This window comes from Hypanus sabinus, chromosome 3, assembly GCF_030144855.1.
Source record: "Hypanus sabinus isolate sHypSab1 chromosome 3, sHypSab1.hap1, whole genome shotgun sequence".
Lineage (NCBI taxonomy): Eukaryota > Metazoa > Chordata > Chondrichthyes > Myliobatiformes > Dasyatidae > Hypanus > Hypanus sabinus.
In genome coordinates this window covers 41,601,913-41,674,001 of record NC_082708.1, presented here as the reverse complement: position 1 = coordinate 41,674,001, position 72,089 = coordinate 41,601,913, and the positions used below count along the sequence as shown (strand labels likewise).

Sequence of the window (72,089 nt, the reverse complement as noted above, 5' to 3'; positions counted from 1 at the left end):
CTTCAGTCTACACAGTGGCACGATGAGTCGAGGTGCTGCCTCACGACTCCAACAACCTCGGTTCAATCCTGACCTCTGGTGCTGTGTGCACACGCTCCGTGTGACTCCATAGGTTTCCTTCCATTGCCCAAAGTCGACTATTTGGCCCTAGCAAATTGCCCCTAGTGTGTAAATGAGAGGTAGAATCTGGGCAGAATTTATAGGAGTCTATATAGCAATAAGGCACAGAAAGAGCTCCCTTCTATAAAGATACAAGAGACTGCAGGTACTGGAACTTGGAACAAGCATTCTGCTGGAGGAGCTGCTTGACCATGTGTGTGTGAGTGAGTGAGAGTGAGAGAGAGAGAGAGTGTGTGTGTGTGTATGAGAGTGAGAGAGAGAGAGAGTGTGCATGTGCGTGTATGAGAGTGAGAAAGAGAGAGAGTGTGTGTGTGTGTGTGTATGAGAGTGAGAGAGAGAGTGTGTGTGTATGAGAGTGAGAGAGTGTGTGTGTGTATGAGAGTGAGAGAGAGAGTGTGTGTATGAGTGAGAGAGAGTGTGTGTGTGTATGTGTGAGTGAGTGAGTGAGTGAGTGAGTGAGTGAGAGAGAGAGAGAGAGAGAGAGAGAGGGAGAGTGAGAGTGAGAGAGAGAGTGTGTGTGTGTGTGTGTGTGTGTGTGTGTGTGTGTGTGTGTGTGTGTGTGTGTGTGCGCGCGCGCACGCGCACGCGCGCGTAGGGGGTTGAAGGAAGTGTCAACATTTTGGATCGAAACGCTGCATCAGGACAAAGAGTAGAGAAGGAGGATCTCACCTCAGTCCTGATGCTGGGCTTTCATTCAAAACATTGATAATTCCTTCAACCCCAACCCCATCTCACACTCAGACGTTGCATAGCCTGCAGAGTTCCTCCAGCAGCCTCTTTCTATGCTGTAAGAAATTATGATGCAGTGGAATGCATTGTTGTCATGGTCTGCTCTCTAAGGGCAACCCATCCTCTTGATCAGAAGACAACCTCAAGTTCTAACATAACAACTGGAAAAACTAACAAAAACAATTGTTCTCTGCATCTTTGCTCATTCATGATAACTATTTCATTCAAAAATAATTGAATAAATAACCACAAAACCAGATGGTTTACTTGCATTGATCAGGGAAGGAAGATCTAAAGCCACAGCTTTGCGGTTGACTTTGAACCATTCTCTCGAATGCCCAAGTGACCTTGTACGGGGGAAATTTCGGATGGTCAGTGAATGTTGGCCATGAACAAATATGGCTGCAGAGAAAAATGAAACAGGGGTCATCTAACCAACTGGCTCTTCACAAGCCAATATTACATACTCGTTAGGAAGCAAGGTCATTAAGGTCAATTGCTTCTTGGTGCATCATGGTACACATTAGTAAATTCAGTCAATGAAGTTTAGTTTTATATTCCTGTTTGCAATTTTAAAATGCAAATATTCTTCGGCTATTATATCATTGCTACAATTCATTCAAGGATTTCCAATACTGAATAGGTTTCCTGTACAATAATGGATATCCATTTTATAATTTACAGTTAGGGCTCCTCTGCTTTACTCTACAGTTGTTGACGGACACAGGCCTTTCTTATTGTGGTTTTCTAAATTTTCTGGCAAGCTCCAGTCTGCCACGTAACACGTATGAATTAATTTGTACTCCCATACCAGAATGGTAAGCATCCAACTGAAGTACCACATGTAGACATTTGTCTGAATTTATTTTGTAAATTTGTGGCAAACAGCTGAACATTTTGGCATGACTCAAATTTGTCAGATAGACCTATTAACGGCTGACGTTAAGACAGCTGTGAAAACATGAGCAAAATGATTAATGAGCTTAATCACTTCCAATGTAATGTAGACTGCAAAAGTAAATATCAGAATGCTGACACAGTGACATTACCCATGTTTGCGACATCGCGGGCTGACTGGAAGTAAGTGTGCTCTTTTTGATGATTTACATGCAACTCTTGAGGAATTGCCATTGGGGACTTATTACAAATCTCTCAGGAACTTAAAATATAAACAATCCTTTGAGGTCTTCCCATGTTATTCACTGAGAATGGAACCAGAAAACTAATAATATGTTTTATCAAATTTGTATACTGTTATGATTTTCAATAAATGCACAGAACAAAAAAAACACATTTACAGATACTCGTTCATACTACACAGCAATCAGGCAAAAAATCTGCAGCTGTTACGGGAAACATCACCCCCAACACCAGCAGCTCCCTGCTGACATATTCACAAGTGGGAGACTGACACATGAAATACTGCAGGCCCAGGCCTTCTTCCAACTGCTACCAGAGGATAATGCTGCAAACTGTAATCTCCTTATCAAGAATTCCTCTGCTTTACACAGAAGCAAGTAAGCATTCCTTGGTGGTCAGTTTTTCTTTTGATGTTATGGATGATTTAAAGAGGAAACAGGAGCAGTTGTAGACGGCCCAGGTTTTCAAGGCTGCTCCATCAATCAATATGCCCATGGCTGATCACATATTCCAATGGCATGTTCCCACATTTCTTCCCTGTACTGTTGATTCCCTCCAGGAATATGAAATACAGCACTCTCCTTCTTGAATATATTCAAGATTTGGTCTCCACTGCTTTCTGTGGTGGAGAATTCCACACAATCATGACCTTCTGGGTGAAGGGAATTCTCCTGCTCTTTGCTCTAAATGGCACATGCTGTGCCTTGTTTTGGGAATTCGGGAATTCCCAGCCACCAGCAACGTTCTCCCTAATGGAACTGTATAGGCTTCTATGAGATCTGTTCTCTTTCTTCTATAGTAGGTCACTATACATTACAATAACAGATAAATAAATATTGCAGAAGAGGAATAGCAAGGTAGTGTTCTGAATGCCCCACAAACACTACATCTCTCTTCCTCTTTTGCACTCTCTATTTATTCAAGTTTGAAGTACATACAACCTTGAGATTAATCTCCTTACAAGCAACCACAAGAACCCATTACAAAAGAAAACTGTCAAACACCCAATGTGCAAAAATAAAAGAACAAGAAGTGCAAACAATAAAAAGTAACCAATTATCATTCAGAACTAAAGTTCAGGGAAAAGAGTTCACTGCCACAAAGCCAGTCATCACCACAGCCGGTCCGGGGGCCCATTGGTTGCAGGCCACAGCCTCATTTCAGCCCAGAGTCAAGAAAACCTCACCAAGCAACAAGCTGAACACCAGCTAGTCCCTCGCCTCCGGCTCTGATAACCTGACCTTTTCAACACCGGCCTGGCACTTCAATCATTCAAGCATCGGCTCATTCCTTATTCTTGGGCCTGCGCCCTGTTACTTCAGATCTGAGGCCCCAAATCTGCTCCAGCAATGGTCAAACATTGGCTTGTTTCTCGCTCTCGGGCCCAGGCCCTGCCACCTCAATTCAGCTCATTCCCTATTCTCAGGCCTGGGCTCTGCTGCCTCAGATCTGAGGCCCCAAATCTGCTCCAGCAATGGTCAACCACTGGCCTGTTTCTCGCTCTCGGGCCCAGGCCCTGCCACCTCAATGCGGCTCATTCGCTCCATGCCACAACTGTTCTGCACCTTCGAGACTTCAGTTCACAACACAAAAAATGCCAGGTCACAAAGCTCAGCTCTGAAAGGGAAATTACAGGCTATTGATTACAGTGATCATGTTCCAGAGGAAGTGTGATTCATAAAATAGTTTTTAGTTTTGGTTGTTACCAGTAAAGCATCATTTTAAAACAGAGTTCTAAGTTATAGTAACTTATCGCAATTTTACGTCTTGTACTTGACTGCTGCCATAGAACAAGTTTCATGACGCCTCTCAGTGATAATAGACCTGATTCTGATGTCCCAGTGAACATATGCTTAATCAACACAATCTCTCAATCTTGACATCCCAAAAGCAGTCTTGTCAACCTTCATTTGACTCCTTCCAAAGTTACGAATATTCTTTTTCATATTTGAATATCAAAACTGTTCACGTTTCCTGACGTTGTCCTGTCGAGGCTCCTCACAGCTACTCAAGACTTCTTTGCTCCTGCACTCAAGTCCTCTTGCAGCCAAGGCCAACGTGCTATTTGCTTTACAAATAATTGCTGCAGCCTAAAAATTTCTTTCAGTAATACATGGAGGGTGACACCCAAGAACTCCCACAAACAAATACCTGTTCCATCCTCAGTACCTACCCTATCCAGCAAAACCTGGATCAATAATCGCAGGGCACAAATATAAAATGACTGGCAAAACACTAGATGCAAAGTGAGGAATTGTTTAGAATATGGGACTTAGTGTGAGGGGTACAGAATTGGAGCAACAGCTTTTGAGAGCAATTTGAATGAGTTATCTGAGAAAATTCTGGGAAATAAGAAATCAGCTAACTTGTAATCATTTCTTTCTCATGGCTTAAGCTGGCATTGAACGAGATAGTTTTTGGCCTCAAGCAACCATCTAAGCCTCAGCTATGATAAAGTCAATTGGCATAAAGAAAAGGAATCGTCATTACTAAACGCCTAGGCATCAAACCCCTTAAGAGCCATAAATGAACAGGAACTTGCATTGTGTTCCGAAAAGAGTGATGTCAGAGATAAGCTCTGTGAAGCATAATATTAAAGGCTGACTTCAAAGTTACCCAAGCTAGCAAGATACAGGTCACCATTAACTGTATCATAGGACAAATATCCTTTCGCTTTGCTTGGAAAATATGGTTACTACATAAACTGAACACTGGCCATCTTATTGGAAAGCAAAATACTTCAGGCACAGGAAATCTGAAGCAACATGAGAAAACACTGGAATCAGTCAGAAGGCCGCTGCCGAGAGAGAGAGAGAAGCTAGCTAGCTCAGTTATCCTCACAGAACTGTGTGATGCTCATCTCTAGGAAAGAGCTCATTTCCCTCACAGTCTGCTTTGCGAATTGTTGCTTCCCCAGTTGGAACTTACATATACAGCAACATAGGGAGGCCTTGACTAGAGCTCACAATTGATTTGATAAGAGGACCTTATTCACATTTACCTTGCAGTATCTAAAGTCAGTACCAGGATGCTAAAAGAAGCCAACTAAATGAACTTGAAAACAATAATTTATTTTTAATTGAGCTTTTAAATTACTTTCAACATGGGCAAATGAGGGAATCTTGTACATGGGCAACTGCCTTGAGATTTGTACTGGATGGTCCCAAGTCCAGAATCACCGGCCATTTAACAAAAGTGACCCTTATTAACATAGTACATTACAGCACAGCACAGGCTTTTTGGCCCACAATGTAGTGTCAACCTTATAATCTTGTCTGCCTCAGCAGGACATTCCATGCACCACTCTCCACGCATCCACACAAACACCCAACTCTGACATCCCCCTATACTTTCCTCTGATCATCTTAAAGTTATGCCCCCTTACCATTTCCACCCTGAGAAAAAAGATGCCTCTCAACATCATATACAGTACACCTCTATCATGTCACCTCTCATTCTTCTTCACTGCAAAGAGAAAAGCCCCAGCTTACTCAACCTACCTTCATAAGACATGCCCTCTAGTCCAGGCAACATCCTGGTAAATTTCTTTTTGCACCCTCTCTAAAGCTTCCACATCCTTCATATAATGAGGCAGATTGTGCATGCTATTCCAAGTGTGTCTAACCGGGGTTTTATGGACTGCAACATTACCTTAAACTCAGTCCCGTACTAATGAAGCCCAACACAACATACACATTCTTAACAACCCTATCAACTTGCACAGCACCTTTGAGGAATCCAAGGACATGGACCCCAAGATCCCTCTGCTAAGAATCCTGCCATTAACCCTGTGCTCTGCCGTTAAGTTTGACCTTCCAAAGTGAATCACTTCACACTCCTCCAGGTTGAACTCCATCTACCACTTCTCAGCCCAGCTCTGCATCCTGTCTATGTTCTGTTGTAACCTATAACAATTCTCCACACTATCCACAACTTCACCAACCTTTGTGTTATGTGCAAACTTACTAACCCACTCTTCCACTTCCACGTCCAAACCATTTATAAAAATCACAAACAGCAGGGGCCCAGAACAGATCTCTCCAGAATACTATTGGTCACTGTCCTCCAGGCAAAATACTCTCCATCTACTAACATCCTTTGCCCTCCTTGGGCAAGCCAGTTCTGTATCCATACAGTTATCTCCCTGCATCCCATGCCTCCTGACTTTCTAAATGAGCTTACCACAAAGAATTTTATCAAACACCTTACTGAAATGCACATAAACCATATTCACTGTTCTACCATCATCAACAGTCTTATCACAACCTCTAAGAATGCAATCAGGCTCCTGAACCATGACTTGCCCCTCACAAAACCATGCTGACTATTCCAAATCAGACTACGCTTCTCTAAGTACTCCTAAATACTGTCTCTAAGAATCCTCTCCAATAAGACTCACTGATCTATAATTCCCAGGGTTATCCCTATTCCCTTTCTTCAAGGAAGGAATAATACTTGTCACTCTCTGATCACCTGGTACTACTGTAGCCAGTGAGGATGCAAAGATCATTTCCAAGGGTGCAACAATCTCTCTACCGCTTTCTGTAGTAACCTAGTTATATTGCGTCTGGCCCCAGAACTTATCTATCCTAACGTTTCTTTTTCCCTGAAGTTGTAGCACGTCCTCTTTCTTAATGTTGACATGTTCCAGCATATCTGTTTGTTTTACGTTGGCCTTGCAATCGTCCAGGTCCCTCTCACTGGTGAATACTGAAGCAAGGTATTCATTAAGGACCTTCTCTACCTCCTCCAACTCCAGGAACATGTTTCCTCTTCAATCCCTGATCACTCCTCCCCTCACTTTGGCCATCCTCCTGTTCTTTACATACATGTAGAACGCTTTGGGTTTTCCTTAATCCTACTAGCCAAGGCCTTCTCATGCCCCTTTCTGGCTTTCCTAAGACCATTCCTCATCTTTCTACAGCCCTCTTTGATCCTTGCTTCCTAAACCTTAAATGTGCCTCCTTCTTCCTCTTGACTAGATGTTCTGTTTCTCTCATCAACTAAGGGTGAAGGAACCAATCATCTTTTCTCTGTCTCAATGGGGCAAACCTATCCAGAATCCCCAGCAAGTGCTCCCTAAACAACTTCCATATTTCTATTGCACATTTCCCTGAGTATATCTGTCCCCGGTGTATGGTCCCCAGTTGCTGCCTAATAAGAGCATTAAAACTCAAAGCTTTTAAGTATGAAGGATGTCACTGTAACTAACTACCAGAGACAACCAAGAGGAAACCTAGTTTGATAAAATCACTAAGCACCAATGGAATGTACTATTATTAAAGATAATCAAGTATTCTGATCAGGTTTAATGACTATTACCAGAAGAGGAAGCACTAGCTAATTAAAGCCCATTAAGTGGTGACAAAATCCATTCGAGTATTCCAGTTGCTATCCTGAGGAGATCATCGACTTTATGGATTTGGAATTTTACTTATTTTTATAGCTTATTTTCATTTTGTGCATTGAATTAACCATCTGGATTACGCGTGAATCTGACCGCCATTTTAATTTTTAAGGCAATTGACCACCTTCCTCAAGAGCACACAGCTACGGATCACTCAGCCGTCAGAAATATTGAGTTTTGTTGCCACTACTAGTACTCAAAGGGAATATGGGTTCATTGTTTGTGGGAAGGCGCATCAGGCTGCATCTTTTGCCATTTCCATAAGTGTGACTGTTTTTTCTAAAACAAGGTATAGTTGCAAGCTCTCAACCCAGCACAAATGGAAACTCTGTAAGGAGCCAGCCAGATTCGAACTCAGGACCATTCGCCTCAAAGTCTGGGGCTGATCCCACTACACCACTGGTCAGCTTTCATTGTTTTGCAGTAATACTCAATGTTTCTGTGTTGTCCTTCAATAACATCAGACTACTCACTTTTGTATTCTTTTGTCTCTCATTTTTGAGCTGATAAAGACAAAGACACTGAAAGCTAATGTCTCCGTAATGTCACACAAAAATAACGGCTACTTCTAAGTAGAGTCAGAGTAGGGAAAGTGGTAAGGATACACAACTTAGTGAAGATTGAAAACCTAACAGGAGATTTGGCCCAATTATGGCTAAGAGGGAAGCTGAGAGCCAAGGAAATACTCCTAACGATTAGGAAAATTTCAGAAAAGGAATTCCAAGACATTGTTAAGAAAAAGGAATATATTACTGATAGTAAGGTCTGCTCACTAGAAGCTGTTGAACATCAGGAAACTGGCAGCTTTGGATACTATTTCCATGTCACTATCTTGGCTTTTGCAAATGAACCTGTTCTTGACAAGCGGGAAATTGTAGAATTTTCACTTTTTATATAATGAAATATCTTTTGCAACCAAAGACATTGACCATAAACACCAGTGTTAAATCATGTGCTTCTCCACAGTGAACACTGAAGCAAAGAATTCATTAAGGACCTCTCCTATCTCCTCCAACTCCATGCGTTTCCTCTACAATCCCTGAATGGATCTATCCTCACTCTGGCAATCCTCTTTTTCTTCACATACTCATGTGGAACACCTTGGGGTTTTCTTAATCCTACTCACCAAGACCTTCTCATGCCACTTTCTAGCTCTCCTAAGTTCTTTCCTAAGGTTCTTCCTGGCTACCTTATAATTCTCAAGACCCCTGTCAGGATTTTGCTTCCTAAATCTTAAGTATGCTTCTTTCTTCCTCTTGACTAAATGTTCTACCTTTCTTATAATCTATGGCTCCTTCACCCTACCATCCTTTCCCTGGGTCTCAGCAGGACATACCTGTCCAGGACTCAATACAAGGTCTCCCTAACAACCTCCACATTTCTGTGGTGCATTTCCTTGAGATTTGTTCCCAAATTACACGCCCACATTCCTGCCTAAAACTACTGTAATTAGCCCTTCCCAATTAAAGATTTTCTGATATTCTGTTCCTAACCTTTTCCACGGCTATGTTAAAGAATGGGGAGTTATAATCACCATCTTTGAAATGGGTGTGGTTTGGGGGGGTGGGGGGGAGGAAGGATCTGCTTGGTGGTGGGATCCCACTGGAGATGGCAGAACTGGCAGAGAAGCCACTCCCCCATTACTTTTACATCCCTTCCTGTCCCTATTGAAACATCTAAACCCTGGAACAGTCAACGGCCATGCCTGCCCTTGCAACAGCTAAGTTACAATAAGTTCCTTTAAAACCAAAATTCATCACATTGGCACATCCATGTTTATAAAGTACATGCGGACACGATAGGGTCTTTTAAGAGACTTTTGGTTAGGTACATGGAGCTTAGTAAGATAGAGGGCTATAGGTAAGTCTAGTAATTTCTAAGGTAGGGACATGTTCGGCACAACTTTGTGGGCCAAAGGACCTGTATTGTGCTGTAGGTTTTCTGTGTTTCTGTATCATTTCAGCACCCCCCCCCCCACTCCTCAAACTTGCTTGCTTGGGAAACACAAGAGTATTCAATTGCAGTCACAGACCCACAGAAGTTTGAGATACTTAAATGAATATAGCAGTTTCATTTGGCCAAATTATTAGGAAGCATACTTATGATGAAGCATACTTCATATTAATGATTCACTAAAGTAATAATTGATTCTATTAAAATTCTAAAGAGTGCCTCAACTAATCACCATATCCTGGTGAGTGTGCAGTGAAATGTGCTAGTTCATAGGGATCTTCTCTTCCTAGGGCTTTTAAGTCAGGATCTCTAAAGGCTGCTTACAAGGCAAATGACACAAGGACAAGGACAAGCGTGCTTGGGAAATTGCTTGTTTCCCCAACTCATTTAGGTGATAAGCATTAAACTGAAGGCTGACATGGCCAGAGATTAGTTTTCAATGAGAAATCATATGCACCCTAGCAGAGGATCCAGGTAAAGGAAACTATTTAAAACCTCTAAGAAAAAGTGGGTATTATTTTTTAATCTTTCGATTGACATCCATGCACTAAGTGCTGAAGATCTGCAAGGACCTTGAGATTGGAGACTGGATAGGATGTGAGAGACCAGGAATGTTGCCACTGGTGCCTAGTAGCCCCTTTAATGTTAAGTGCCCTCCCGCCAATGGTCAATGTTGCCCTTTTTTCTTGGGGTGAAAGCCCATTGTTTTATGGGGCTGCACTCTCCCATCTTTTCATTCTTTAAATGTTCTTACCACAGTGTGCTTGTGTGAGAAGTTCCCATTTTGTGTTGTCCAATTGAATGGCACCAAGTTGGGAACTATGGTGGAAACGATCCTTACATTTCAAAGAAAATGAGTAATTTCAGTCAGTGGCAAAGAAGTAATGTTGAAACACTGAGCAGCTGAGTTCAATATTATACATACCTAAAAGATAGGATGTACAAATCAACATATTTAAAAATAAATTTGGTCCTTTCAAAGAAATATGGTCAAGGATTTTACCAAATCAGTCATTACTGAAGCACAACTTCAAATAAAGACATGCTGTATGTTACATAAGGAAGTAAATAGATGTATTTATATTGGAGGCTCAAATGAAATGGGAACAGAAATTGTTAACTTAATGATTATAAAATTGAATCACTTTCATGGAAAGTGCTAATTTTCAGCTTTATTGCAAAATTGACATTCTGGTAGAATTATCAAAACTTACAAATTTGTGAGACAAAAAGACTGCTTGTCATTATCTACCCTTGTCAGATTTATCATAACATGTGAGGAGCTCTGTGCTATCCACATGGAATATAGTTCTTAAAACATCTTCTCAGGATTAACTCACAGCAGCTTTACAAATAGTTAATCAAACTGAATCCCTATAGAAATCAGTGCCTTTGAGAGAACAATATTGTAACTTCAGAATATGGTTGCCATAAATGGATTATTTAGGCAAAGCTTCCGTCAGCTATGATGAGAAGATTTGTAACATTTAAAGAATAGGAACTACTAGCTTGTCTCTTAAGTGCAATATTCAAATCAAATAATTTGAAAATTGTTAAAGCTCCAAATCTTTGTACGTCATATTATGAATTCCTCCTGGGTCAGGTTAAATGACTCATTAGAAGACAAAGTTATTAGAAAAATTTGGTGGCTCAGACTCAGATCTATTTGATTCTAATGACCTAGCATGCCAAGGTAACATAATTAATTCTAACCGACTGATCCAGTTTGTTAAATAATGAAAAGGCCCTAAGATCCAAATATGCCAAGATAATTCAAACAAAGTAAATCATTTATCTTGCCTCTTGCCAAGAATTGTGAAATACCAATACCGAGGTCCTTTTGAAACAGCAACTGTCAACTTACATCACAAGCAATTTAACAAGCTTCTATTATTTTTAGCTAGCAAAAGAAAAATTGTTTTAAGAGGAAGCACTGTGACGATGGAAGAAGTCATATCTAATCTATGAACGGCCACGTCAGATTTATCCTGTCAGATCTGTGCCAGAGTCGGCATACATTTTGTTTGGTCATATGGATTATATCAAGCATAAGTATACAAAATTACAGCTTCAGAGTAAAAATACTTGTGAGTAGCCAAGTTGGTGCAAAGCTTTTCATTCTACCCAATAAAGCATAGTGAATGGCCATTTAATCAAATTTTTCCAAGTGCATTATTCTCAAATTTCTTTGTTATTTATTTTATCTAATGGTCACTAGTTGGCACGTGTCCTAGTGGGCAAGGCATCAGACAAGTAACCTGAAGGTCACTGGTTCGAGCCTCAGCCGAGGCAGCGTGTTTGTGTCCTTGAGCAAGGCACTTAACAACACATTGCTCTGCGACATCACCGGTGCCAAGCTGCTTGGGTCCTAGTGCCCTTCCCTTGGACAACGTCAGTGGTGTGGAGAGGGGAAGGCCTGCAGCTTGGGCAACTGCCAGTCTCCCATACAACCGTGCCCAGGCCTGCGCCCTGGAAACTCCAGGTGCAGATCCATGGTCTCTCGAGACCGACGGGTGCCACCACCACAATGGTCACTATATTGGAATATAAATTACAGGAAGGCCAGCATTGATATGCTGACTGGTTCTGTATTGTTAAGATTAACCCATGATGTATTGAAAGCATTGGCAACTTTCCACGCTAATTTGTAATGTTTACATTTATAATGATATCTACCAACTTGATATACTTTAATGATCATTCTGTTACCAAAGCATTCAAGTTTAAGCACTGCAACACCACCATTGGCAATAGTGTTGAAGTATAGTACAAATTTAGATAAATAGTTCCATAAAAAAACAAGGAGGCACAACAGAATCAGATACAAAAATTGACATTAGTATTACTTCAAAATGGGGACAAACTCACTGTGCATTCATGTCAAATTAGGCCTTGTTGCATTAGGTAACATGTGAGGACAATGATGGGCAGTAGATGCAATAGCTTGTTACATTTGTGTTTAATGCTCTGTCAGAAACACCATATTAAAACTGCCATTATATGTCAAAGCAATAAAAGGTTTAAGCATGGAGACAAAGATTTTGCAATTGTTGGAAATCTTGAGCAACGCACACAAAATGCTGGAGAAAATCAGCAAGGGTAGGAGAATAAATAGTCAATGTTCTGAACCAAGACCTTTGATCAGAACTGGAAAGGAAGGGGCAAAAGTCAGAATACGATGGGGGGAGGGAGGAAGCAGTCCATGCAGGCAGGTGGTGGGGAAACCAGATGAGGAGAATGAAGTAAGAATTGGGAAGGTGGTAGGTGGAAGTAGTAAAGAAGGAATGTGGTAGAAGAGGATGGTGGACCATGGATGGAAGTGATGGGCAGCTGAGGAGAAGGGGTGAGAAGAAGAAGAAACAACGAGGAATAGAAAAGGAGAGAAGGAAGAAGGGGGAGGAATTACTGGAAGTTAGAGAAATTAATGCTTATGCCATCAGGTTGGAGGCTACCCAGACAGAATTTGAGGGGTTGCTCTTCCAACCTGAGTGAGACTGCACTGGGAACACTGAATACAATAGATGGCACTGACCGACTTGCAGGTGAAGTGCGGCCTCAACTAGAAAGATAGTTTGGAGACATGTATGATGGTGAGGGAGGTGACGTAGGCTATGAGCATGTGCATGCCATATAATTTCACAACCAATACAATTTCAGATGCTTTACCCCATTGATTATTGAATCATAAGGATCTTTCAAGTGTACAGTCCTATTAGTCTCAACAAGTCATTCAAAATTTAATTCAGGCTGAGACCCTTCGTCAGAACCCTTCGTGAGTCCTGGCGAAGGGTCAAAGCTCAAAACGTTGACTGCTCATGTCAACGGATGCTGCCTGACCTGCTGAGTTCCTCCAGCTTGTTTGTACATGTTGATTTGACCACAGCATCTGCAGTGTACTTTGTGTTTACTATCGTTTTGAGCCTTACTTGTACAGGACCCAATGTATTTTCTGATGAAATAAAATGTAATTGGACATGACAATTTATTTGATGAATCTGTATAATTATCAAAGAGAATATAAAATTCAAGCTGTCCTTAGATTTGTAAATTATATTTTTTTTATTTAAGACAAAAACATAATTAAACAGTCTGTCTCAAGTAACCCCTTAAATACACCTAAAAATCAGTATCAAAAGTGCAACAATTTATAATTTAGAGTAATTTTTCAATATATACATACAATATTATGCTATCAAAGAACATACATTTTTCTGTAGAAATTTTTTTCCTTTTTTTTTTAAAACGCAATATACAAAATATTCAGCTGTGCCCCAAAGAACTTCATGACTTAAAGACACAAATCAGTTCCATTATTCACCAGTTACATTTCCCTATCACCCTGATTTCTGATGGCTAATATGCAAATATTGTAGTACTTTACCAAACTATGCACCATCTGACTGCAATACAATAGCCAAATTAGTTCAAAGTCACTAAAATCTACATCCAAAACATTTTGTTTCACAAAACCCGAGCAAACACAGGAACAAATGCGTAATGCTGCAATATTCTAAAGATATATCATTCTACCAATGATTTTGTTTTTCTTTTATTTAATTGAAGCATTCCTTTATTTTAAAAACAAGAGAGCGACTATTAAGTGTACAATCCTTCCAAAGTTAAAAGTAGGGAGGCAGAGAGGAGGAAGCAAAATGCATTCAACAGAATGTTCATGGCTTCTCTACTCCTGATTCCCAAAAATGTGTTTTAATGCAGGGATAAAAGGAAATTGAAGTACTATTAAGTCCAACAGACTTAAATAAAAAATAACATTTTTAAAGATAAAAGCTAATTGGGACTTGAGCTACTACTTTATCTACTTAGAAGCCAATCAGTCTGAACAGGCCCCGTTCCCAACAACTTAACATCTTGCCACAATAACATGATACCATACCTTTCTGAAGAAACCTAAACAAAAATGCTAAGGGCTAAATGGCATCAATCGTAAAGACCACAGCATTTCCTGAGGCAACAAGTCAAAAAGCATTATTCTAACAGCTACAAGATGTTCTCTGATGAATTAAAGTTTTCTTTTTAGCAGCAGATAGACATTCTTCATTGGATTTCAAAGTATCAATATGAAATACTATACAAGAGAAAGGTGGTAAAGTTCTCCACCTAGTTTATTCAAAACAGTGATTTTGGTCTTAAACCCTAGGTTAAAGTTTTTGCAGGCCACTTTAAAATTCATTTTGGGATGAGTATAGTATGCTCTCATATCAATCATAAATGCTCGGATCCTGTTAAACTAACGGGTAACAAATCTATCTTCAAATTATAGGCATGCTTCGGACATCTAATCAGATAGCATCAAACCTTGATTCAGAAACATGGGCTGGTGTGCATCATGAGGAGTAGCCAGGCAGCGATTTACAATCAAGTTTGATTAAACTTACTCAATTTGAAACTAATAAAGGGAAGGGGGATAGTTTTACAAAGAAAGCCTGCCAGTCATTTATAGGAATTGTATAAACAGTGTGCATCAATTCCCATAAACAGAAATGCAAAACAGTTCCAAACCTATATATGCTGTGTAAACAGGGTCTTCAAATATTACATTCATCTGTGACTGTGAGTTCAATAAGTGCATGGGCGCACAAACCATATATTCCAGGCAAAATAGTCAGTTACTTCAATCACCACATTGAAGAACATAAAGTAGGAGAAATTCTAAGATGACAAAGAATAACTTTACAAAATAGTGAGCAAAGATTTATAGGAACTGAAATAGTAAATAGAAACCAATGAATCTTAAAATGATTAATCACATTATTTATATATTATATACAACTGAAAATAAGTAGTGCTCACTCCAATATAACAGAACAGTAGGGGGATTTCATTCTACTAAGGCATTTAAAATATGATTTTATTTACTTTTTCTTTATATATTTGCATGGAGACAAAAACAATTGGAATTATTTTAATAACACTTTGCCACTTTACAATTTCTCTGGGATACGAAAAGCTATTAAAAAAGTATTTTAGTTTGTTGACGCTACAAAATTGTTTTTATGTTGTATTTACAAGGCCTTATAACTCTGCCATTGCTCTTGCCCTGTATTTAACATCTACACATATAGGATGCTTCTTGTGCATTAGACAACTCAGTAATCAGCACCAGATTTTTGTTAACAAAAAGTTCAGATGATTAGATGGTAAAAAATTTTTAAAACACTCAAATTTAATGCAACTTAACACCAAGACTTCTGGAATATTACATATTCAACTTGTGGAAATTGAAAAGAGACAACTGCAAGACTAGGTGTTGGTCAAGTATTTTGTTTTGTTAGAAAGAGATTCAGAAGCCTTACAAAAATCCACAATATTATGTTAGTCTTTGGTGACAATTTTTGCGCAAACTTGTTATGATGAACTATCATCATTTTTGGTCAATATTTTGAAAAAAAAAATTTCAATAGTTCCAAAATTTGAGGATGTAAAAAATTGCCTAACGTAAAATGCCAACTGGATGAAACCAGGGAAGATTAATCAGGTCAAATATCAGTTCACTTTGGTTTCATTCATATGCATTTAGCATGCATCACCTTCAGTTATGTCAGACTGAGCTCTGGAACCAACATTTTAGCACCAGCTCAGTGACCCACTTACACAAGCAACATTGCTGCTACTCATTTCAATGTAATTTTTTTTAAATGAGTAAAACTGCTTTCATCACAAAGGATATTTTTGATTAGCCATTAAAATCGGTATGACTCTAGTGTAACTGAAACTCCATAAGCAAGATGCAATGTTCTTCCATCTTATGCTTCTTCTGAATGATCTCAGTGCCTTGTTCTGCAAGGGTCAGCATTTGGAAGTGAGTGAGATGGAACTGTTCTCTTGCACTCATTTAATCCCTGGACTGGTAGAAAAGGATATAACCAGATTCAGAGGTCTTTGAGATATCAGAAGTCAATCCATAGAATTCCTCAATGGCTTGTGCATCTATTTTCTGTTGGATAGATAACAAATTATATTAATGGAGAAAGTGCAAAAGAGGAGCTATCTTTTATCCAAATAGCTTAGTCTACCAAAATAGTCATAAATGATTAATTCTAAACACAGTTGGTGCAAGAATGAATCACAGGAAGGTTGTTATCTAAGGCATAGATAATCTGCATTTCTTTTTATTAAAAGTCCCCAAATTAACAACCTACTGGGGAATTTTTAAAAAATCCATGGAAACAAAAATGGGCGACTAGCAATCAAAACGGGACATTGGAAAGTATACCAATTTACAAGTTTGCAAAACTGCTCAAGAAAAATTTCAACCCAACCAGTTTTCTACTAATGATATATTCTGAGAGCAGCATCAACAATGAATGTGTCCTTTACCAACTTCAAAGATTAACTTTATCAGTCAAGAATGCATCTCCTCAAATTTGACTGTCCAAGAAGTTTGTCTCCATCTTGTATCATGATGCATCCTACACATCATGATATCAATCCAATCTGATCCAGATTTTAAAAGCCAGTCCCTATGCTGAGTGATACCAAGATGCATTATTGCACCCCTCCACCCCACCAATGTATTTCCAAATCCTTGTCACAGCAATACTGCATCCCAGTTCCAGCAAGTTTTCCAATGAAGTTAGGCACTCTGCAGGACAAATGAGAAGCTATTCAACTTACTTTGCCTCCACCTCAGAACCAAATTTTAGACATCAAGTTGCAAAACACATGCATGAATGCATACCTAAGATGGAACTTCGTCATTATTAATTCATTCACTGAAGCATTCGAGCAAATGACTCTTGTATCTGCAAAACAAAGCATCTCTACCTATCTGCCAATACTGCACAAGACTGGCAAGGCCCTGGGAAAGCACGGACCACTTTCTATATCTCAGAGGTCATCTGCAGTGAAGACAGATCAATAAAACTCATTATTGCCTGCAACCTGTCTTTGAAAGAGTGTTTTGTACACCAAAACACTGATTGAAACATTTAAGATAATTAAAGGATTTGATAGGATTGAGGCAGGAAATATGTTCCAGATGTTGGGAGAGTCCAGTACCAGAGGGCATGGATTGAGAATAAGAGGTCAGTTATTTAAAACAGAGTTGAGGAAGAGCTTCTTCTCCCAGAGAGTTGTGCAGGTGTGGAATGCACTACCTCGGAAGATGGTGGAGGCCAATTCTCTGGATGCTTTCAAGAAGGAGCTAGATAGATATCTGATGGATAGGGGAATCAAGGGATATGGGGACAAGGCAGGGACTGGGTATTGATAGTGGATGATCAGCCATGATCTCAGAATGGCGGTGCAGACTCGAGGGGCCGAATGGTCTACTTCTGCACCTATTGTCTATTGTCTATTGTCAAAACACAAAACCTTACAATAAGCTCAGTCTATGTGGCAGAAAGGAAACCTGCATTTCTGTATACTTCCAAGTCGGTGACTACCTACAGAAAGCATCTTAAAGCTGACTAGACCAACACTGTCTTCATAAAGTCTTACAAATCTACTAGCAGGACAAGTGAACCAATGCCAGAATTCTTTGCTAGGCCAAAATCAGCAGAGGTCTCAATAACACTTTAAGCTACAATGGAAAGACCATATCATTCACAAGCCAGCACCATTCTCCCTATTCAGAAGATGCTCTCAAAGAACCTTTGGCAAAACTACTAGATCCCCACTGATCCAAACAAATCCATAGCACATAACCATTAATAACAGAATAGCAAACTTTCAAAACAAGACTAAAAATATGATGCAATACAAGAACTATTACTGTCAATAGGATCTCCATTTCAGTTTCAGAAATATAACATTTGCATATTAATTACTCCTTACAAATTCAAAGCATATAATGTATTGCAATTGTTACGAATGTGCCACAACTCTGAGGGGCCGAAGGGTACAAAGTAGCCCCCTCCTTTGTGAGAATCGCAAGATCGCTATTAATTCGGGTCTGGGACCCAGGAAATGAGAGAGAGACGTGCAGAACACACAGGTTTGGAATGAGTCCTGGCCTCCGAAAGGCGGAACAATTGATAACGGCTATTGTCTCTTGGAGACGGAATTGTGTATTGAGTACTGTACTATTCATTGAAGCCCTCAGGGAATGACCACAGTGGGCTGGTTGAGGGATTGCATCATCCCAACCTGACTGACATCTGAGACCCCGTGAGGAAGGATAAAAGACGGTCTGGGGAACAACCCCTTCAGACGCACCAGGAGAAACGCTAGAAATCCCGTGATAGCGTTTAATAGCGACAGCCAGTGGGGGGGCCCGCGTGCGTCCTTTTCCTTTGCCTAGGAATTGGCGGGTTACCACAGAAGAATGGCTTAGCTAACGAAGAGGCCACCACCAACAAAATTTCAAAGGATCGACATCATAAAAAGGAAAAGCTGGCAAGTTTCTAAAATCTGTCTCTCTCCAAGCAAAAAGCTGCAGCCGGAATGAACTGAGTGACTTTTATATTTCCATCGGACAATACATTATCCCCTAGACAACGATAGAGCTATTTCTTATTGATTATTATTATACCCGCACTTTTAGATTTAGTATTGATGACGTATATTATCTGTACGTTTGCATTGATATTATTTTTGTGTATTTTTATCAATAAATACTGTTAAAAATAGTACCATCAGACTTCAACGGACCTCCCTATCTTTGCTGGTAAGTGACCCAGTTACGGGGTTCGTAACACAATAAAAATCATCTATAGTAACACTACTAATTCCTATTTGGCCTTGTTATTCTGTGTTATTAAATTTTTTCCAGAATAAGAGCAAAATCTCCCACATGATAGCATGCAGCTCAAGTGTGCATTCTGCAGTGACGTTTCTCCAAAAGGTTAAAAGATGCTTAAAAATATACTTTTAAAAGATATCAAAACAAAGATGTTTAAATTTTAATACAATGAAGCATACCCTATATAAATGTCATACTAGATATCTCGTGTACTTTTCTTCAGAATAAACAAAATATTATTGCCTACGCATGTAAGGGATGTCTTCCAATTGCACTACATGAATTACTACCAGAAAAGGGAAATCATGACAAGATGTTTACTGCTTCATCTTTAACTTTCAGGTTTAGAACTATACTTTGAATGTTTGCCAGACCACTTTGAAACAAAACTTTTTCCAAAGCTGCAGGGCCACGTGGATTGGAGCTGTGCTGAGGGAACCAATCTGCACACCGTAACTGTGCCGACTCTGAAAGAGCTAAAAGCAGGACCCTTGGCATTTCTCAAATGAACTTGGGGCTGGAGGTTGCCCGCAGGGGGGTGGGGGGAGCAGGCAGCCAGAGCAGGAGAGGGGAGGGGGAGGAAGCCATATCAGCAGTGGAAAGTGGGAAGGGGGGAGGGACTAAACTAGCAGAGGGAAGGGAGGAGAGTAGTGTCCAGCAGAAGAGGGAAGTGAAATGAGGGGAGGGGCAGTGGCCAGGAGAGGAAAAGTCAGGAGTGGATGTTGGCTGGCCAGGAGGGGGAATGGAGTGTTGTTGGGTGTTGTGGGGAAACAGGCGGGGTTGGGAGGGGTGGAAGAAATGCTCATCTGTACACCACTGTTGTAATGAGTGATTATTGTGATTATTTGAGTTATTGTCACCTTTATCTTTATGGATCTGTTGATCAGCTGGTGGATGGTCTGTACTTGTACTTACAAATTCTGATAGTATGATAATACACCACTATTATATTTCAGAATTTCCTTTGCTATTCATAACCAAGCTCCTGACAGTTAAGTAGTTCATAAGAATTTGTATGCTCTAGTTTAGACGTTTGCCTCAACATGCTATGACAGGTATGTATTCTGTTGCTCTCTTAAGAATAACAATCATTGAATATAAATTACTTCAACATAAAACAGGGATAGCTTTTATGACCCCAAAGTTCTATTTCTTAAACTATTAATTAGTCTCTTTTTATTTTGCATGCATCATTTAAATAATTTTTGACAGGGCACATGCATTCTGTATGTTAAACTATTTTTTCTTTACCTCATTTTCCCCTCGCTCAGGTTTCTTTGAAAAAAAATAGAAATTGATACTTTATAATTTAACTAAAGTACTGTTTCTGGTCCTGAATGCAATAGTTAATTAGCATTAAGTTTCTACAAATCCTAATACAAAACAGTTTTAATCCAAATTTCAACTACATAGTAAAAGTAATGTTTGGAATAACTTTAATATTTGTGAAGCTCATTGTTCAGAACAGGATTAATAATAGTTTCAGAAAACAAACTTCAATCATATTCAGTAATAACTGCATTAAACATACCTCTACAATATCATCATCGAATAGCAACCAGAAATCATGGCTCTTCACTATTGCAATGTAGTGTCCCCTGTTAGGACCACTGATCAAAGGAAATAATTGACATTATTAGTAGGGGAAAAGGCACTTCAAAATTCTCATAACTTCACATAAATTATCTACTAACAATGATTAAAATTTGCAGCAAAACCACATCAAGTGATAATGAAATTGCCTTTAAATGTTCATCTGTCCAATTTATCTCCAACTCCATTCACATTTTGAAAATCTGCCAGGTTACCTTGTAAACTATGGTCAAAGCACAGTTCATCATTTTACTCAACCTTTTCAGGAAAATTTTGCTTAAATTGTCAATTAACTGAATTTAACAAATTACTATATACTGGAGATTGCAAAGGAAATTTACAAAAGGTATTATTAACCCTGCTTTTAGTTAATAATGAATAAATATGTAATATTTACATTGGTATCGATACCCACAAAAGGGAAAGTATTTAACAAATTACTATATACTGGAGATTGCAAAGGAAATTTACAATAGGTATTATTAACCCTGCTTTTAGTTAATAATGAATAAATATGTAATATTTACATTGGTATCGATACCCACAAAGGGGAAAGTATTTAGAGATATTCTTGATTCATCAACCAAAAACTATTGACTTATCCATCAGCTTCATACCTGCATTTAGCGGCATTTAGTAAAGGCATTCAAAGATAAAAAATTTTCTCTACAGATGCAAACAAAGTTTTAAGAATAATTTAATTCATTCAACACAAGAGCAACACCCATCTGAGAGCACAGTAGAGCCATGGGACATTAACAACATGGCTCTGTTAAAAGTGTGACCAAGAAACTAATTACACTTCTACCCAGATGTTTCTAGTTGGTTCAGCATAGCTGCAAGATTCTGGAAACTATTTTGAAATGCCTGAATCACAGTCAAAAGAAATGCAGTAGAGCTAATTGCCCAACATCAACCTAAAAGAGCTGTATTCCATTGGACAAGTAAGAGTGTCTGCTCTTCACATCAAGGCAGCAACAGTAAAAGTGAAATTAATAGGAACATTTTCCACAGGTCATAACCACTGCAAAGAAAGATGCACTTGTAAAATTTCTTCATTGCAGCATTCTCGGCACAACTATCTTCAGATGCTTCATCAGTTGTCCACACTCTAAGAGCAGGTTAGATGGTGGAATATTCATTGATGATTACAAACTGTTCAATTCCATTCATATTTCCTTAGTGTAATCTTAGTGCTTGCTTGTATGTAGAGAGATTTATCATGGTGGCATGGCTGGAAACTGTGATAGTTAAGATTTTCTACCACACTGCCTTCTTCAATGCCAGAGCCAAACTACCTACCCATGACATTCAATGGTATTACCATTGCTGACTCCATTATCAATATCACCACTGACCAGAAACTCAACTGGATCAATCACGAGTATTACTATACAATAATACAGACTTGGTATTCCGCAGCAAAAAACAACTCAAATTATAATTTCACCATCTACAAGGCGGGAGCATGATTGAATACTCTCCATTGCATGCATGAATGCAGCTGCGTCAGCATTCAAGGAGATAAACACCATCCCAGACTACCTGTGAATTCAGTATGGTATTTACAAAATTTAACACCCCATTACTGACAACTTTCCTCAAAATCAACCCTTCCATGCAGTAAATATCAACAGCAGGCATATATTATCTGTAATTCCCCAAGTCACACACATCCTGATTTTGAATACATATCATTCCATTCCTTCATCTTCACTAAATCAAAATCCTGGAACAATTACTACAGGGCTTCAGTAATAAGGCTCAGCACTACCTTTGGGGGCAATTAGGGAGGAGCATAAAATTTTGGTTTTACTAGTATTCTCCACAATCCCTGAGGAATAATAACAATTAATGGTGGTATGGAGAGATTGGATTAAAGGATAGAGAACATTAATGAAAACAGTGTTAAAATTTAAGATAAATTACTGAAGCTCTTTAAACCAAAATTCAAAAGCAAATTTAAACATTCAACAATGACAAAACCTTAAACATAATCACCCTCATGTATTCCTTTAGGTGCCAGTTTTTTCCTGTGCTTTGGCTTTCCTCCTGACAGACACAATGTATTCTCAGGTGACTGTGAATTGGTCAGTGACTTATAATGGAGAAGGGTACAGAGGCCTTGAAAAACCATCATGAGAGTACCAAGCACCTTTTGCCTTAGCTGACTAACAAACAGTCAAGGGCAATGGCAAGATCATGAATACTAATACCCTGGAAGAATGAAGTAAATACATTCTCTACAAAGACAATGCCTAAATAGCAATATACTGAAGAGCAGGAATGCCACAACACTTAAAGAATGGCCAACCTATGCTAATATTCCAATTGTGATTCAGAAACTACAGATCGATTTTATTGATTGATGAAATGAAGATATCTCTAAGGTAGGATTTTCTCCCCCCTCCCCTCCGTCCCCAATTACAGCTTACTCTATTAAGTTGATTCAGAGGACAGAAAAGAGTCAACCACAGTACTTTATCATGTTTTGACACTTGGGCTATATATTTTTTTCCGCATGACTATGCTTTTTGGCTCGCTAACGTGTATGTTTTGCACCTTGGCCCCAGAGGAACACTGTTTCATTCTGCTGTACTCTTGTATAGCTGAATGACAATTAAATTTGGATTTGATTTTATTTGAAACAACTTGCCTAGATTAGTTGGGAGTTAGTAGTAGGAGATTTGCCTTCCTGAATGCCATTCATGAACCCAATTGATTTTAAGCAGCTCCCCTCTATTATTTGTCATTTAATTCCCTGAATACAATGGTATTTGACCTTGAGTCTAGAGATCAAGATCATATCAATAGCCCTTACTTTTGACTATTAGCCCAATAACTGAGTAACTACACTACCAAGCATTCGTGCAGCAAAGCTAGCAGAGCTTCTGCCTCAACTCCAGAAACCTTGGTTCTGGTGCTGTGTAGAGTCCGCATGTTATTCCTGAGATCAGGTGCTCTGATTTCGTCCCACATTCCAAAGACACACATGGTTTGATAGGTTAATTAGGCACTGTTAACTGCCCTTAGTGTGTTGGAGTCAAATATAATCTGGAGGTGGTGGGGTGGAACTGGGAATGTGAGAAGACCAGATCCATGTAGGATTGGAATAAATAGGGTGTTGGGTTTTCAGTTGTCTTCAACAAAGCAAACAAGTTTTCTGGAAAGTTTGATGATGCCCAGTTTTTAAAGTGTGCAAAACTGTTATATCCACTTTCCAGTTGTCTAAATGAAGTCCTCATCCAAGTTCTCCACAGTAGAGTTCCTTGTATCTCATCCTCTCAGCTACGTTTTTCACAGCACTTCTTGCCAATGATTCACCGTGTGGCTTTCCTATCTCTAACCCAACTTCATGTGCACAAAGTAAGAATATTTGAGCTAGAACATATGAGCTACATATTAAATCACAGTATGCCTCCGTCTTCATTATTTAATAACCAGACTGTACTTCTGAAAGCAGAAATAGTGTTATGCTGAGAGTAAGCATGGTGATGTAAAGGGGTGAATGGAATGAGAGGCATCTACTATACCATTACTGTTCACAAATTCATTTTATTTAATGAGATACAGCATGGAATAGGCCTTTCCATGCTGTATCTTTAAGGCATGCTGCCCAGCAACCCTTCAGATTTTATGCGTTGGTAATCATTCACCAAAATTCTCTAGACACTGGGCAGGTCCCAGCGGATTGGAAGACAGCAAATGTCACGCCACTTTTAAAAAAAAGTATGTAGGCAAAAGACGGGCAACTATAGGCCAGTTAGCTTAACATCTGTAGTTGGGAAAATGCTTGAAGCCGTCATTAAGGAAGAAATAGTGAAACATTTAGAAAGGAGTGGTTCCATTAGACAGATGCAGCATGGATTCAGAAAGGGCAGGTCCTGTTTGACAAACTTACTGGAGTTCTTTGAGGACATAATGAGTGCAGTGGATAGAGGGGAACAGGTGGATTTCGTAAACTTGGATTTCCAGAAGGCGTTCAATAAGGTGCCACACAAGAGACTTATAAACAAGATAGGGAAGCATGGAGTCAGAGGAAGTGTGTTGACAGGGATATTGGATTGATTAACCAATAGAAGGCAGAGTTGGTATAAATGGGTGTTTCTCCAGTTGGCAGTCTGTGGTAAGTGGGGTGCTGCAGGGGTTGGTGCTGGGCCCACAGCTATTTACCATTTACATTGATGATTTGGAAGAGGGGTCTGAGTGTAGCGTAGCAAAATTTGCTGATGACACTGAGTGGAAAAGCAAACTGTACAGAGGATGTGGAGAGGGATAATAGGAGGCAGGGTTTAAGGGTCTGCACAGCATTATGGGCTGAAGGGCCTGTACTGTGTTGTACTACCTGTTCTATATAGATAGACTGAGTGAGCCAAGATCTGGCAGATGGAATACAACATTGGTAAATGCAAGTTCATCCACTTTGGAAAGAATAATATAAGAGCAGAATATTATTTAAATGGTGAAAGATTGCAGCTTGGTGTTGTGCAGAGACTTAGGAGTGCTTGTGCATGAATCGCAAAAAGTTGGCTTGCAGGTTATTAAGAAGGTGAACCGAATTGCTAAAGAGATTGAATTCAAGAGCAGGAAGGCCATGCTGCAACTGTACAGGGTACTGGTGAGGCCGCACCTGGAGTACTGTGTGCATTTCTAGTCTCCATACTTGAGAAAGGATATACTGACTTTGGAGGCAGTGCAGAGGAGGTTCACTAGGTTGATTTCAGAGATGAAGGGGTTAACCTTGAGGAGCGATCGAGTCGCCTGGGACTATACTCTCTGGAATTCAGAAGACTGAGAGGGGATCTTATAGAAACATTCAAAATTTTGAAAGGGATAGATAAGATACTAGGAAAGTTGTTTCCATTGGTAGGTGAGACTAGAGCTAGGGGGCATCGCCTCAAGATTCAGAGATGAAGATTTAGGATGAAGATGAGGAGAAACTGTTTTTCCCAGAAAGTGGTGAATCTGTGGAATTATCTGCCCAGAGAAGCAGTTGAGGCTTCTTCACTAAATACATTTAAGATACAGTTCAATAGATTTTTACATAGTAGGGGAATTAAGGGTTTATGGGAAAAGGCAAGTAGATGGAGCTGAGTTTACGGATAGATCAGCCATGATCTTATTGAATGGCAGGGTAGGCTTGATGGGCCAGATGGCCGACTCCCGTTCCTATCTATTATGTTCTTATGATTACTCTGGCCTAATCATGGGACAATTTACAATGACCAATAAACCTACTAACCAGTAGTTTAACTAACTACTATGTACTGATCAGTATGTCTTTGGACTGTGGGAGGAAACCAGAGCAGCAGGAGAGAACCCATGTGGTCAAGGGGCAAACATACAAACTCCTTAGAGGCAGCAGCAGGAATTCAACCCAGGTCACCGGTACTGTAAAGTGTTATGTTAACCACTACACTACTGTGCTGCCACCAGAAGCCAAGTAATGAAGGGAAAGCAGAATTAAAGGAATAGGTACAAGTGTATCATTGTCTTCAACAACCTGTCGCACTACTAGCATGGTTACATTCCAGTTATGACAGGTATACACAAAGTTTTTTTGAATGTGATAAAGCCTATTCCAAGCCGCAAAAGTGTACCTCACTAGTCAGCAAATATGAAAAACATTAGTTAGCAACAGATCTGGATGAAGTTGAATAGCTGAGTGTGTGTAAAGTCTCTAGTAGTGGCAACAATGCAACATGTAGAGGGCCTCACAAATGTCCAATCGGTATAATGGCCAAAAAAGATGGCTGTTAGATCAGTGGGAGCAGTAGATCCAGAAGCATTGAGTAAGATTTGTGAAGACTTCATATCCTTCCTTGGCCTCTGATGCAGTCATGACTGCTCCAATTTTGACCCAAATACTCTCATTTAATAGCAGGTCAAGCTGTTTTAGCCCCATTAATTAGATGTCACTGGCACAAGTTTTATCAACTTGTCCCATAAGTGATGAAATTTGAAAGCAGGCACTTTGTAGAAACTGGGAATATCAGTGGAGCAGCAGTAATGTGAAAGTGTTTGCTCCTGACCCATAGAGATTATCAGCAGGTGATTGGTGTCAAGGTGATTCACCGAAGAGTGCTCAGAGCTGTATTGCAATGAGTAGCACATTGGATTTGAGGAAGTATTTACTGAGAACTTTTCATATTTTGCATCCAGGTTCACTGCACACACCTTATATCTAGTCCCATAGATGTCTCCTTCCCTTTTTTTTCCTGACATTTGGCTGAAGGTTATTGGGTCCTCAATAGAGAAACTACTTTCTAACTTGTCAACCAAGGCCTCAAGTGCCATGCTGAAATTCAGGCTGGAACTCTCACCCGTTTTTCACCATTCTTTCAGCAATCTGTAAAGATTACTTTACAGATTTAAAGATTACTTTAAAGATTACTTTCCACCATCTACTCCATTCAAGTGCTGGTACAATTAATGGTACAATTTGTCATAGCAGGAAGTGGAGATCATAATCAGCAGGTAGGATAAATTCTATGCAGTCTGCCCCGGTCACATGAGTGCAGGTTAGAATCACGCACTATGATTCTACTCTGCTTTCCAGCATTTATCAAGTAGGAAACCTTTGCATCTGAGTATGCATCTTACCCATGAGATTCTGCTGTGATGAGCAGATTATAGCTCACCTAGATCACTGTGGTACTTTTATTTTATTTAGAGAGACCCTTCTGACCCAGTGAGCCTGTGCCTTCTAATTACACCCATATGAATACTTAACCCATCATCTTTGGAATGTGGGAGGAAACCAGAGCTCCCAAGGTCACATGGTCACGGGGAGAACTTATACACTCCATACAGCAGGGGTCACCAACCTTTTTTGCACCACGGACCGGTTTAATATTGACAATATTCTTGCGGATCAGCCGGGGGGGGGGGGGGGGGGGGGGCGCCCATGTGGGTGTTCATATCGACCGGAATATAGGTGATAAGTCAACTATGAGTCACTTATAAGTGCCAAATACACTGAATTTCATTTCTAAAAGGGTTTATCTAATGAATTTAATATTAAACACACAGCGCATATTTACCTCGCGTGAACATAGTGATAAGTCAATTATAACTCACTTATAATAGCACACACAAAACATATTTCCTCATATGAACATATAAAATCATTGCACACCAATGAGAGGACAAGGTAAGGGCCGGAGGTCCCCGTGCCGGGGTCGCAGCAGTCACAGTCCGGAGAGAGCAACTGACCGACCAAGGAGTGCAACAGGGCGCGTGCCCCCCTCCCCCGTAGGTAAGTAGGATTTATCAGCCAACAAAAGTTTGGTTCGAGGGATCGCAGTGAGGTAGCTGCTCTGCTACTTACAAAACCCTGAGCCCGAATTAGGTCGTTTGCAAATATTTTAGCACCGGGTTCCCCACGAACATTCAGTGTGCTAAACAGGTTGAGGCGGCACCCATCTGTCCACGCTCCAGGCCAGTATCAACGGCACTTCTCGCCGGCCGTGCGAGGCAGCCGGTTACCCGAGACCAAGCAGTGATCCCTGGCGCGAGGGTATCACTGCGCTTAGGTGACTGATGACCTTGCGTGTGTTCAAGTTCAACAGTGGGTGTGACAGGGAATGAGGAAAGGTGCAGCTGACTCGTATTTCATATCGACAAATCATATCCTTGCAGCCCAGTAGCACATGCTTTGCGGCCCAGTGGTTGGGGACCACTGCCTTACAGACAACAGCCAAGAATGAACCCAGGTCTCTGGTGCTGTAAAGCATTACACTAAAGTTACACTACCATGCCATAACTGGTGACAATCAATAGATAGTAGTCTTTTGTCCTTATTTATATATTAGATGCAAATTTAAACTGAGTGAAATGTGAATGTTCTTTGCATTTAACAAAGTATTCACTCCTCTATCTCAGCATTATAAAACAAAGTTGGTGCATGTACAATCACATAAAAGCAAAGACTCTCAGAGTTTGCTAATCATAGGAACTTTTGAATCTTGATTCAGAGGCGATTCTCTAATACTTATGGTACACTAATTAGCTTCCTGATCATCATTCCCTTGCATTCCCCCCCCCCAATTTCAATATATTTCTTCTCCCCACCCTTTCTATTACCACTGCCGTCTTCTATTCTCTCAATCCAGCTGCATTATGTCTTCTCTCTCCCATCTTCATCACAGAATATTACTTCATTCTTGCTTCACTTAGGCAGGGCATAAAAGAAAAGAGATGAAGTGGGAAATTGCTGCTGGAAATAAAATGCTGTCGGCAAAGTGGAAGATACAGCAGAATTTTGCAAAAAAAGAGTAAATTTTTTTCTTTGTATTCTTAATTATAAATGGCATGGTAACAATGGCCTGCATTTGTGCCTCTAATCTTCACAAAGCTTTTTCTAAGAGCCCTATTGTCAGGTTAAAGGAGACATTAACTTAAATACCTAGAATATGGTTTAAAGAGTGGCTGGAAGGTCAATAGAGAGTTAGGCTACATCCACACTAGACCAGATAATTTTGAAAACACCGGTTTCTCGTAAAAACAACAGGTGTCCACACTATGCCTTTTTGAAAATATCTCTATCCACACTGAAACGGAAATTTCAGCAAATCTCCTCCTTCTGCGCATGCACAGGACACATCTACCGAAAACAAGCAACATGTTTTGGTGTCGAATCTCGCTGTAAAAGTGCACATTTGTGCAGTTACAGACTAGAAAAACTTAAACGACAGACAGCTGTTGGCCCTCGTGCAGGAGAACTTAAAACTAAAAGAAAACAAATACTGGAGCGTACGGCGGCAACCGACAGGGAGTTCACGGACAGATTGACCCACTGACGACGAACATTAAAAAACTGACTAATTCTGTTGCATTAATAAAGCACCTTATTAAACGTATAAAACATGTCTGTATCAGTGTTATCTTGTATTTCCATACAATGTTACATTAGGCTGTTACACATCTATTGTCAGAGACGTACTTGCATAAATAAGTAAACCACCTTCATACGAGCAAGGACAGAAAACAGGGCAAAGTGAGTACAGTATACATTTATTCAGTAAGTTATCGGTCAAAGTATTTGGTGAGTACATTTCTAACTCTTCTGGCTTCAGTCTCGTTGCCGTCTGTTCTGAAATTGTTAGGTTGCGTTCAAGAAAACAATGAAATTGCACGCTGCCGTCTGATAGCGTTTTCAGATTTCTCCGGCTACCCTATCCACACTGATTTGCCCAAGCAGTGTTTTCAAAATTACCCACCCTGGAAAGAGTTTCTGAAAAGCTCCGGTTTCGGGGAGCGAAAGCACCATTTTAGAGTGGACGGAGGGTAAAAACAAAGAGAAAAAGTTTTGGTTACAGATTTATCTGGCGTAGTGTGGATGTAGCCTTAGAGAGATGAGCAATTTTAGCAGCTTGAAACACTGGCGCCAATGATTCAGAGATTAAAATCAAGCATGATCATGAGACCAAAAGTGGAGGAGCCTCAAATTTGTATAAAGCAATGTCTAAGCAATAGAACAGAACAGAAAGATCATGGTGACATTCTGCTTCACATTCCAATGTCCATGTGAAAACTAACTTATGACTTGGATGAAGTTGTAAAGGTCATTATGAGAAAAATGAGTAACTACTGATAGTTTCTAGGGAGAAACCACAGGTAATGAGAATGTTCCATCATTAGGGACCCCCACCACCCAGGCCACTGCTGCTATTAGGAAAGTGGTACGAGAACCTCAGGACTCTCAACACCAGGTTCAGGAACAGTTATCCCCTCTCAATCTCAGGCTCTTGAACCAAAGGGGGATAACGTCACTCAATTTCACTTGCCCCATCATTGAAATGTTCTCACAACCTATGGACTCACTTTCAAGTACTCCCATGTTCTTTAAAATTATTATGTATTTATTTTTGCATTCGCAGTTTGTTGTCTTCCGCATACTCCCATGTTGATTCATTGATTCTACTATGGTTATTATTCCATTATGGATTTATTGATTATCCCTTCAAGAAAATGAACCTCAGTGTTGTCTATGGTGACAAATATGTACTATAATAAATACACAGAATTTTGAAGGTTGTTGTAAAAGTTACACAGGAAGAGGAAAGGCTACTGAGGGATCTGAAAACAAATGTTTGTTTAAATGGAAGACAATGGGATTAATGCAAAACCAAGATTTAATTTATGTTAGGCTTCTGGCAGCAGAGCCTTAAATTATCTCAAATTTAACAAAAATCATATGCAGTCCATCATAATAGAAGAGAAGACATAATTAAGGGCTATATCAGCAATTTAGAACAGTGGCAAATTAGAACATTACAGAAATTAGAAAACCTTAGTAGTGGCCTACATACATGACTAATACTCATCTCAGGATTAAACAAACAAGATTGCGAATAGTCTGTTGCTTTTCCAGCAGCAATTAGAAGGGATGGAGTCAGCAGCTTGGGAGCAATGGTTTCAGTCTTTTCAAAATTCAGCTGGAAGAAATATTTATTCATCTTTGATAGAATACTAAAATGGCAATCTCTAAACAACGAAGGGATTGAGAAAGATTGTTGTTTGGTTTAGGCTGTAAGACACTGAAGCAGAATTAGGCCATTCAGCCCATCAAGTCTACTCCACCATTTCATCATGGCTGATCCTGGATCCCACTCAACCCCATAGACCAGCCTTCTCGCCATATCCTTTGATCTGGTGAAGAGGGATGCTTATGTGAGAATGCTGTTCTTTGACTATAGCTCAGCATTAAACACCATAATTCCCTCCAGACTCAACAAGAAGCTCAACCTCGGCCTTCATCCTGCTTTGTGTAGCTGGATCCTGGACTTCCCATCAATGGCCAGCAGGTGGTAAGAGTGGGCTCCCTCACCTCTGCCCCTCAACACAGTTGCCCTTCAGGGCTGTGTCCTAAGCCCCCTCCTTTATTCTCTATCTACTCATGACTGTGTCACCACCCACAGCTCCAATATGATTAAATTTGCAAATGACACTACACTGATTGGCCTAATCACAAATAATGAAGCAGCCTACAGAGAAGAAGTCATTAACCTGACACAGTGGTGTCAAGAAAACAACCTCTCCCTCAATGTTGCAAAAACAAAGGAGCTGGTTGTGAACTACAGGAGGAATGGAGACAGGCTATTCCCTATTGACATCAAAGGATCTGGGGATGAGAGGGTGAACAGCTTTAAGCTCCTCAGCATAAACATCACCAAGGATCTCACATGGTCTGTACATACTAGCTGTGTGGTGAAAAAGGCAAAACAGTGCCTCTTTGAAGGCTGGTTGAAGAAGTTTTTTCCACCAAGCCATCAGACTGCTTAATTCATGCAGATGCAACTGTATTTCTATGTTATACCATTTGTTGTACATTATATTTATTATAAATTACTATAATTGCACATTTAGACAGAAACGTAAAGATTTTTACTCCTCATGTATATGAAGGATGTAAGCAATAAAGGCAATTCGATTAATTCCCTGACCAATCAGGAAACTACCAACTCCTGCTTTAAATATACCCACGGATTTGACTCCACCAGATTCTGTGGCAGAGCATTCTACAGATTCACTACTCTGAATAAAAAAAGATTCTTCCTCACCTTTTTTCTAAAAGGTTGCCCTTCAATTCTCAGGCTGTGCCCTCTAGTTCTGGATGCCCCCTTTCCACATCCACCCCAACTAGCCCTTTCAACATTCACTAGGATTCAATCAGATTCCCAAACCTTCTTCCAAATTTCAGAGAGTACAGGCCCAAAGCTGCCAAATGCTCCTCATATGTTAACCCCCTCATTCTCGGAATCATCCTCGAGAACCTCCACTGGACTCTCTCCAATGACAATATATCCTTTGAGTCAGGATGGGGCCCAAAATTGTTGACAATACTCCAAGAGCAGCCTGACTAGTGTCTTATTAAGCCTCAGCATTATCTCCTTACTTTTATATTCCATTCCCCAACCTATAAATTAACCTTCTGGGAGTCTTGCATGAGGCCTCCCAAGTCCCTTAGCACCTTTGATGTTCGAACATTCTCCCTATTTAGATCATAGGCTGCACTACTGTTCCTTGTACCAAGATGCATCATCATACATACTCCATGTCATACACAAGTGACATACGTATTCCATCTGTCACTTTTTTGCCCATTCTTCCAATTTGTCTAAGCCTTGCTACAATTGTACTGCTTCCTTGGTACTACCTACCCCTCCACTCATCTTCGTATCATCCGCAAACTTTGCCACAAAGCCATCAATTCCATTACCTAAATCACTGATAAACAACGTGAGAAGTAGCGGCCCAAATACTGACCTCTGAGGAATACTATTAGTTACTGGCAGCCAACCAGAATAGTCCCACTTTATTCCCACTCGCTGTCTCCTGCCTGTCAACCATCCCTCTATCCACACCAGTATCTTTCCTGTAATCCCATTGGATTTTATCTTGTTAAGCAGCTTCATGTGTGGCACCTTATCAAATGCCTTTTGCTGGTACATATGAAAACTAGCAGTATTTTTGATGAAGTTGTGGTCTCTAAATAAATGAGGAAAAGGAGGACATGCTGGTCGTTCATTGGGGAACTCCAAACGTAATGACATAACCTTGAGAGGCGGAAGATATGAACAGAACCAGGTAAGTGAAGACAATTCAACTGAGAATGATAAATAGTGGAAAGACTGTGCCTAAAGCTGCAAATGAATGAGAAGTTTGGGATGGGAATGGAATGCTGAGCTATATTATCCTTATAATTTCAAGTATTTCATAAATGACTGATAACAAGTTTGATTCTGTGATACAGCGGGAATGTGACAGCACCAATTCAAAAAAAAAATCAAACAAAATTGTGCGAATATTTAAAGCTATATGAAATGTTGATTAGAGATGGAATTTTTTTGCACAAAATTGAACGAATTAAGATTTCTATTGAGAAAAGCGATTAAGGAATATCTTGAGGGATAATGCCTACATGTCAGCTTACAATTGGACTAAGAATACAAGCTTGAGGGGCAAGCATAGTGAGAAAGGGATCAAGGGGGAAATGTGCAGGAGTGGTATTGTAGAAAGATTAAGTTTAAGCTTGACTGGAAAGGAGATCATTACATGATATGCTGTGTTCTTACCTTCCACAGTGCACCACTACAGCAACTAGGTCATACATTCTATCTGGATTAGTAGCATCCCCTGACGTGTTGAATAATCGGAGTTCCAAAGGAAAGACTACTCTGTAAGATAACTTTGTGTATCGATGTAATTGATCCATATATTTAAATCTTTTCAGATGAAGAGCTAAAATCATAGGAAGCTTTTTTACTTTCATCCTGCAAAATGACAAAGAGAAGGAAAAGTGACAAATGCTACAATACACAAAGCTAACATTTTAACATAATCTAAATGTCTGTTCAAGTCATCAGTTTAGGCACAAAATGTTTTGTATGTTTATATTATACATCTAAATTGCTTAACTACTGACAATTATGGGATCTCTGCTTTCATCCTCTTCATTCAAGTAGCACATGCTGGTACCAAGGGTCAAGGGGCATGCTGCCAATCTAAAGCTAAGACCATTAGACACAGGAGTAGAATCAGGCCATTCAGCCCATTGAGTTATCTGCCATTCAATCATGGCTGATTTATTATCCCTCTCAACCATATTCTCCTGCTTTCTCCCCACAACTTTTGACACCCTTTTTAATCAAGAACCCATCAACCTTTGCAAAATACAGCCAATAACTTGGACTTGTACTACCTCTATGTTGGTGATGTTGTGAAAAGATCTGTATGGCATAACTTTCATTCCTATTGGAGGAGTTAAGGATACTTCCTTCTACATCTAACAGATAAACGTTTTTAAAGTTCAACTTGTTCCAATAAAAGGAACTCAATTTCCTTCTCTAAAATTATTTAGCACAGTATTTTAATAAATTTCCATTTCCTCTTTTACCAGGATACAAGTTTTAAGTATTCAGCAAGTAGCATTTAATTGTTAAATTGAAAGCATACTCAACATTAACTCAACTATGCACAAAAGTGAAATGATTATTATGTGTAGTTTATAGTAGTGATACACCCGTCCATCACAGAAAAAGCCCTGCTCACCGTTGACCACATCTACAAGTACTGCCACGAGAAAGCAGCATTCATCATCGATCCCCACCACCCAGGCCAAACACACTCCTTAGTGCTACCATTGAGGTACAGGAACAGTTATTACCCTTCAACCTTCAGGCTCCTGAACCAGTGTGGATAACTTCACTCATCTAACACTGAACTGCTTCCCCAGCCTGTGGGCTCACTTTCCAGGACTATATATCTCCTTCTCAACATAATTTGTTTATTTATTTGTGTTTTTGTATTTTCATTCTTTGTTTGTCAGTCTTGTTTTATGCAGTTTTTTAATATTCATTGTTGTGTTTCTACTGTGAATGCCTGCAAGTAATGCATATATGTGAATGCCTGCAAGTAATGCATATATGTATTTTAACAATAAATTTACTTTGAACTTTAAAGGCATTCCAGTTATATTGATGGAGGACCCAACTTAACAGAATCTGAACTTTAAGAAAATTATCCTTGATCTTCCACTCCAAAATTTCCAAACTCATTTGCATCCAATTATATTTCTTACAAGTGGAGAAACAGAGGCACAAAACTATAAATTCCTAAAATTTGCTCAACATCAGCAAATATTAAAGGTAAATCATCGACCTCACAAAGTATATTTGTAGAGTGATCAGATCAGAAAAAAAGTGTTTGTCATCATGCTGACTATTTCCTCAATCCAAAGATAACTGAAAGAATGTCCCTCTCTGGAAGTGGCTAAGCTCTCATATTAATGTCAATGATTCAGAGTACAATTTTAAATCAAACACAGACTAAATTTGAAAAAAAAAACACTATTTTAAGATGGTAACCAGAGTTATGTATTTTAGGAAAAACTTGCTAATATAACATTGAATGCTGATGAACTATTTTATCCAGTACATTGGTGCTGCTTCTGCAGGCATAGAGAATTTGAAAATTTCAGTGCTTTCACTGCCAATTTCTGCTCGGCTCTTCTTTTTCACATTATCTCTGTTTTCTTCCCCTTCTGGATCTCTCTGCCTCTATCTGAAGCCATAGCCCAGCCCACAGACCCCTCAGCTATCCTAATTATACTTCTTTCCATCTTCAAAGTTCAGAGTAAATGTATTATCAAAGTACATATATGTTACCATATACTAACAGGAGATTTATTTTCTTGGAGGCATTTACAAAGATATAAAATAGAAGTTTTCAAAAAAAAACTATACAAGAAGTGACAAACGCCAATGTGCAAAAGATAACAAACTGCAAATAAAAATAACACTGAGAACCTGAGTTGTAAAGAGTCTGAGAAAGTGAGCTTGTAGATCGGAGAATCAATTCAGAGTAGAGCTGAACAAAATTATCCACACCAGGTCAGGAGTCCAATGGTTCAAGGGTTCCTGAACCTAGTGGTATTGGACCCAAGGCTTCTGTACTTCAGATACAACCGTAGGAGCGAATACAGAGCATGGCCTGAATGGTGGGATTTTCCATGATGGATGCTACTTTCTTGTGACAGCTCCCCATGCAAATGTACTCAATGGTGGAAGCGCTTCGCCTGACAGACAATCTGAGGAATAATGATACTGACTAGGGTCATCTGTCTTGTAAAGACACTACCTAGAAAGCCGCAATGGGCAAACCGCTTCTGTAGAAAAATATACCTAGAACAATCATAGTCATGAATAAAGAAAAGAATCAGATTAAAGATGGAAGACAATGATCACCCACATCATGATGATGAACCATAAAAACTAGTTTTGAGACAGAGATGACTTCAGATGAGTCTTGAATAAAGATAGATATGAAAAGTAAATCCTTCAAAAAATATTTTGGGATATGTCAATATATACATCAAAAGAAAATAGTTAAACGAAATTAAATGAAAAACAAGCCAGTTTCCTAGAAGGTGGTTTCCAAAAAACTATTTGCTGTAAATTGTATAGCTACCAATGAATATTTAATACATCAGCTTTTTTTGTATTACAGTTTGCAATGTATTCAGTTCCACATCACCAACACAGTGACAACAAAGCAATTTTAAAAATCTGCAGAAACCAAAATAAGACCAAGAACTCCCTTGCTTGCAAGGTGCAAGAATCTCAAAAAAAAACAACTGGGAATCAGTAAAATGAGTACTTTTGTTTTACATGATATGTTTCCTTTGAGGACCTGAGAGAAAAGACTTTTTTTAAAGCAGGAAAACCTAATTGGACATTTTTGTCTGAAGATCTGTCAAATACAATCACATAGTTTGGATAAGAAAAACATCATCGTTGCCAGAACCAGAAAGAGGGAAGACATCTTGTGCAAGCACTTATGAACATGAATTCCTTATCTGAAAATAAATAAGGACAGCAATTTACAAAACTGATTAAACTGGGCTAAATAAAAATTCTGTAATTGTATGCATTCAATTTTAGAGTAACTATTTCAAAAGTTCAGTTAAAGTTGACCTTTATTTACACATCGGACAAGGCAGAGAATGTGGTTGGGACAGATAATAAATCAGCCATAACGTGCAGAAGACATAATAGCCCAAATGTCTACTTCTGCTCCCGTGTCTTATGGACTTACCAGATTTCCAAAACTTTAGAAAAATAACTGATTTAAATTAAATCTGAAGGAATATACAGAATCTTTGGAAAACTTCCAGATTCGAAACTGTGTACAGTTTATGACTACTTCTTCCTCTGAGAATTAAAATTAACTCACTGCATAATATGTTAATAAATAATAACATTTACAGCACATTAATGGTTCATTGAAATCTTACCTTTTCTGAGCTTCTTGTTTACTGCAGCACACCTCACAGTAGTATTTATATTCACTACACAGTGTCTCTGTATTACTAAACCCCCTGCACAAAAAACACAAATCTCTGTAATAATCTGAAATATTTAGGAATACTAATTTTTAAAAAAAGATGAAGATTAACTATAATTTTTAGAAGCAGTTTATAAAGCTCTGGTCTATTTAACATGCAATATTTGTAACAATTATGTGCTGCATTCTTTAAAAAATCTACAAAGCTATTTAAACATTTTACTTAGCATACCTCAAGCAATGCGTAATTGAAGTGTTCTGCTCCACATCAACAGATAGGTCTAAAAAGTCTTCATCTTTGCTACTTACCTGTGAAGTAGGGACAATTTAATTACTAATAGCAGGAAGCAACAATGCAATAGTCTGAAATTATTGAAATACAATACATAATAGAAATTTATTTCCCAGTGTTCAGTAGTTGGTTAAATGAATGGAAATTGAGTTCTATGTTTAAAGCAAAACAAATTAAACCATTATTCAAACATGTATCAAAAAGGTATTTCAAGAAAAAGAAAATGTGAAAAGTGCAGGAACATGGTATTACATTAGATACTCTGATATGGAGCTAGCACTGGCACAAATGAACAAGTGATATCCAATGGAATTCGTGCCACTATAGCCAATGAATGGGGTGCAAACATAAGCTTTTGACAATTATCTGACAAGTTAGTCATTCACTCCACCTCTTCCTCATTCTTTAAACTAAATCAACATTCAAAAAACAAAAACTTGGAAATAATAAAGTCTGACCAATTTTAAAACTTAAGTTCACTTACAGTTTCACAGTTAAGACACCTGGTTTCATTAGTTAATGTTCCTTGAAACATCTCATGCACCCAAGTTGGTTCCAGTACATCATTACCATTGTCATCATTAATACAACCATTATGAAGCTGTCCATTTTGTTTCTCTTGCTTTTTCTCTTCCTGCAGGATATCGGCAATAGTGTTTAACAGATAGTTCAGGAACTCATGAGCATCTTGCTGCATGTAATTATCAAAAAGTTCTGAAACAATAAAAAAGTTGAGTGATGAAAACTTTGGACTGTACGAATAGGGAGATTAACATGACACAATAAAACTTAATTTAAACTACTCAATTTATACTACCATCTATGATCTTTAACAGTCAAGTCACAAAAATTAAAAACAAAAGATGCTGAAAATATTCAGTGGACCAGGCTGCATCTGCAGGAAAGGAAACTGAGTTAACATTTCAGACAAAAGACCTTTTGTCAGAGCTGGTCTTCAACCCAGAATGTTAACTTGTTTCTCTTCACATAAATGTGGCCTGGCATGCTGAGTTTTTTCCAGAGTTTTCTGTTTTTATCTTAGCACACCTAATAGAAACAAATTAACAGAAACAAATATTTTATATCTTGAAATTGCCAAGTAATAACTGCCTCTAATATAAATAATCTAATCACCTATCATTGACATCTAAAACTCTACCATAGCCAAATTTCAGAATCAACACTCTTGGTGCAAAATTCATCAGTAACCCTACTGGATTGGTCATATTTATTCTGTTGTTGAAAGACAGGTCAGAGTCATTACCGTACATGATGTTACTCAGCTCCTATAACACTAAAGCTTTTTCCACCATCGGGCACCACCATAGGCACAAATCAAAAGTATAACAATATACAATCATCTACCTAAATGCAGCTCAATCAAGACTCACAGCACTCACCCAGGACAAAAAAAGCCTACATCCACCATTTTAAGCATTTGTTCCTTCCAACAATAGAATATCATGGCATTAGGAGAACCAGATCCAGTAACATTCAAAGATTACTTTGATTTGTGAACATGACCTTGCCTGGGTGGAAATCTCAAAGAAGCTAACCGGTACAGATGCTCAAGGATGGGAGATCAGCTAATAGTTAAGAACAGTCAAGTCTAAATATTACAAAGATGTGGATAAATATTTCAGCTGTGCTCAAAAAGAAATAGAGATGAAAACTAACGTCTTGGAAGCAGAAGCAAGCCATCTTTGAGAAGAAAAGAGTATGCAAAGCATCTCAGACCAAGTCTGAATAGGAAAATAAGGTCAAAACTGTCAGGAAAGGTGGTTATGTATTAGGAGATATAACTCCTATCAATACCTGCAAACAGATTTATTTTTCCACATATTACAAAGTATAATAAATTTTCCATGGTCCCCCCGAGCTAAATACCAAAACATCACTTACAAACAATCAATACTATTTATTAGTTTTTTACTCAGAGACTGGGATATTCAGGTAATCTGTACTCCTCTGATTTATTAATTACTGTGCATCCGAATATTAAAATCAAGAAATTACTGCAACACCAAAGATAGACAAATTGTTTTCCTCAATGACCTGCACAACAATCAATCATCCCCACTTATATTGTCAGCAGCTTTAATGTTTAATTTTAAATTATTGCTCATTTATATTGAGTGTATACCTGGTAATGATAATCAATTTGAAAAGATACAATTCCTTTTTTTTTAAAAAAATTACCATTTTCTTTTCGTAGTCTTGTTATGAATTTCTTGGGAGGTATTACACCAACTTTCTTCTTTTGTGTGGCTATGTTATGGAAGAGATCTGCCAAGCACGTGAGTAGATTTTCCTTTCTCCTTGGCTGATTCTTGTAGGCTAGAACTTTCTCTCGAAATGGTCGACAAAAATAAAGTGCCTGGAGGACTGAATTACAGTAGCAGGTGTTCCCAAACTGAAACGAGAGGACAAAACTAGTTGAAATTTATCACAAAGTAGTGCCAAAAGCAGTTACTTAAAATACATTTTCACAAAGTTGCACAAGAATATGTTCATATTTCAAGCCTCCAGAAATTATGAAAATTGTAATAAATTGTTAAGTGAAACATCATTTTTAACTTTTGTTTCCAATCCAGGAAGAGTAAAAGGGATTCAAAATTCTAAGTAAATTTATTATCAAAGTACAATGTACAGCCCTGAGATTAATTTTCTTCTAGACATATTCAATAAACCTACAGAATAACCATAACGGAATCAATGAAAGACTGCTCAACTCGGGTGTACAACCAGCGTGCAGAAGTCCATAAACTATGTAAATACAAAAAGAAATAATAATAATAATAAATATTGAGAAAAAAAGTTGAAGAGTCCTTGAAAGCAAATCTGTTGGTGTGGGAACATTTCAGTGATGGGGTAAGTGAAGTTGAGTGAAGTTATCAATTTGGTTCAAGAGCCTGATGGTTGAGGAGTAGTAACTGTTCCTGAAGCTGGTGGTGTGAGTCCTGAGGCTCCTGTACCTTCTTCCTAATGGCAGCAGCAAGAAGAGAGCATGACCTGAGTGGTTGGAGTCCCTAATGACAGATGCTGCTTACCTGTGACAACATTTCATGTAGATGTGCTCAATGCTTGGGAGGGTTCTATCCACAGAGGACTGGTCCATAGTCACTACTCTTTGTTGAATTTTCTGTTCAAGGACATTGGTGTTTCCACACTAGGCTAGTCAACGTAGACATTTTGTTAAAGTTTTAGATGTTGTGCCAAATCACCGCAAACTCCTAAGATGTACAGGGGCTGCCGTGTTTCCTTCAATAATAGCACTTACCTGCTGGGCCCAAGTTGCTGTTATGTATTATGTACACATGTACAATTAACATTGTGCACAAGATTTTTCTTAAGTTGTTTAAAAATATTTGGTCACTTTTCTAAATTCTTCATGGAAGCCACGTACAAATTACAAATGTTAAGATAAATGCATAAACTTAATAGAGCTACAATCAAGAAATGTATATCAGCCTACTAACACACTTCATGCTCAGAGCTTCTTGCTTCCAATGTGTCTTGTCCTCTGCAATTAACAGGCTAAACTTGGATCTGCCCAATAGGATTGGAATAGATCCAAGTTTATCAGAGTATGTCAGTGGAATAGGGACCAGATGCTGAAAAATTTGAAGTGGGAAGAGGCTGACCTTTGGATAAATATTCCACTTACTCCTATTAATTCAGTAAGAATGTTTTAATAAATATATTTTTTAAATCACAGTTATGTGATGCAGTATTGGGTAGACCTGGGCATGTTGAATTCAAACTAATGCATTGTTTGTGTACATGCATGACTTTCTAGGTGGTGATTTTCGCATTAGACATGCCTAAGTAAAGGCAGAAGACCTTTAGCAATGCATCATGGGAGTAGGAACATAATCATGAATCACACAGGAAATTGTCTCCCTCAGACCGGCACAAATTAGTCAGGCAAAATTTCTTTCAAGTAGTGCAGTTCTTCTCTTAAGCTATAATAATGCCAAATTGCTCGATGACATTCTTAACTATTTAGCACTCCTGCCTGAGATTCTAGTCTGACACTAATTTAAAGTATTATGCTGTTATCAACAACCACTTGATTTGCTACTGCCCGTGTGCTGAGGTAATCTGATAGTCCTCGAAATTCTAATATTTATACAATATAAAGCAATGTTTCTTCAAGTCAGCATGATAAACAGCAATGCGTATTTGCAGCAGGTTCAGGAAATACTGTAAACGATGAGCTGGCATGTTGCCAAGGTGTGTTTATAAATGGGACATACTGTAGACTGGGTGCAGAGTGAGAAGCTTCTTCTAGTGTTATTGAAATTACACTCAAACAAGTTGAAAGTATTCTTTCACAGCTTTACCTTGTACGCAATGGAAATAATTAGGGGACTCAGCAGTGACTCAGGTGCCAAAAACAATACTTACTTTCCCAGCTTTTCTTTTAGCCAGTGTTTATGTGGCTATTCCAGTTAGGTCAATACTAAAGCTCAAGTTCATAGGAATTTCAGTCATGAAATTGTCATTAAACTAAAGATAAGGTTGAATCCTCTGTTGGAGATGGTCACTGCCTTTCACTCCTGTGGCATGACGATTACTTACAGTGCATCAACCCATGAGCAAGTTGTGCCTAGGTTTCTTTACTGCCAAAATTGCTCAATTCATCAGCAAATTTCCCCATTTTAAGCTAAACACAGAAAATGCTGGAGGAACTTAGCAAGTTGGGCAGCACCTATGGAAGGGAATAAATAATCGATGTCTCGGTCTCAGGCTAGAGGAGAAATATCTCATATTAAGTCCAATCTCAGGTTCAAGGAGCAACACCTCATTTTCCATCTGGGTAGCCTCCAACCTGATGGCATGAAGATTGATTTCCTTGAGTATTTTCTCCTCCATTTTCTCTTTTTCCATTCCCCATTCTGACCTTCTAACCCCTTCTTTTCTCATCTGTTCATCCACCTTTCCTTTCATCCATAACCCATTGTCCTCTTCTCTGAGAGGCCTCTTTATTCAGCCTTTTACCATTTTCACCGATCCCTTTCAGCTTCTTACTTCAAATTCCCCTCCCAGCTTCTGGTTTCATCCAGCCCCCACCCACCCAGTCTCACCTATCACCTGCCACCTTGTAGTCCTTCCCCTCCTCCACCTTCTCATTCTGATGCCAGTTCCCCTTCCTTTCCAATCTTGACGAAGAATCTAAACCCAAAATGTCAACAACTGATTCTTCTCCATAGATGCTGCCTGACTTGTTGAGTTATGTATTGCTCAAAATTTTCAACATCTGCAGAATCTCTTTGATTTTAGGCAGTTGAAAATGTTTGAGGTTTGTCCATTTTCCTGATATCCTGGAGTTGAGATGACTGGCTTCCAACCACAATCACCTCTTTGTGAGATGAACATCTCTACTAAATCTAGAATTTTTCTCTCTGTTCGGACCGATATTAGTTTTACCTGGGCTCCAGCATGCCAAATATGTTCAAATGCTACCTTTATGTCATGGACAGTCACTCTCACAGCAAGAATGTAGTTCTTTTATCCATGTTTGTTCCATGGCTAAGGAGGTTTGGTGACAATTACAAATCCAAATAGATGTATGGGTTTGTGCTACTGGATGACATTGCCAGTGACACCATTCAGAGCAGACTGATAGGCAAGAAATTAACTGGAGTGAATTTATCCTCTTCCTTTTCCAATGGTCAAGACATCACTGAACAGTTTTGCATATTAGTATCAGTCCTTTACAGCCCAGAATGGCCAACTCTGTGGCACAAGTTGTCACAAGTCTGGAATGTGTCCCATAGACTCAGTGTTTTCTTTGCGCAGTCAGAGTGAATTAAATGGCTGAAAACTAATACTGATCACCGAGATGGATTATCCATCGATTACCACTTACTGAAGATTGTTTCTTCAGACAAATCCTTTGCACTGAAATAGTAGGGTCTGCCATCAATGAGAATGGGAATAATTTTGAAACCATGTCAAATTAGTCCTGCTGAGTTTGCATGGACTGCATCAAAACAATAGCACAATTTAGCAGAAACTTCAACCAAAATTTAACAAGACTTCTTGATGGTTCAATAGGTAAATACATTAATTTGACCTAGTCGTAACTATTCTAACAGGCAAAAGTCACCTTTGACATCTAGTTTGCACTTGTCTTAATTATACTGATGGTAGAAAATTATTAGTCAGCAATCTTGCTGGAATTTAAGTTGAGTGATTAATGATGAGAGTACAGTGTCGACTATCAAGAAAGTTCATGACAGGTTCCATTAATATACCAGCTTAATTGTTAACTTTCCACTCTGCTCATGGAAAAGCAGGCACATGGGGAAGCTCTTGGAGGATTGAACAAGCACACTGAGGTATTGACAGCTTTCAAAGGGGATGATGGTGTTGAGACTTAATGAACAAAGTGGAAAGTCTCATTTGTACTCTACTTTTGACCTCCTAGAAACCCATTTCAGAGGTCTGCTCTCTTTTCCCAAGTACTTTATTTTTATTCTCATTCTACGTGAGGTGCATGCTCCTTCTGAACAGTTTACTTTTTGCAAAATACAGGATGTACCATTGAAGGTTCAGGAGTGCCAATCTACAGCATTCTTTTCCTCACTGGAGGTACAACTAAATTACATTTACCCTCTCTGCCAAATGAAATTTCAAAAGTTTTAAATATCACCTAGAATGAAATCAAACTTTATTATTGATCCATTTATAAATTCTAGTCAGCAATCTCTTTAAAAATATTTCAATCACAATGATATAATCAGCATTGATCTGTTGGTGCCATTTTGAAATTTCAGATACTTACATTGACTAAACCAAAATAATGCTCATTGATTGGAAACTGTTCAGGCCCAATCTCTTTCTCCAGAGCAGAGGCATTGATGCCCTAGGAAAAAGATAGAAAAATAATTGTTTTGATTGATTATAAGCAAAGAAATCAAAGTACAAGCAGACTGCGCTTCTGGAACATCCTAGACAGAATTTGTAATTTGTGATATTTTCACATAGTATCTAAAGTTGGTGGAATGCAGAAGGCCTACTGTGTTACACCAGCATTTTGTGTGTGTTGCTTGAATTTCCAGCATCTGCAGATTTCCTCGTGCTTGCGTATCTAAAGTTCAAAGTTCAGTGCAAGTATAACTTTCAGATTTTCCCGAGATACAAGATGGCCCACTGAAGTGCTATGTTTGCACTTAATGTGAATTGTATCTCATTACTGCACAGGACTTTAATAAGCACAGAGTTGCTTACAGTTCCACAAGGATAAATGGCAAGGGATTACTTATTTACGCGACTTCAAAACTCAGCTGAGGAATGCTTCTGATGATGAATAAACAATCTAATTAAGTGTTAACTGTTCTCTCAACCAAAACTCCTGAATTTTTTCAGATATTACTGAGCAACTACAAGACCCAATATACTGTTATTGGGAGAGTAAGCCATGTAAAAAATGTTAAACCATAACTCCCTCTTCATATGTCTTTTAATATTTTTTGGGGGTTTTAGGACTTGAATCTTTGAACTGAATTATTCAGGTTCTGTTATCCTCAACCTAATCTGCACCTGCACTCCCAATATCAAATTGCTCTCTAATTTACACAACTACTTGCCAGGACCTGTGAAAAAAAATTTTCATTTTCCCTTCACCTCTTGATGTTGCCTCATTCCTGAAATTTATGTCATGTTGTGCCATGCTCAAGTGAAACCATCAATTAATTACTACTGTGCTGAGTTAATTGGTTTCAAAGTTTGCCCATTTCCCTTTCCTCCACCTATATAACAATAGCTTACTTGCACGTTGCACAGAATTATAAAGAACAGTCGTTTTATGTTTTTTTCTTTTTTCCAAATATTTATCCACTTCTTCTTTAACAAGCCATTACAGAAGGAGTTCTGCTGGATGACAAACTCTGCAAGTAAAAACTTTTTGTAAATGTAAATTGTAATGACCTCCAGCTAATAACTTACTAATTAATGGAAATCGTTCATAAGTAGTTACATTATCGAAACCAATCATTTTTGATGACTAGATTTTCCCTGATCCTTGTTTATTCTTATTAATAAAGCCTTGCAGATCTGGCAAGAATTTATTTGCTTCATTATTCGCAACAAAGCCATCTATTCCATCATTAAATCATTGATATAAAGTATAAAAAGCTGGCCCAACACCGACCCCTGCGGAACACCATTAGTCATTGGCAGCCAACCAGACAAGGAAACTTCTATTCCACTAGTTGTCTCTTACCAATCAGCCAATGCACTGACCGTGCCAGTAACTTTCCTATGATACCATGGACTCTTAATTTATTAAGCAGCCTCGTATGTGGTACCTTGTCAAAGGCCTTCTGAAAGTCCAAATATACAACATCCCCGTAAAGAGCTGGGATGTTGATTGATGAAAGAGATAAAGGGCTGGAGAAAGGAGAATATGACAGGAGAGGATACAAGACAATGGAAGAAAGGAGAGGGGGATAAGCACCAGAAGCAGATGATAAACATGTAAGGTGGTAAAGTGAGAGAGGGAAACAGGATTGGGAAATAGTGAGGGGGTGGGGGCAATTACGGGATGTTTGAGAAATCGATGTTCATACTATCAGGTTGGAAGCTACCCAGACAGAATGCAAGGTATAGTTCCTCCGATCTGGCAGTAGAGGAAGCCATAGACTGACATGTCGGAATGCTAATGGGAAGTAGAATTGAAATGGAAGGGCATCAGGAGATCCCACTTTTTCTGACGTACGGAGCATAAGTGCTTGGTTGAGCGGTCTCATCAATATATAGATTACCTCAGTCTCGTAGGTGAAGTTTGGGGAGGGTTTTCTTTTTATTAAATTTTTAGAAAATTACAAAGAATAAATGTAATGAAAAAGAAAGAAAAATAATATTGATCCTCCCCCCTCCCCTTAACCCTTATCTAAAGAAAGAAAGAAAGAAGAAAAAAGATTGCCTGGATATCGGAGGATCCCCACATGCTCCAAGGAGTTCAAAATAATTTTAATATTTATTTTTACTTTCCCCAATTACTTTATAATTTTATCTTCAAAGGACCTATATATTTAATCCCATCTTTTGTATGTATGGGAGCCAAATTTTCAAAAATATATCATATTTATTTCTTAGATTATATGTAATTTTTTCAAGTGGAATGCAACTATATATTTCATTATTCCAACGATCCATAGTTAAATATAAATCAGATTTCCAAGTAACTGCGATAACTTTTTTAGCTCCTGCCAATGCAATTTTTATCAATTTTTTCTGATACTTATTCAATTTAAGTTTCGGTATTGTCCCTTCAATATCTCCTAATAAAAATAACATTGGACTATGTGGGAGTTGTACTCCAGTAATTTGTTCCAATAAAAGTCTTAAATTTATCCAAAATGGTTGAATTTTAAAACAAGACCAAGTAGAATGTAAAAAAGTACCAATTTCTTGATTACATCGAAAACATTGGTCAGACATATTTGAATTTAATCTATTTATTTTCTGTGGTGTTATATATAATTGATGTAAAAAATTATATTGTATTAATCTAAGTCGAACATTTATTGTATTTATCATACTATCAGAACATAATCTTGACCAACTTTTTCCATCAATTTTAACATTCAAATCAGATTCCCATTTTTGTCTTGATTTATGAATTCCAGATTCAATTGTCTGTTTTTGAATCAAATTGTACATACAAGATTAAATTTTTTAATTTTTCCTTTTTGAATTAATATTTCTATTTCACTAGGTTTTGGCATCAACATTGTTTGACCCAGCTCTTCTCGTAAATAAGCCTTTAATTGAAAATAACAGAAAAGAGTGTTGTTTGATATTTTATATTTATTTTTTAATTGATCAAATGACATCAATATACCTCCTTCAAAACAATCACCTATATATTTAATCCCCTTTTGGAACCAATTATGTAAAAGTTTATTATCCATTGTAAAAGGAATAAGCCTATTTCGAATTAAAGTTCTTTTTGCTAATAAAGATTTCTTTATCTCATCATCCATATTTACCTTATTCCATAAATCAATCAAAAGTCTTAATATAGGAGATTCTTTTTTCCCCTTATTCATTTGGATTCATTTGCGGAGGGTTTTGCCTGCAATATGAACTACTATGTACAATGTTTCACGGTATTCATTCGATACTGTATATATTCTATTAATTTACTGTATGTACTAGAAATAGAAACAGGAAAACCTACAGCACAATACAGGCCCTTCAGCCCACAAAGCTGTGCCAAACATGTCCTTATCTTAGAACTACCTAGGATTACCCATAGCCCTCTACTTTCCTAAACTCCATGTACCTACACAGGAGTCTCTTAAAAGACCCTATTGTTTCTGCTTCTACCACTGCTGCCAGCAGCCCATTTCATGCACGAAAAACAAAAGTTCGGCTCGAGGGATGACTTTCAGTAGATCGCAGTGAGGTAGCTGCTCTGCTACTTACAAAACCATGAGGCCAAATTAGGTTGTCTGTGAATATTTTAGCACCAGGTTTCCCACGAACATTCGGTGTGCTAAATAAGTTTAGCAACGGTGCCCATCTGTCCGCGCTCCAGGTCAGTAGCAATGGCACTTCCCACCGGTCGCGCGAGGCAGCCGGTTACCCGAGGCCAACCAGTGACCCCTGGTGCTAGGGTATCACTGCGTTTATGCGGGATTCTCAGCCAAGCACATACACCAATTGTCCGAATCTGCAGTTCCTCTCGTACTGAGCAGCATTACTGTTGCAACACATTCTCAGTAGGGTTGCCTCATTATAGGAAAGCAGTGTATGCTTTAAAGAGGGTGCAGAGGAGATTTACCAGGATGCTGCCTGGATTAGAGATAATGTCGAGCGGAAAGATCGAGCGAGCTAGGGCTTTTCTCTTTTGGGTGAAAGAAGATGAGAGATAACTTGACAGAGGTGTACAAGTTAAGAGGCATTGATAGAGTAGACAGCCAGTGCCTTTCACCTGCTTCCCCTCCCCCCACCAACATGTAGCAATGGCTGATGTGAGATGGAATCATTTTAAGGTGATTCCAGAAAAGTTTGGGGGGTGGGGGAGGAAATATCAGAGGTAAATTTGTTTTTATATGAAAGCAGTGGTAAGTGCATGGAATGAATGCACTGCTGATGGTGGAGGCAGATACATTAGGGAGATTTAAGACAGCACATAGATGAGAAAAATGGATGACTGCATGGAAGGGAAGAATTAGATTAAACAAAGTTAAAAGGTTGGCACAACAACAGGCCAAAGGGCTTGTCTATGTTCCAGTGTGATTATGGATAGCATTAGTGAGAATATTCAATTAAAAAATTATAGTGTACATAGAACAATGTGATATGGGTAGCTATATGGATGATACGTCTCTAACTTAAATCAGCTTAGGGTAATTTCTCAGTAACCAAACCTTTACAAACTAGAGTTCAATATCTTTAATAGTTCACATATTTGCTGGTCACATAGATAGGTTTCTCAAACAAGAGAAAATCTGCAGATGCTGGAAATCTGAGCAACACACACAAAATACTGGAGGAATTCAGCAGGGCAGGAAGCATCTATGGAAAAGAGTACAGTCGACATTTCGGGCTGAAACCTTTTGGCAGGACTGGTAAAAAAGTTGAGGAGTAGATTCCAAAGGTGGGGGGAGGTGTGGGGAGAGAGAAATGGCAGGCAATAGGTGAAGACCATGGAAGAAAGGTGGGGGGGGGGGGGGGGGGAGAGAAACCAGAGGAAGATGATGGGCAGGCAAGGAAATAACATGAGGGGGGGATGAGGGGATCCCACCACCAAACACATCTTTCCCTGCCCCCCCACTTTCTGCTTTCCACAGGGATCACTCCTTATGCAACTCCTTTGACCGCATGTCCCTCCCCACTGATCTCCCTCCTGACACTTACTCTTGCAAACGGAACAAGTACTTCACTTGCCCCTACACCTCCTCCCTCACTACCATTCAGGGTCCCAAACAGTCCTTCCAGGTGAGACGACACTTCACCTGTGAGTCTGTTGGGGTCATAGACTGTGTTTGGTGCTCCCGGTGTGGCCTCTTGTTTATCAGTGAAACCTGACATAGATTGGGAAACTGCTTCGCCAAGCATCTACACTCCATCTGCCAGAACAAGCGGGATTTCCCAGTGGTTACCTATTTTAATTCCACTTCCCATTCCGATATGTCCATCCAAGGCCTCCTCCACTGTCATGATGAGGCCACACTTAGGTTGGAGGAACAACACCTTATATACCGTTTGGGTAGCCTCCAACCTGATGGCATGAACATTGATTTCTCAAACTTCCAGTAATGCCTCCCACCCCTCCTGTTCCTTCACCATTTCCCATCCCCTTGTCCCTTTCTCATGTTATCTCCTTGCCCACTCATCGCCTCCCTCTGGTGCGCCTCCCCCACCCTTCCTTTCTTCCATGGCCTTCACTTGTTGCCTGGCGTTTCTCTCTCCCCTCCCCACACTGTTCAAAACTACTCCTCAGCATTTTTTTCCTCCAGTCCTGCTGAAGGGTTTCGGCCCAAAACATCAACTGTACTTTCTTTCCCCCATAGATGCTGCTGAGTTCCTCCAGCATTTTTGACAGACAGACATACTTTATTGATGCTGAGGGAAATTGGGTTTCGTTACAGTCGCACCAACCAAGAATAGTGTAGAAATATAGCAATATAAAACCATAAATAATTAAATAATAAGTTAATCATGCCAAGTGGAAATAAGTCCAGGACCAGCCTATTGGCTCAGCGTGTCTGACACTCCTAGGGAGGAGTTGTAAAGTTTGATGGCCACAGGTAGGAATGACTTCCTATGACGCTCAGTGTTGCATCTCGGTGGAATGAGTCTCTGGCTGAATGTACTCCTGTGCCTAACCAGTACATTATGGAGTGGATGGGAGACATTGTCCAAGATGGCATGCAACTTGGACAGCATCCTCTTTTCAGACACCACCGTCAGAGAGTCCAGTTCCATCCCCATAACATCACTGGCCCTACGAATAAGTTTGTTGATCTTGTTGGTGTCTGCTACCCTCAACCTGCTGCCCCAGCACACAACAGCAAACATGATAGCACTGGCCACCACGGACTCGTAGAACGTTGTGTGTTGCTTCAGAATCGAGCATTTGCAAATATTCTCACGTTTGTGATGTAGATATGTTTCTATTTTCTTTCTTCTATTAGTATACACTAAAGTTTCAGATACATTGAAAACCTTGTTCATTAAGAAATCATTTTGAAGTTTTGTTTTCCTATTGTGTCTCTGTCCTTCCCCACTTGGTTTTCCTTTGTTCTGTTCTCTATCAGGGATGTTGCCTCACTTCCCAGATATCCTATTTTCAACCTTTTCTTATATGTCACTTCAAAGCCTCTCAGAGGATCCGATTACATTTCTCCTATCCACAAGAAAGCCAGGCCAGCACATGTTGAATTAAACACTGTTAATCCTTTCCATTTGCCGGTCTACTTCAATTATCTAGATCAGATCTTTTGATATTTCCTGCGGACAGTTAAGCCAACTAGGATGAGGAAATTGAGTCACCTTGGAACTGCACCAGACAAGATCAACAGGCAGCAATTTCTAAAGGGTACATTACCTGCTGGAGTTTTACTACAAAACAGTTTAATGGTTACTTTTACAGGCACCTGCCCTTTCTGAATTATAGTTATGAATTATAGTATAGCTACATATTCTCTAAAGTCAAAGAAAACAAAGTACAAAAACTGTTTGGCTTTACTTGTAAGACACAGAAAAATGGTGCTCTACTTAATCATTCAGTACTGCAATGATTCTATCTTGGTTTTCTTTGTTCGATTCAGATGGTAAATAACCTAGCTTGTTTTATTGGAAATAAACACCATATGAAACTTAAGATTAAAAATTCAAAATCTTGCCAATCAGGTCACTACTCTAGGGGGAATAATTGAACAGAAACCAGGCTGTTTTCCACATTTTTAAGAAAAAGAATCATGCTTGCTCTCTCGTATACACCGCGTAGACATCAACAAAAGGAGATTGTTACCTGCCTACTGGACTGACACACAGATTGGGAAAAATTACATCATCTAGACAAATGCCTACATATTCTCAAAAGTCAAATAGTGTAATGGTCAAACTTATATCAATATTTATGTTGATAAATTAAAGGAACTTAGCATGAATCAGAACTAAGCTGTGAAAAGATGAACCCATATCAGGTCTCATTTTGAAAAGCCTGAACACTTTCTCAGTCAAAATGAAACAAAAGGGCATGGGCACATCATAGGAATAAGCAAAGAGATCCCAGAAGACAATATATCGGAAACACTCAGCAGAGGTAGGTGAAGAAGTAGAGAGTGAAAAAAAAAGAGGAGAGAGCAAAGTTGCCAAGATAACAATTATTTAAAAATGGGGAGAGTCAAGGCTTTGGGTTATCAGAACTGGAAAATTGAGAAAATAAGCATAGCCTGAAAGGAACAGAGGGATTGGAATGTCTGTGCTAGGGTGAAAATCAACAACTACTTTAGAAACAAGATGGTGATAAAAGAATAATAGTTACAAACTGAAACAGAAAAGGGTATAGCCTCTTCTGTGGACCAACAGAAATGCAGTTACCTGAAACTGGTAAGTCTGAAAGCTTCAACTTACCTAGATGGACAAGTTGTGCCTTAACATGTAGCAATATTAAATTTTAAAAGAAAGGACAATTTACAGCAGCAAAGCTGATGATCGGGTTTTAACTTACAGCAATACAGTAACATCTCAATCAAAAATGTTCTGCTTGCTGATTTCTGAAGAGCATTTCACAAATATTCTCTGGTAAAAGTCTTTCAGAATTCCACGGGATAAAATATTTTCAGCAAAAAAGTTACTTAAAATTTCCTTGCATGAAAGATCAGTACAAATATTAATTTACCTCAGCATAGCCATGAGGAACAGAGAAAAGCAATTTGATTATGTATTTAACTTGAAGCTAAAAGACAATAGTACAGTAAATATAATGCTTGAGCAACACTGACAGATTATACAGCTGAAAATACATCAGAAGGCACCCGTTAATTCAGTTTACTGGTGTATGATACAGTACAGTAGGGGACCTTCGGCCCACCATGATGTGCTAACCAACATTAACCTACTTCACAATCAATCTAACTCTTTCCTCCTACACAGCATATGACCCTCTATTTTTCTTATGTAACCCCCTGGGTCGCCTCAGGCTCGCTCAGCTCATTTCGTCTAGGGGGAGCAGCCTTTGGCCCCGCCAAACTGGGTAATCAGCTGGTGTGGATACTGTGTGATGTCCCCACCTCACCCAAAAACAGACAGTACACCATATGCGATTAAATGAGTACAATTTATAAAGGTTACTATAACTAAGTGATTAATAACGATACAGTATATATGAAGAGAAAATTAAAGAAAAGGCGCCAAACTTATCAAAGTCTAAACCACTTCGTGCACAGCCGTTGGAGCTCAATTTCTGAAGTCTTCTGGCCACCATTCGATCCCCTCCGAACTCCTCGACTCGCAGCTCAGGACCCTCCGAACTCCTCGACTCTCCAAACAACTCAGGACCCTCCGAGTGGTCAACCAAGCACATCTAGCTTCCTCCCCCCCACCTCCTCGGAGAATCTCCCGGCCTCGGACCCCCCTTTGGGGTCCGATCCTCGCCCAGCTTAGAGCATTGCGTCCTCTCTCTCGACCCCCTCGCGCCGATCTGCCCAAAAGCCCGTCAACAAAAGCTTACAGACTCAGAAGAAAGAACATTAATCCCCATTTGGTTTACAAAGGAATACCATTCTCGTTATCAGTAAATTAGCATTCCTGCTAGTTAACAAAAAAGAAGAAACCCTCTTTACACTCTCCCTCCACCAAATAAAAGTCATGTCCTCATGACTACTAAATAACTCGCCACCTTTCCTGCCAACACACCATAACCCAAGCACAAACAGTGACATCTCCTCCCCACACAGTAACCCTCACGCCCTGTTCCTCAGGTGCTACTTAGGCCAACTATCTGGGAGTTCCCTAACCCTTCTGAGGCCTCCGTACCCCCTCACCTAAACCCTTCAGGCTCGGACACAACTGGGGATACCTTGGGCCCACTACCAACTCCTCTCTCAACCTCTCACTCATGCCCCACACTGCACACAGCTAACCCTCCCCGCTACACCTGACTCAATGGGAGAAGGGCCAAAGGTCTCTTCCTCAATCGAGGGAAAGTCAGCAAAAGGCAGCATGTACCACACATTCAGCACATCATCCATCGAATCTGTATTCTTCCTCATTCCTGTGATCGGTAGCTGCTGTTTGATCTTCTCCAAACGGAAACACGTGGCCTGCACTGCTCCCGCAGTCTCTTCAGCCTCCTGTTCAGTATTCACTGCACTTCTCTCTAGCTTTTTCTTCCTCATGACTTCTTCCAGATCAACTTTCAGGTTTTGCACTTCATTTGAACTGTCGATGGTCACCTTCAGGTTCCCTTCAAGCTTCCGCTTCTCTCTTCTGAGATTCGTCTGTAATTTCTTCACCTCCGCAAACTCCCCTCTCCGGGTTCTCAGTTTGCTATTACCCTCAGTCAGACAACTTTCTTCATTCTCTCTAACTTGTAAGTCTTCCGAATGGTTCCAGATCACTTTCTCCAGTCTCTCCGTCTTCATTTCAAACTTGGTTCCGTAGAGACAGTCACTCACGAGCTGCGACCTTCGCCAGCCCTGGCACGTGTCCCGAAAACACTTTAACTCGGTAGTTCTCAGCTGCTCCTGCAACGACCTCACTTCATATTCTCCTGAGGCAAATCCAAACACCAAGAGATCATCCATATACACCAAAACTCCAAACGCCTCCACATCCCCTATGGTCTTCCACCTGCCCAGCAGGAATGTTGCAAGGGCTCCAGATATGCCCTGTGGCATCTTTTCAGACCCGAAGACACCTAGGGAATTTATAACGGCCGTCTTCTCCTTGTCGGCCCCACTCATCAGGATCTGGCAACATCCACTCCTCCGATCCAGCACCTTAAACCACATCACACCACTCAGACAGGCCATCGCCTCTTCGGCCCTCAGGGCCATATTCTGGTCACTGACAGTGCGCCTCTTCAACGCAATATAATCCATACACACGCTGCCTACATCTTCCACGGCTGTAGGGGCCAGTCGCCGCAACCTCTCTCTCTCCGAGGTGTCTTCAGCAGTCAACTCCGCTCCCTCGTGGTATTTCGCAGCGTCCACTAGGAGGGTCTCACCCTCAGATACTTCCCCCAGGCCGTACCACCACTGGCTCTTGTTTGAATTCGGTATCGGCCCAATGCTGCTACACACGTCCGCACAAGCAGCTCGAAACCCTGGGTGCATCGACAATGCCTCCAAACAGCGCTCACCCGCCTCCTCCGGGCAGGCCCCCAAGCGCACCAGCAGGATATTGGTTCTCTCTAGAACAGAAACGCTGCCCGTCTCAACAGGGTCCGGATACATCAGCAATAACGATTCCTGAACCTCAGTCTCCTCCACATTTGCCTCTAAGAACTTCATTTTCACTGACCAACAACCGTCGTCTGGATAATCACCGGCACTGGTACCCCGAATCTCCAGTGTCCTCAATGTCGCCAAGGGTAAATGCTTCCAATAACGGTTATGAAACAAACTGTACAGCAACTTAACCGGCGCCCCGGTGCCGAGGATGGCTTTAACTTGACTTCCATCCATCCGTAACAACACCTGTGCACATGGCCCCTCTAAGCCTTCAGGAATAGAGTCTGCTCCTTTCGGGAGTTCCTTGGTACATTGCTGGGAACGTGCTCCCCCAGAGACCCCAAGCCGTTCCCCCACTGGGCCTTCTCTAAGTTTCCCGACACCTCTCGAATCAACGGAACAACTGATCCCCTTGACAGATCCCCTTTGCACCACAAGCAATTTATCTGCCCCCCTAGGCAAAAAGGGATACCCTAAAAACTTCCCACCAATCTCCTGCCACGGATATGATAAGCCCCCCAGCTGCAGCATTTGACTTCCAGTCAAACCACACGCATTTTCCCACACTTTCCCAGAACTGGCAGTGGTCACTTCGAGGTAATTGCGCCCGACAGTTGTAACAAAGTCACCAGCCCGTCCCTGTCGCTTTCCCTCAGCCAAGCACTGCCACTCACCCAACAACTGAGAGGTCCGCTCCGCCCACGCTTCCGCCCCTTTAGGGCTGGACATTATTCCAATAACCGGGCGGAGCCCACCACTGCTGAAACATCCCAACCTGTCACTCCTCACTCTCCAAACAGTACGGACAACCCATGGTCCCATCACCATTTCGTCAGCACTAGTTGGAACTCGAACAACGACCTCGAGGCTAACAACAGCAGCCACCCCACCCAACACACTCGCAGCGATAACCAGCAATCACACACCCACAAAGGCACACCAGCTCTTCGCCGCAGACACAATTTAAAGAGGGTGATCACACAGCTTCCACAGAAATCAACCCCGGACGAGCACCCCACAATGTAACTCCCTGGGTCGCCTCAGGCTCACTCAGCTCATTTCGTCTAGGGGGAGCAGCCTTCGGCCCCGCCAAACTGGGTAATCAGCTGGTGTGGATACTGTGTGATGTCCCCACCTCACCCAAAAAACAGACAGTACACCATATGCGATTAAATGAGTACAATTTATAAAGGTTACTATAACTAAGTGATTAATAACGATACAGTATATATGAAGAGAAAATTAAAGAAAAGGCGCCAAACTTATCAAAGTCTAAACCACTTCGTGCACAGCCGTTGGAGCTCAATTTCTGAAGTCTTCTGGCCACCATTCGATCCCCTCCGAACTCCTCGACTCGCAGCTCAGGACCCTCCGAACTCCTCGACTCTCCAAACAACTCAGGACCCTCCGAGTGGTCAACCAAGCACATCTAGCTTCCTCCCCCCCACCTCCTCGGAGAATCTCCCGGCCTCGGACCCCCCTTTGGGGTCCGATCCTCGCCCAGCTTAGAGCATTGCGTCCTCTCTCTCGACCCCCTCGCGCCGATCTGCCCAAAAGCCCGTCAACAAAAGCTTACAGACTCAGAAGAAAGAACATTAATCCCCATTTGGTTTACAAAGGAATACCATTCTCGTTATCAGTAAATTAGCATTCCTGCTAGTTAACAAAAAAGAAGAAACCCTCTTTACACTTAAATATCCATGTTCCTATCTAAGAATCTTTTAAATGTCCCTATTTTATCAGCCTCTACCACCGTCCTAGGCTGTGCATTGCAGGCACCCACACTTACACATTTTACCTCTTATATCTCACCTAAACTTTTCTCCATTCACTTTAATTAAATCCCCTCTGGTACTGACCATTGCTACACTGGAGAAAAGGTAATGGCCACTCTTATAAATCTCTATCAAATCGCCTTTCATCCATCGTCGTTCCAAAAAGAAAAGTCTTGCCTTACTCAACATTTCCTTTAAAGACTTTCTCTAATCCAGACAGCATTCTGGTAAATCTCCTCTGCACCCCCTCTATAAACTTTCATATCCTTTCTATAATGAGACGACTAGGGCTGAACACAATCCTCTTAGTTCAAAGTAAATTTATTATCAAAGTACATTTATATCATCAGATACAACTCTGAGATTCATTTTCTTGTGGGCAGACTTGAAAAATCCATAATAACCACAATAGAATCAATGAAAGACTGCACAAACTTGGGCGTTCAAACAGTGTGCAAAAGACAAAGTATGTAAATACAATAAGAAAGATATAATAAATAAGCAATAAATATCAAGAACGTGAGATGAAGAGTCCTTGAAGAGAGTCCATAGGTTATGGAAATATTTCAATGATGAAGTGGAGTGAAGTTATCCCCTTTAGTTCAAGAGCCTGATGGTTGAGGAGTATTAACTATTCCTAAACCTGGCAGTAAGTCCTGAGGCTCCTGTATCTTCTTCCTGATGGCAGCAACAAAAAGAGAGTATATCCTGGGTAGTGAGGGTCCCTGATGATGGATGCTGCTTTCCTGTGACAATGTTTAATGTGGATGAGAATGGTGGGGAGGACTTCACCGATGAGATGGACTTGGCTGTATCCACTACTTTTTGTAGAATTTTCCGTTCAGGGGATTGGTGTTTCCATACCAGGCTGTGATGCAGCCAGTCAAAATACTCTCTACCGCACATCTATAAAAGTTTGTCAAAGTTTTAGATGTCATCCCAAATATTCACAAACTCTTAAGGAAGTAGAGGCACTGCTATGCTCACTTATGTGCTGTGCCCAGGACAAGTCATCTAAAATAACACCAAGGAATTTAAGGTTGCTGACCTCACCACCTTTGATATTCCTGTGAGGACTGGCTCAAGAACCTCTGATTTCCTCCTCTTGAACTCAACAATCAGCTCTCTGTTCTTGTTGACATTAAGTAAAAGAGTGTTGTTATGGCTCCACTCAGCCAGATTTGCAATCTCCCTCCTATATGCTGGTTCATCCTGTGACAGTGGTGTCATCAGCAAACTTGATTATGGCATTGGAGCTGTGCCTAGCCACACAGCCACAAGTGTAAACTGAGTAGAGCACACCTGTGCTGAGGGAGAACACGGAGGGGACGTTGTCAATTTGAACTAACTGGAGTCTGCAAGCGTGGAAATCAAGGATCCAATTGCACAAGGAGGCAGTGAGTCCAAGGTCTTGAAGCTTATTGATTAGTTTTGAGGGGATGATGATTTCGAACACTGAACTATAGTCAATGAAGAGCATCCTGATATTCAAACAACAACGCACACAAAATGAGGGTGGAACACAGCAGGCCAGGCAGCATCTATAGGAGAAGTACTGTCGACATTTTGGGCCGAGACCCTTCGAGTCCTGATGAATTGTTTGAATCTCCAGTTGAGTTGTTGTTTGAATTTCCAGCATCTGCAGATTTCCTCGTGTTAGCATCCTGATATTTGCATCTTTGAGACCATAAGATTAATAAATATGGAGCAGAATTCCACTGTTTAGCCCATCGAGTCTGCTCTGCCATTTCATCCTGGCTGGTCCATTTCCCTCTTACCCCAGTCTCCTACCTTTTCCCTGTAACCCTTCATGCACTGACTAAGCAAGAATTTATTAACTTCTGCCTTAAATGTACCCAATGACTGAGCCTCCACAGCTGCCTGTGGCAACTAATTCCACACATTCACCATTCTCTGGATAAACAAATTCCTCAACTCTGTTCGAAATGAGCATTCCTGTACTCTGAAGCTATGCCCTCTGGTCCCAAGGTGTGGGAGTTTGTGATGATTTTACAATCAATGCGAGCAAAGGAGACATTAAGCTCTTCTGGAAGCAAAGCTCTGTTGTTGTATGTAGCTTCATTTAACTTTATAAGGTAATAGTATTCAAGCCCTGCCACAATTTTCGAGCATCCTTCAATGATTCATTTAGTCCAGAATTGCCTGTGAGATGGCTTTCTGGAGATCGTACCTGGACCCTTCTTGGTCACACCAGACTTGAATGCCTCTGATCTGGCCCTCAGCAGATTGTGGAACTCATGGCTCATCCAGGGCTTTCAGTTGGAGAAGAAAGAATGAGTTTGTGGAGACACACTCGCCTACAACTGTTTTAATAAAGTCTGTGACAAATATAGTGTATGTACTCTTTCAGATCCACAGATGAGTGCTTGAACATGGCTCAGTCCACCGACCTGAAGCAATTTTGTAGCTGCTCCTCTGTCTCCTGCAACCACCTCCTTGTTGTCCTAATAACTTTGTCCTAATCACTCTTTAGTCTCAGCCTGAATGCAGCTAGGAGACGGACAGCTAAGTGATCTGATTTACCAAACTATTCTCTGGGCATGGAATGATGGATAGTGAGTTGGGACCTTTTGTGCTACTGGTTACAGGCTGATGGTAATTGGGAAGGGTTTTCTTCAAACAAGCCAGGTTGAAGTCCCCAAATACAGTTTGAAATGCATTGTGATGTACTGCTTCTTGTTTGGGGACATCATGCAGCATCTCAAGTGATTAATTATAATTGGCCACTGGTGGTATGTAAATTGTGCATAGGATTACAGAGGAAAACTCAGAGTAAATAGAATGGAAGGGCATTGACCATGAGGTGATCAAAGTTGGGAAAGCACAAGTTCAACAAACTGCACATTGGAGACCCACCAGGGGTTTATCGTGAAACACAAACCTTGCCTTTTCTGAATCAACAGTTCGATCCATTCTGTAAACTGAGAAGCCTTTCAGTTTGATTGCTGTATCTGGCATGCTGGGAGAAAGCCATATTTCACTCAGACCATAGCTACACTCGCTCAACAATCCTTCATTTCACTCCAATACAGCAATTTTGCCTTCATGTCCTCAATTTCATTCTCCAGTGACTGCACATTTCTAACAAGATGCTAGTTAGAGGGGGCCACTTCCCTCTATGTTTCAACCTGGCCTGGAATTCCCCCCACCCCACCCTTCCTGCCATGACAATGAGCTTTTGTGAGCTTAAAGGTACTGTACTTGCCTGGTCTGCCAAGTCCTTCAGATGACCATGAAATCAGTAGATCATTAAGTTGATTTTAAAATACATTGCTTAGAGGGAAATTACATGCTGCAGTTTCAGTGACAGCAATTCAAAAGAGCTATATTTAATAGTATTGTACACAGCCCTCAGAATATCCCTGTGTTCACTGACACCATTTTGATCATAACTGTGGTCCAACCAGAGTTCTATAGACTGAAACATTACCTTGAGGTTCTTGAACTCAATCCCACATCTAATGAAGGGCAGCACACCATACACCTTAATCACCCTATCAACCTGCGTAGCAACTTCGAGGGATTTATGGACTTGGACCCAAAAATCCCCATTCCTCCACACTACTATAGCTCAGCATTTAATACCATCATTCTCACAATCCTGATTGAGAAGTTGCAGAACTTGGGCCTCTGTACCTCCCTCTGTAACTGGATCCTCAACTTCCTAACCAGAAGACCACAATCTGTGCGGATTGGTGATAACATATCCTCCTACCTGACGACCAACAATGGCGCACCTCAGGGGTGTGTGCCTAGCCCACTGCTCTACTCTCTATACACATGACTGTGTGGCTAGGCATAGCTCAAATACCATCTATAAATTTGCTGATGATATAACCATTGTGGGTAGAATCTCAGGTGGTGACAAGAGGGCGCACAGGAGTGAGATATACCAACTACTGGAATGGTGTCGCAGCAACAACCTGGCACTCAGAGTCAGTTCGACAAAAGAGCTGACTGTGGACTTCAGCAAGGGTAAAATGAAGGAATACATACCAATCCTCAGAGGAATCAGAAGTAGAAAGAGTGAGCAGTTTCAAGTTCCTGGGTGTCAAGATCTCTGAGGATCTATCCTGGTCCCAACATATCAATGTAGTTATAAAGAAGGTAAGACAGCAGCTATACTTCATTAGGAGTTTGAAGAGATTTGGCATGTCAACAAATACACTCAAAAACTTCTATAGTTGTACTGTGGAGAGCATTCTGATGGGCTGCATCACTGTCTGGTATGGAGGGGCTACTGCACAGGACCAAAAGAAGCTGCAGAAGGTTGTAAATCTAGTCAGCTCCATCTTAGGTACTAGCCTACAAAGTACCCACAAATTCTTCAAGGAGCGGTGTCTCAGAGAGGCAGCATCCATTATTAAGGACCTTCAGCACCAAGGACATGCCCTTTTCTCACTGTTACCATCAGGTAGGAGGTACAGAAGCCTGAAGGCACACACCCAGCAATTCAGGAACCACTTCTTCCCTTCTGCCATCCAATTCCTAAACAGACATTGAATCTTTGGACACTACCTGACTTTCTTTTTAAAATATACAGTATTTGTTTTTGCACATTTTTAAAAATCTATTCAATATATCATAATTGATTTATTTATTAATAATTTTTTCTCTGCTAGATTACTATTGCACTGAACTGCTGCTACTAAGTTATTAAATTCCACGTCACATGCCGGTGATAATAAACCTGATTCTGATACTACAAATCTTGCCTTCAAGTTTTATCTTCTGGATTAAAATCCCTTGAAGAAAGTTGGAAGTGCTGTAGACAGTGCAGAAAGTTGTTGTAAGTTGCAAGTAAATATTGGCTGGATGCAGAGTTAGGTGAAGAGACAGCTGGAGTCTTCTGCAAACTTATTAACCAACCCCTCCACTTACTCATCCAAGCCATTATACAAATCACAAGGAGCAATGGTCTCTTCACCTAACTGCATACAGCCAATATCTACTTGTAACTTACAACTTTCTGCACTGACTACAACACTTCCAACTTTCTTGTCTTCTGCAAACTTATTAACCCCTCCACTTATTCATCCAAGCCATTATACAAATCACAAAGAGCAAGGATCGCAGATCAGATCCTTGTGGAACACCTCTAGGCAGAATATGCTCCATCTAGTACCTCCCTTTGCCTTCTGTGGGTAACCCAATTCCAATTCCACATATCCAAGTTTCCATGGATCTCATCCTTCATAGGACTGATTGCCTTAGCAGGAAAATATTTCCACAACATGTTCAAAAGAAACAGGAATTTCTTATTTCTATTAAATATTGTAATCATATTCAGATATTAAGATAACTGAAATTATTTTAAAACTCTTATTTAAACCCTGTTTATAAAGAATTTTGTTTCACCGGTGCAGACTTCACTGATCTAGTCCACTTTATTAAGACTGAACCGAAATGAATAAAAATATTCAGAATTTTTGCGGTCTCAAGTAGCCAGCAAGTAATGGTACTGGAATAGCTGGAATGCTGTCAATATTTCCCTTTCATTTGTGGAAAAGTGGTAACATGCTCTAAAATACCAGATTAGTATCTCAGAGAGCTAGATGAACAATTAACAAGGAATTTATCTTTTATTCTGACTGTGGAATTTAAAACTCAGTTAAAACACTGGAACTTAAAAAAAGCAATGATGATCACTAAATTAGACTGTCATAAAAAAAATCTGGTTGACTGAAGTTCTTTGAGAAAGAAAATCTGTCATCCTTACTTGGCCTATGTGCGACTTCAGATCAACAAGTTACGTGATTGACTGAAATGGCAGGGCAAATTACTCAAATGTAGTAAAAGTATGAAAGCCAAATTGGAAGAATAAATCTGCAATGATCACCAACATCAGTTTAAATCATCAAATTCAGGCACAGTCACTTCCAGCCCGGCAAAGTTATTATCATAAACATTTGAATGTCATGTCTAGATTTGCCCAATGGATTAGTCAAGAAACAGAAAATACTGTTGATGATCAGCAAGTCAGACAGAAGCAATTTGAGCTTTAATGACTTCACTGATCTCAGTACTAACTCTGTTTTATCTGTCTACAGATGCTACCTCCAACATTTTCTGTTTTATTTCAGGATTTCCAGCATCTACTGTCTTTTCCTGCTCTGGTTTAAACTTTATACATGTCCTATCCCACTGCTGGAAGAGAAGATGACACTCCACAGGCGGACAGAGTCGCCTTGGGAATTCTCAGTATTTACTTCAAACTGCATGAGGTTTTATAGCACGAGGCCACCCATTATCCTTCTTCAGCTGATACATTAGTGCTCCTGGAAAAACCATAATCAAAGAACATTACCTAAAATGGATTGGTAGTATCACCAATGACTGAGCTTATTGAGCCCTCGTTCAATGTTAATTAACATTCATGCATGAATACCGCCAAATGAAGCAGCTTCACTCAGGGCCAGGGTGCAAAACACATTTCCAAACGTCACAAGGCACACATGATCACAAAAAATATATAGTCCTCGTCTCCGAGTCCATGAATGTTGCAGCAGTCTGTAGTCGAACACAATACATCTTGTCTTCTGCCAAGTGAACACTGGAAGACAGCACCAATTCCAGCATGTATGCTGTGCCACACTGCCTCCGTCACTCTGGTGGAGCACACCAACTCTGACGCCTCTCTCTTGGGCAGCTGCAAACAGGGAACACCCAGGCTTGAGGCCTAGTCCTCACTACGACCGAGGCCATGCAGCCCTCCCCCCACCATGCCAATAAACCAGTGAATCACACTTGCAGCATTCCACATTAACATGTCCAATAGGGTCTTGCGACTACAATTGACTAAGACGATCACTCACTGTTCAACTGCATACCTCCTTCACTCATCCCCTCCAATGCCTCTCATGCAGGCAGCAGTATGATCTGCACCAAGTCCAGCTTCCACAGGTTTATAGTGACGACAGAGTGGTTTAGGGGAGATCTTTTCAATGTAGAGGGTGGTGAATATTTGGACTAAGCTGCTGGAGGAGGTAGTGGACAAGGTGAGCAAGGACCAGTTTCTGTGATGTACTTTTCTATGATACCATCAACTTAACCTCCTCCTAAACCCAACTGTGAATCCATGTCAGCACTGATAAAAGTGATCATTGTGCCATTTTTAGAGATAAAATGCTGTCTTCATACCAAGAGCACTGGGTGGCAGAACAAAGCAGGCGGTCCAAAGTTAGGCATCCAATGGTTAAAAATAAATACATCACAACATATTACATTCTAGTGTATCTGTTATCCCACCATTACAACCAGCAGATTTCAGATTCTACTCTCATGTTTTATGGTGCAAGAGGATCAATGCTGGTTCAACATGTATGGAATGGCACATCAGCAGTAACAGCAAGCATACCATACCCCTCTGATGAAGCTGCAGGCAGACTATGTGCAGGCCAAACAGTGTGCAAATGAGCAATGCCAATCCCACAACCAAAGCTTTCAGTGTTGTTACGCCTAGTCAAGAGAAGTGGTGGACAACCACCGAGCTAGCAGGAGGAAGCAGCTCCAAACACGCTGCAACCTCAGCGATGATGGAGTGCAGTACTTGACTGTGAAGGTGAAACTAAATTATTCATAACTATGTTCAGAAGTTATCAAGAGGATTTTTTTTCATTCAGCCTCACTGGGGCTCCCCACTATCACATAAGCAAACAAGGTGATTCAGTGTGACATCACATATAACTGAGAGACCTGGATATAACAAGAATAAATTAAAATATAGAACCACAAAATAAATTGGCTAAAATACCGAAGGCGTGCTGCAGAACCAGCTGCCCCAGCACGCTTACCAACAAGTAGAAAATTGCCCAGGTATGCCCTTGCTTGCAAAAAGACAGGACAATTAAATCCTGCTAAAGATCACCTAATCAGACTGTTCCACAAAGATCAAAATAATGGAAGATGTTATTGACACTATAATGAGCTAGCTGCTCCACAATAACCTGCCCACCAATGTCCAATCAGGATCGCCATTTCCAGACACTCTCTCACCCTTGGTCCAAATAGGAACTGAATTCTAGATGTGAGAACTCAACATCAGGCTGCACCTAATAGAAAGAAGCATCTAGGAACCTTGGCAAAAGCGTAAGTAATTATTTCAATGGCTGGAATTACACCATGGACAAAGATGGTCATGGCTGTCAGAGGTCAATTATCCCAACCCTAGGACAGCATTGCAGATTGCTGACAGAATCCAAAGTCCAAACATCTTGGGTTACTTGATCGATGACCTTGCTTCCTTGAAAAGGTTTTAAATTGGGATGTTTGCACAATGGTTTACTTTCACAGCTCCTCAGTAAATGGAGCGGCCTGTACTTGCATGCAGCCATATCTAGATAACATACAGGTATGAGTGATTACAGACAAATTGTACGCATACCACAGGAGTGCCAGATAAATCATCTCCAACGCACAGTGTACCACCAAGGGGAGACTATTGACCAGAACCACAACTGGACCTGCTACAAAATTACACTAGCTACAGAGATAGGTCAAAGGTCTGCATGATTCGCTTCCTGACACTCCAAAGCCCTTCCACCATCTAAAAGGCACAATAAAGACTGCAATAGAATACTTGCATGGAAGGTTTCAACTCTAACACTCAGGAAGTTCAACGCCAGCCTGAGTAAAGCAGCCAGATTGAGTGACCATCCTAAACATATATTCTCTCCATCAACATTGCAGCATGGCTGAAATCTGTACCATCTACAAATGCACAGCTGTTACTCATCCAGGGTATAGCCAAACCCTACACCTTCTGCAGAAGGTATTTGGGATCACTACCTACAAAATGCAATCCATTCTAACCTGGAAATACATTGTAATTTATTCATTGGTACTAGATGCAAGCTCATCAACACCCCACCCAATAGCATTCTGGGAAAACCTCAATAGGGCAGCAACATTTAAAGAGCTTATTGTCATCAGCACAAAGGCAATTAAGGATAGTGAGAACAATGGCCTTACCAGCAAAATGCACAATCCAAAAAACGGAATAAATAAATGAAAATTCCACATAGATGCTCTATCAGTCACTCATAAAGAATTTTAATTGCTACCTTAATGACAAAAAACCTTCCAAAATATCATATCAATGGAAGAGATACAGAGAGACAAATTCACATCTCCCAACACAATCTCCACCTGGTTCAAAATGCCCACCATCCTTCAACTCCCTTCAGTTCGCCTATCACCTCTGATCCTCTTGCACACTCAGCCTCTCTTCTTTATACTGGCTATTAGTCCTAATGCAGGGTTTCAAACTGAAGTGTCAACAATCACATTCCTTACAACAGATGCTGCTTAATTTGCTGAGTTCCTTCAAAACACTGTTTGTTTGGAAGGGTCTCGGCCCGAAACATCGACAGCGCTTCTCCCTATAGATGCTGCCTAGCCTGCTGTGTTCCACCAGCATTTTGTGTGTGTTGTTGTTTGAATTTCCAGCATCTGCAGATTTCCTCCTGTTTGCTACACTGGCTCTTTTTATTTTGCAGGTGCCCAAGGGCTTGCAACACTAGAAAAGGTCTACGAGATGTACGAGTTGAGACTATAAAACATTGTAATATACACAAAAAAATGATTAAAATGTCATCTGTTTAGTAACTAGAAAAACTGCGCAAGAATTTAGCAGAAGGAAGGAAAGCCCAGAATTCTGGGAAAGGGAGCTTAGCTGCAATTAGAGCATTTTGATTATAATATGGTGTCCAGAAACATTGGAATGGGAGGACTTCCACATTTGAGTGTACATGAAAAACACTACACAACATTACTAAGAAAAGCACATGACAACAGCTAGGCAGCACTTTCCAGCATCTGTAGATTTTCTGTTTGACATCAGCTGGGTAAAGTTTTGGTGGCTAGCAAAGGAAGGTGGGAGGTGACAAAACTATGAGCACTAAGAGCTGGCTAGTTTTCTTAAATGTTATTGCAGAAATTATTTGGTAATACATGAAACATTTCAAACCTAATTAAGGAATTTACGTTAAACACCAGTTTCTCTAGATTAATTCTGCTGAAAACTCAATAATATTGACTACCCTCTTTTAGTAACTGGCACTACTGTACCCTTCAATTTCTATAAATATTCAGAAACATGGGCAAATAAAACTATTTAAATGTCTGACAGGTTTTTACTACACATTTTTATTTAGAATATTTAGCTCAGGAAACCTTAAACCACCAGTTGGTTACAACAACTAGGATACAGCTCAGGGAAACACAGATACAAAGTGGACATACATTTAACCCACAGGTTGGGGAGAAAATAGATATTAAAAGGCAACAGAAATTGGGAATCCGTCAGCACCAAGCCTCCATCACATCTGAGAGTACCTTGAGGGCAAGCAAAACTGTCAACTAACGATCAGAGAAAAAAACAACACAGATGAATTTAATTTTGACAGTAAAAATTGAAAGTATGACCAAAATAAATATCAGGAATTTGAAGAAAACCTATATATTAACTATAAACATGTTTAACAATAAGTCCTGTGCCAGAGACAAAATACTGTGAATTCAAACATGCTTGGTATAGTATTACTATGGAACTGCTGCATTTGAAAAGGCTATACAGTATTTTTAAACACTAAAGATTCTGCAGATGCTAGAAATCTAGAGCAACACACCAAGTTACTGGAGGGACTCAGATCAGGCAGCACCTACGGAAATGAATAAATTGTCAACATTTCAGGCGGAGACACTTCAGCAGGACTGGAAAAGAATGGCAAAGAAGCCAGAATAAGGTGGTGGAGGAGTACAAACTAGAAGGTGATAGGTGAAGTCAGGTGGGTGGGGGAAGGGAGATGAGTAACAAGCTGGCAAATGATTGGTGGAGTAGATGTAATCTGATAGGAGAGGAGAGTGGACCACAAAAAAGGAAAGGAGGAGGGGTACTAGGGGGGAGTGATAGGCAGGTGAGGAGAGAGGAGCCAGAGTGAGGAACTAAAGAGGGAAGTGGGGGGATTCTGGAAAAAATGTATTTTACATATATTAAAGGACATATATACCACTTTAGAAGGATAGAAATCAAAACAGATGGATATTTCATGATATTCTAGCTATTAATCTCTCAAGCAACAAAACTAACTAATGAGTTATTTTGTAGGATCATGCAGTAACCGAAGTAGGTTTCGTATTTATCCCACAACAATGCCCATTCTTCCAATCAATTTGAAACAATTTGAGCTCACCATGGAGAAAGTGTTTTTTTAAAAAATGGTTTGAAAATTTATGATTATAAAGCATATTATTCTGGCACTTTAAAAGACAATTTTGTACTAAAATGCCTGATTTTCAATGCATTCCACTAGTATCTAGTTTACAGTTTAAATTCCACATTTGAATGTGGTGCTGTTCTTAGTGGCATGTGCCAGTCTCCTATGATAACCAAATAGAAATTGTTCCCATTTAAGAGAGAACAAAATCAGATCTTAAAGTGCAAGTGAACAAAGAAACTGATTAGGAACTACTATGTCATGTGTGAAATCCTCAGGATGTCCTAAATCCTGAACAGCAAATTACTTGTCGCAGCAATGACACAATACATTAGTAAAATCGCTTATCAGCTTATCTTCAAATGTACTTTGTCACACGTAAATAGCGCTGAACCTTTCACATCAACCACTTTGGGGAATGAAATTAAGATACCAAACCACGTGATTTTCTATTTACGAAGTCAATTTAGATATAATTTTTATTACAAAAAAAGTGATAGCACTGATGTGGGAAAATTAAAAAATCCTGTTTGAATAAAACCACAAATTATACTGCAACTTTTAACAGTAAAATTGAGTTTAATTTAAAAACCCCAAGACACAAATAAACTGCTGGCGTATTCTTTTTCTATTGTGAAAATACAAATTAAATCAATTACAGATGGTTTCCAATTAAATCTGAGAACTTTCATGAACAATCCAAAATAAGGTTATCAGGAGGAGCTTGACAGGGTGGTTCCATTAGGAAAGTGACAAACAGTCTTGTTGTAGACTCAATGCTGCGCCTTAGCAGAGCCGGGGAAATATGTTTTGTACTTTCTAAACGTCCCCAAGCTTTATCAGACTAAATACTGAACAGCCAAGTTTCCAACACGAGGGTTGCAGCCAGATTATTGGCGGGTAAGGTCCACACACTGCGCGCTAGGCTGCCCGTTCATTGCACCTGCCTCCCGGCCTCAGTTGGAACTGCTGCGGCGCCCGGCTCCGGGAAGGCCAGGTCGAACACGGAGAAAGACCGCGGGGCTGAGGAGCCCGGCTCCAAGGGGCGAGGCCTCTTTCCTCCATGTATCTTAAGGACTATGCCTATCTCGTTTGCTTCCCTGGCCTGTCAGCAGCCATCAGGCCGGAGTGGAGCCCTGGACTGGGAGTGAAGCAGTGACCTGGCAGCCAGGCGGCCGGCTGGGCCCCGGGGCCTGCTCCACACCGGGAAACCGCCGACAGAGCCGCCGCCGCTGGAGAACCAGAAGCGTGGGAACCCCGCAGGACACCTACCATGGTACAAATGGAAGCGAGTTTTCCGACTGTCATTAGTATTTCCATCCGTCCAGCGCCATGTTTCATCCGCTCACTCGGCTCCGATTAGGGGCGGGGACAGTGTGGACGACGCTGAGACTTGTGGTGCCTCAGCGCCGGCTGCTGAACACCCGCCCCATGCACATTCCTCAAGCACATGCATTCATAACAGAGATAAACAACAGAAAGCAAGTGGAAGCAATTTGAATGGCACCTGTAAGTATTAAACGCGGGCTTGTGATTCAGTTGCTGACAATACACATGCTCTCGTGAGCCCTGATACCCACTTCCAAATCGGTTTTAAATTCACGGATGAAACCGATGTGAGAACTATAGACCTTGCCATGGATGGGGCAGAAAGTGAGATAGACGAGAGGGTATTCCGCGAGGCGCTGCGCTCCTTCTGTCCTTTACTTTGGACTTCGATGCTCCGACTGCCTCTCCAGTGCTCCTTCTCTACTTTGAGCGGTCAAAAGACGGGACTCCCGGTAGTCTGTGGGGACGATACATATCGTGTCCTCCAGGGAGGTTTCAAAAACATTCAGCTTGTTTCTCTCCCCCCGGTCATCAGTTCCTATTATATAGGAACAGTATCTTTCAAACAGGTAAAGGATTTTGGTGAATGTTGGAATCAGAATCAAGTTTACTATCACACTGACACATGCTTTGATATGAAGAAAAAAATCAGTTGTGAATAAAGCAGGGGGATTAGTTTATCTAAATCAAAGCGGACTCTAATTAGCCACAATGGTGTTATATTGGCAAGCGTTATTTGTTAGAGACACGAGACTGAGGGTGCTGGAAGCTGGAGCTGTACAAAAATGCTGGGGGAACCCAGCAGGTCAGGCAACATCTATGGAGGGAAATGGTCCGTCTTCATTTTGGGTTGAGGCCCTTTAAATAAATGTAGACTCACTATTGAGATGAGGGATTTCAATTCGAAATGTCGACTGTGGTCTATAGCCAAGGGCAGAAAATTATGTGTTCCATGCCCCATTTCAGAGACTTCTGAAATCATATATCTAAACTAAAATGAAGGTAGTAGATGAAACATCAAATCACCATGAGTTAGTATATATATCTCTCAAAAAACATCACTCAAAATGACTTATAATATTTGAAAAAGTTCTTCATAGAAATTCACAACAAAGAAATGCAAAGAGAAATCCAAAAGAAATAATGAATGCCCATCAGCCTACTCTTGGTTATCAGAGAAATGATAGAAGCAGTTGTTGACAGTGTTACTAAGTACCACTTGTTAACAAATAACTTTCTCATTCATGCCAACCTAGGACTTCAATGGGATCATTCACAGCATATTCCATTACAGCTGTAATCAAAAAATAGATATGAATTCCAAAGAAGTAATTGAAGTGACTGCCTTTGATGTCATGGCAAAATATGCTCAAATATATAATTAAAAGAGCCTGCAAAAAAAATTGAAGTCAATAATAAACTGGTGAGTTCTGGCATGGGATTCTGTTCTAGCAATCCTCTTGGGAATATACCCTGTGTATGATGTGGCTCCATTTTGCTGGCTTCGCAAGGAATAACACACTTTAGTGGCTAAGCCAGGCCTAGCCAATGGATCAGAGTCAGGTTTAACATCACTGGCATATGTGGTGAAGTTGGTGTTTTGCAGCAGCAAGTGTATTGCAATACATGATTATAAAAAAGCTATAAAGTACAAAAAATATGTAAAAATTAAATAAATAGTACAAAAAGAGAGCAATAAAAGAAGAAAGTGGTGAGGTAGTGTACATGGGTTTTGATCTTCAAACATCCTTTTTCTCAGACAGTAAAAGGCTAAGCTAGTGTGTGGCCTCTGTTGGTTGTGGTCGACCATGTGTACTGCACCTCTGGTAGCCACCAGGAGTGGCTTCTCCAGGGCGCAAGCCAGGGCAGAGTTGATATGGAGATCCGTCTGTTGCCCGTGCAGTGGGACCCCCTCTCCATGCTGATGACAGGTCCAAAGGAACGATGAATGTCGATACAGTTTGGTGCCAGAGCGTCGCAGGAGTTGCCGTGCCGGTCGGTGCTGGGTACAGCAGTCAGCCGCCTTCGGGGCTCTGACTCCGGATTTTTCCTCAGGGTTTACTCCCAAAGCCTTTCCCGTAAGCGGGTATAGCTGCAAGGCAGCGGAGGTTTAAAATCAGCATTTTCCCTCTCCTAGATGAGCTACCATCCATGGTTAATGAGCCCCATCTGCCCAGAGCAACTGGTTTTAAGGGGCAGTGGCCCACCTTTGCCCCTTCTCCTGTCAGTGAGAACAGCCCTGCCGGGCATAAGAACCATGCCACACATGAAGGCCAGGAGTTGGACTTGGTTGTCAGAGGCTGTTTGAGATGCATGCCATGAAGAGCTCATCCCCACTACCACCCTTCGGCTATGACTACCCTTGGTAGTATACTGAAAGTAAATGTTAATCACAGAAGTTTGTCCTTGCTGAGAACTGGCTCTGAAGATAAAGGATGTTAATGACAGAGAGTATTGTTGTACGGTGGTTGGTAGAGAATCTTTGCTTTGTGGATATTAGTGATGGTGCCAACCTGTCTATGCTTCAGTCATTA

The 72,089-nt window shown here is 40.3% G+C and overlaps 1 protein-coding gene across 1 annotated transcript; it reads right to left on the bottom strand.

Annotated features, from left to right (window-relative positions):
- Positions 1-13,395: 13,395 nt before the first annotated feature.
- On the bottom strand, positions 13,396-69,678 carry usp12a (ubiquitin specific peptidase 12a). The gene is made up of 9 exons (XM_059964148.1): positions 69,499-69,678; positions 44,579-44,659; positions 39,985-40,198; positions 38,270-38,499; positions 37,726-37,802; positions 37,444-37,527; positions 33,725-33,922; positions 20,584-20,662; positions 13,396-16,304 (listed from the first exon to the last, which is right to left on the bottom strand). Exons 1-9 carry the CDS (start codon positions 69,565-69,567, stop codon positions 16,203-16,205), a joined length of 1,134 nt encoding a protein of 377 aa, XP_059820131.1. The 5' UTR covers positions 69,568-69,678; the 3' UTR covers positions 13,396-16,202.
- Between the last annotated feature and the right edge of the window lie 2,411 nt (positions 69,679-72,089).

Excerpts from the sequence above, each read along its gene's own strand:
- usp12a (XM_059964148.1), bottom strand. The coding sequence starts at position 69,567 with ATGAAACATGGCGCTGGACGGATGGAAATACTAATGACAGTCGGAAAA. Across the intron at positions 44,660-69,498 it reads TCGCTTCCATTTGTACCATG|GGCATCAATGCCTCTGCTCT; the intron begins GTAGGTGTCCTG and ends TCTTTTTCCTAG. Across the intron at positions 16,305-20,583 it reads TCGATGATGATATTGTAGAG|AAAATAGATGCACAAGCCAT; the intron begins GTATGTTTAATG and ends TCTATCCAACAG.